The sequence below is a fragment of the Bombina bombina genome, chromosome 6 (assembly GCF_027579735.1).
Source record: "Bombina bombina isolate aBomBom1 chromosome 6, aBomBom1.pri, whole genome shotgun sequence".
In the NCBI taxonomy this organism is placed as follows: domain Eukaryota; kingdom Metazoa; phylum Chordata; class Amphibia; order Anura; family Bombinatoridae; genus Bombina; species Bombina bombina.
In genome coordinates this window covers 376,791,374-376,863,462 of record NC_069504.1, presented here as the reverse complement: position 1 = coordinate 376,863,462, position 72,089 = coordinate 376,791,374, and the positions used below count along the sequence as shown (strand labels likewise).

The following is a 72,089-nucleotide window of genomic DNA, read 5'->3' as shown; positions in this document are numbered from 1 at the left end:
AGGGCCTATCATTAAGTTATTGGTTTTCCTGTACTGTCTCATAATGTTGACTTTGTCTTGGAAGTTCAAGTACCGGATCATAACTATACAAGGTCTTGTGCTTCCATTGGAGTATTTCTTAATAGTTCCTGTTCTATGCTCTCTTTCTACTGTTATTTTATCTGTTTGTGTATTTAAGCCTATCATTTGGGGTAAGGTTAATGCAAAAGTGATTAAATTCTCGAATTCACTGCTCTCTGGCAAGCCCAGTGCCCACTATTCTTATATTGTTTCGTCAAGATCTGTCTTCCAGATCGTCGACTCTAGCCTGAAGTGTTTTTATTTTATCTGCATAGTTTTTATTATTTGTTTCCTGAGAGCTACAAAAATAGCTCCAATAGCTGGTTATTGGTCACCTGTATCTCTGAGCTATGAGTCAACATAGTGTGTCTTTTGACCCATCTGTGCTGGTATCTATTACCATTTTATTCTTTTTATCTCTTTTCGCTGGCATGGCTGGAGATCTGTTTGTAGCATTAGTGACAAATCTTTCCATAAGGTGAAATGTGCAAAACTACACTTTTTTTTTTTTTTAATGTGCGCCCTTCTTGTGCCTTTATATAGGCAAGCCTTGCTTATGATAATCTACATAGAGTGTAATTACATCTAAAGTGCAAAAAAAAGTGTTGACTGTGATATTAGGCCTGGCGACTAGCTAGCCAGGGATACAAAAATTCTATATATAACAGTATATCTCCACGTTGTATACACACACAATGGGAATTGATACTTTTTTTTTTTCTAAGTGTATGGCTGTACTTTCAATATACTATACAGATAGTGCTTTCTATACAGGGGGTATAGATATTCTATGAAAGATGCTTATTTTCTAAAGCAAGCAATTTATATATGACTTTAGACAAATAACGTCCAGAGAGTTGTTCCCAAACAGGGAAAAGGAGATATACAGCCTCCAACTATCCTTTTACATATCAGGCTTACTCCTTTCTCTTGACTGCTAGAGTCTCTGTATCTTCAGGGATCACCTTCCCTCTTAAATATTATCTTTATAGAGCACAAAACACTGCCAAAGCTTTTCTATTGAGCCCTTGCACTCTCACATACCTTTTTTCTTTTACAGGCAGTGTATGATCCATCAATTATAGGAACAGCAGTGCCTGTTTCCTGTTCAAGAATAATTACATTATTTTCCTGACCTTTATACAAGTTAAAGTCTAGGCCAGTCCAGCTCCTTGGGGGTTAAACATCCGTATGCACGTTCAAATTAAAAGTAAAGGCCTTCTTTTGGCCCACCCACTACGATTGTGATACTTGTGGTTCTGTTGTGGCCAAGACATGTCTTTGTGTAGATTTATGGGCTCTCCTACTCCTCTCTCTACTTCCTCTGGATGCTGCTCCGGTCGGGACACCTCTCGATCGTCACTGCATCCGTTCCACCAGAAGATATTCCTGGAGCTGAGCCTTCAATTATAGCCTGTATGCCATCTGCTCTATTCCACCATGGCCAGTCATCGGCTGTCATACAGGTACCATCACCTGTTATATGCTGTGTCTGGCAGTCTCTCCCCCTTGAGCTGGTGCCTTGTCGTTGTGGTTGCGGCCTGAGCGACTCAGCCAGTCAAGCCCTCAATGTGCCTCCGGATACACCTATCGGCGGTAATCTCTTCGAGCTGGGTAGATTTCCCCTGGCCAACGAGAGTTCGATGTATGGGGATTGGATCTATTCTCTAGCTCTCACACTCAAGCTTGGAGTGCACACTGCCACCTCACGTGCCACCCACCGGAAGCCTGTCACTGCAGTTTACGTACTACAAGTTTATTCTTACTTATTACATTTCTGAACATATCTGCTTCTCTCATCACTAGCCTATCATCTAAACCTCTTCTTATCTATTCAGCCCACCCTGTCCTATGCTCCATCAACCAGAACTTTCCAGGACCCTGACGCCTACTTTAAGGAAAAGGTTGACATTTATCAGACACACTTTGAGTCTTACTTACCTTGCACCTGTACCATTCCTAATCTTTAGCACCCACCAACTTCTCATTCTGCCCATATGCAGAGAAGTTATATGTACTTTTCTGATCTTCTTGTCTAACAATGTGTCTATTACCCCCTTACCTCTAGTGCTTTTTTCTCTTTCTTTAAAATATTTTACATAGAATCCCTCTTCTAAACCTACCTCACTTTCTACTGCCCTATTTGGTCCATCTTCCTTATATATGTTTTGCATTCTCTCCTGTAAATCTTTATTCTACGCTCTCTGGTCATACATCTAGAGTCAGATACTGAAGATACAGGCATCTATTTATCAAAGCGTCAACTTACCTGCATTCAACGGCACCAATACGCTCGCCTAAGATCGCCTAACATCGCTGCCGTGGACCTGAATACGTTCTCCAAAATTATCAAAAAAGCTGTCAAAAAGCCGTGCACCAAGTACGGTGTGATGAGCAGCGGACTGTTGTTAACTAACAGTAATCGATCTTGCTGCTCTTCGGCTTTTTTACAGCTTTCTTGGTACCCAGTCACTAAACACCCACACTATACTATACTGTTTACCCCCTAAACCGCTGCTCCCGGAGCCCACCGCAACTCTAATAAATTTATTAACCCCTAAACCACCGCTCACAGAACCCACCGCAACTAAATACAATTATTAACCCCTAAACCGCCGCTCCCGGACCCTGCCGCAACTAAATACAATTATTAACCCCTAAACCGCCGCTCCCAGAGCCCACCGCCACCTACATTATACTTATTAACCCCTAATCTGCTGCCCCCTACACCGCCGCCACCTACCCACATTTATTAACCCCTAATCTCCCCCCTACACCGCCACCACCTACCTACATTTATTAACCCCTAATCTGCCTCCCCTACACCGCCGCCACCTACCTACATTTATTAATCCCTAATCTGCCGCCCCAACATTGCCGCCACTATATTAAATTTATTAACCACTAAACCTAAGTCTAACCCTAACACCCCCTAACTTAAATATAATTTAAATACATCTAAATAAATATTCCTATCATTAAATAAATTATTCCTATTTAAAACTAAATACTTACCTGTAAAATAAACCCTAAGATAGCTACAATATAACTAATAGTTACATTGTAGCTATCTTAGGGTTTATATTTATTTTACAGGCAAGTTTGTATTTATTTTAACTAGGTAGAATAGTTATTAAATATTTATTAACTATTTAATAAGTTCCTAGTTAAAATAAGTACAAATATACCTGTAAAATAAAACCTAACCTAAGTTACAATTACACCTAACACTACACTATAATTTAATAAATTAACTAAACTAAATACAATTAAATACAATTAATTACAATTAAAAAAATTATCTAAAGTACAAAAACAAACAAACACTAAATTACAGAAAATAATAAAATAATTACAAGATTTTTAAACGAATTACACCTAACCTAATCCCCCAAACAAAATAAAAAAGCCCTACCCTACACTAAATTACAAATAGACCTTAAAAGGAGGGCCTTTTGCGGGGCATTGCCCCAAAGTAATCAGCTCTTTTACCTGTAAAACCCCCCCCTCAACATTAAAACCCACCACCCACACAACCAACCCTACTCTAAAACCCACCCAATCCCCCCCTTAAAACCTAACACTAACCCCTTGAAGATCACCCTACCTTGAGAAGTCTTCACCCAACCGGGCCGAAGTCCTCAACGAATCCAGCAGAAGTGGTCCTTCAGACGGGCAGAAGTGGTCCTCCAGACGGGCAGAAGTCTTCATCCAGGCGGCATCTTCATCCGTCCGGCGCGGAGCGGGTCCATCTTCAAGACATCCTACGCGGAGCATCCTCTTTGTTCGACGGCGACTGAAGAATGAAGGTTCCTTTAAGTGATGTCATCCAAGATGGCGTCCCTTCAATTCCGATTGGCTGATAGAATTCTATTAGCCAATCGGAATTAAGGTAGGAAAAATCCTATTGGCTGATGCAATCAGCCAATAGGATTGAGCTTGCATTCTATTGGCTGATTGGAACAGTCAATAGAATGCAAGCTCAATCCTATTGGCTGATTCGATCAGCCAATAGGATCGAATTTCAATCCTATTGGCTGATTGCATTAGCTAATAGGATTTTTCCTACCTTAATTCTGATTGGCTAATAGAATTCTATCAGCCAATTGGTATTAAAAGGGACGCCATCTTGGTTGACGTCATTTAAAGGAACCTTCATTCTTCAGTCGCCGTCGAACGAAGAGGATGCTCCGCGTCGGATGTCTTGAAGATGGACCCGCTCTGCGCCGGATGGATGAAGATAGAAGATGCCGCCTGGATGAAGACTTCTGCCCGTCTGGAGGACCACTTCTGCCGGATTCGTTGAGGACTTCGGCCCGGTTGGGTGAAGACTTCTCAAGGTAGGGTGATCTTCAAGGGGTTAGTGTTAGTTTTTTTTTAAGGGGGGATTGGGTGAGTTTTGGAGTAGGTGTGGGTGGGGGGTTTTAATGTTGGGGATGGGGGGGGATTGTATTTTTTTTTTTACAGGTAAAAGAGCTGATTACTTTGGGGCAATGCTCCGCAAAAGGCCCTTTTAAGGGCTATTTGTAATTTAGTGTAGGGTAGGGCTTTTTATTTTGGGGGGCTTTTTTATTTTGTTATGGGGATTAGATTAGATGTAATTAGTTTAAAAATCTTGTAATTATTTTATTATTTTCTGTAATTTAGTGTTGTTTTTTTTTGTACTTTAGATAATTTTTTTTAATTGTATTTAGTTTAGTTCATTTATTTAATTATAGTGTAGTGTTAGGTGTAATTGTAACTTGTATAATGTAGGTGGCGGCGGTGTCGGGGCAGCAGATTAGGGGTTAATAAGTATAATGTAGGTGGCGGCAGTGTAGTGGGCGGCAGATTAGTGGTGTTTATACTCGGGGTACATGTTAGGGTGTTAGGTGTAAACATTCCCATAGGAATCAATGGGATATCGGGCGGCAGTGAACATGAAATTTTGCTGCTTTCCGACTACCATTGATTCCTATAGCATTGAAAACCAGGTACGCTGGGCCGGAATAGTAGCGAGCGTACCTGGTAGGTATTTGATAACTTACAAAAGTAGTCAGATTGTGCCGAACTTGCGTTCGGAACATCTGTAATGAAGTAAGCATCGATCTGTGTCGGACTGAGTCCGGCAGATCGTATGTTACGTCATACATTTCTACTTTTGCTGGTTTGTAGGGTTTGATAACTAATACGCTGTGGAATTCCAGCGTATTTGCGGTTGATGGCTTGATAGATCAACAGGCTACTAACTCTGCCTCATGCAACTTAAAGGGGAACCTGAGCAAATCAGTTTTTAAAAACAATTATCTAATTATGATATAGTCAATGTAAAATAATTTTCTAATTTGTTAGATACCAATTTTAGATTAATAAATTGGGGAGTTCTACAGTCTAAGTCCACAACCCATACACCCATGAGACCACTTTTTGAAGCAGAATAATGATATGGGGGTCACTTGACCTTCTAGACAGCATGTGAAAGGGCAGGGCAGATACTAATTTCAGATAAATAAAATTATAGGAAATATGTTATTTGTATTGGTTACACTGGCCTTGCCAGCTCCTGTTGTTTAACAGTTCAAAAGACCTCCTAGACTCACATATCATTGTAGCCACAAATGTTATGCTATGGAGGCAACATGAAAATGCTGACTTACTATGGTGATAGTCAGCTTGAATGTCCCCTTTCATTTTATGTGTATTTTTAACTACAGCTTTGCTTAGTGCTTCTATTTTGCCATTTTTGTTGAAATTACAATATTGTTGTCCTCTTTATAAAAACTATTATCCCTCCTACCATCACAAATGTCTCTTTTTTATTGTCTGCCATCTTTCTTAGTTGGGTACTCAACCTTTTTACACAAGGGGCTGCAACGGAATTTATTTTTCACTTTGGGGACAATAAGCACATTTTTAGGAATACTACTTATTAAAAAAACACTATTATTAAATATAAACAAACTTCCAATGCAGTAATTAGCTAATTATGCCATTGTTTTTGGCTTGTAATGTGACAGCATCTCCAGGCGACATGGTACAACTATATGTATGTACCTGTTGTACTAATAGACAGACACAAATACAACTTTTACACACAGGATCCCCCCTAATGTCTTCTGGTTCTGTGGCTGAATCACATAAAATATTTGGAATTAAAGGGCAAGATAGAATACCTTGGAGGATCGTAGGTTGGATAAGCCTATGAAGAAGAAAGAAAGATATAGAGAGGGGTGCTTTTTTGCAGTGCAAGCACGGGTATTGCTTACATTAAGATTTCTTTCCTAAGATATGTGGAGTCCACGGCTTGAGTTATTACTGTTGGGAATATCACTCCTGGCCAGCAGGAGGAGGAAAAGAGCACCACAGTTAAACTGCTAAGTATAACTCCCTTACCCACAACCCCTAGTCATTCTCTTTGCCTTCGGTGCATGGAGGAGGTGAAGTTTAGGTGTCTGAAGAAACATTTTGATTTCATCTACAAGCAAGTTTTGGGGTATAGTAGTATTGCAGTCGGGTAGTGGTGGCTTTAAAGCAGTTAGAAACTTGTTAAGAGGTACTTACTGCGTTTCCCTATCAATTGCTACCCTAGTTTAGAAAGCCAGAGCTGGCTACTCTGTTCTTTCTTTTTCAAAGGTCTCTGTGAGGAACTGTGTCTTCTTATACCTTGTAACTTTCTACATGCTGGACAGCAGAGCAGGTAAGTGCGTTTTCTTTCAGTTGGGGAGACCATGCACTTAACAAATTAAAAGACACTGCTTTTTTATTGGGACATAGATAATCCTGTTGTATGGGTTACACTGGGGCATGAAGCAGGCACTGTAGCATGTGTGAGACTAACATTTAAACTCTTAAAAAGAAAGGGTAAAATGTTTTTATTAGGCTTTATTTTCTGACACATATTTACTTGCTCAAACAATACAAGTTTAAACTGAAAGTAAGGCTGAATTTTCTATTACAGCAGCTTATTCATTTTCCCTTTGCTTTAAAATAAAACAATGCAACATTTTAAACTGTCAGGTTTGAAAAAACAGTTATTTCTGGTACTCAGTGTACCAGGAAGTAGTGCCTCTCTGTGTCACAGCAGTAATTCGAGCTTGGCAGTTGCGGTCACATGACCGGCTTTACTTCATAACGTTTCTAAGGAAAAAGTTGTTTTCTTTTGCATGAGGTACCGAGTCCACGGATTCATCCTAACTTGTGGGATATTGTCCTTCCTGACAGGAAGTAGCAAAGAGAGCACCACAACAGAGCTGTCTATATAGCTCCCCCCTTAACTCCACCCCCCCAGTCATTCTCTTTGCTGGCTCTAAGCAATAAGGAAGGGTAAAGAGAAGAGGTGTTAAACTGTTAGTTTTATTTTATCTTCAATCAAGTGTTTGTTATTTTTAAATGGTACCGGTGTTGTATTATTTACTCTCAGGCAGGACATAGATGAAGATTTCTGCCTGGAGGATGATGATCTTAGCATTTGTAACTAAGGTCCACTGCTGTTCCCACAGAAGCCGAGGAGTACAGGAAAACTTCAGTGTGAAGAACAGTTTCTTACTATACAGCAATGAGGTATGTTCAGTCATATTTTCTGCAGAGACTGTGTTAACTCAGAAACAGGGGCGTATTTAGGTTTTGTGCTGCCCTAGGCACTCAAAATTCTGCTGCCCCCCCCACCCCACCCCAGGTTTAAGACCTTTTTTTAGACATAATATTTCTTTCATGTAATTAGCAAGAGTCCATGAGCTAGTGACGTATGGGATATACATTCCTACCAGGAGGGGCAAAGTTTCCCAAACCTCAAAATGCCTATAAATACACCCCTCACCACACCCACAATTCAGTTTTACAAACTTTGCCTCCGATGGAGGTGGTGAAGTAAGTTTGTGCTAGATTCTACGTTGATATGCGCTCCGCAGCAAGTTGGAGCCCGGTTTTCCTCAGAGGGATGTGAGGAGAGTATTGCCTATTTGAATGCAGTGATCTCCTTCTACGGGGTCTATTTCATAGGTTCTCTGTTATCGGTCGTAGAGATTCATCTCTTACCTCCCTTTTCAGATCGACGATATACTCTTATATATACCATTACCTCTGCTGATTCTCGTTTCAGTACTGGTTTGGCTTTCTACAAACATGTAGATGAGTGTCCTGGGGTAAGTAAATCTTATTTTCTTTGACACTCTCAGCTATGGTTGGGCACTTTGTTTATAAAGTTCTAAATATATGTATTCAAACATTTATTTGCCTTGACTCAGAATGTTCAACTTTCCTTATTTTTCAGACAGTCAGTTTCATATTTGGGATAATGCATTTCATTTAATCATTTTTTCTTACCTTCAAAAATTTGACTTTTTTCCCTGTGGGCTGTTAGGCTCGCGGGGGCTGAAAATGCTTCATTTTATTGCGTCATTCTTGGCGCGGACTTTTTTGGCGCAAAAATTATTTTCCGTTTCCGGCGTCATACGTGTCGCCGGAAGTTGCGTCATTTTTTTACGTTATTTTGCGCCAAAAGTGTCGGCGTTCCGGATGTGGCGTCATTTTTGGCGCCAAAAAGCATTTAGGCGCCAAATAATGTGGGCGTCTTATTTGGCGCTAAAAAATATGGGCGTCGCTTTTGTCTCCACATTATTTAAGTCTCATTTTTCATTGCTTCTGGTTGCTAGAAGCTTGTTCTTTGGCATTTTTTCCCATTCCTGAAACTGTCATTTAAGGAATTTGATCAATTTTGCTTTATATGTTGTTGTTTTTTCTCTTACATATTGCAAGATGTCTCACGTTGCATCTGAGTCAGAAGATACTACAGGAAAATCGCTGTCTAGTGCTGGATCTACCAAAGCTAAGTGTATCTGCTGTAAACTTTTGGTAGCTATTCCTCCAGCTGTTGTTTGTATTGATTGTCATGACAAACTTGTTAAAGCAGATAATATTTCCTTTAGTAAAGTACCATTGCCTGTTGCAGTTCCTTCAACATCTAAGGTGCAGAATGTTCCTGATAACATAAGAGATTTTGTTTCTGAATCCATAAAGAAGGCTATGTCTGTTATTTCTCCTTCTAGTAAACGTAAAAAATCTTTTAAAACTTCTCTCCCTACAGATTAATTTTTAAATGAACATCATCATTCTGATTCTGATGACTCTTCTGGTTCAGAGGATTCTGTCTCAGAGGTTGATGCTGATAAATCTTCATATTTATTTAAAATGGAATTTATTCGTTCTTTACTTAAAGAAGTTCTAATTGCTTTAGAAATAGAGGATTCTGGTCCTCTTGATACTAATTCTAAACGTTTGGATAAGGTATTTAAATCTCCTGTGGTTATTCCAGAAGTTTTTCCTGTTCCTAATGCTATTTCTGCAGTAATTTCCAAAGAATGGGATAAATTGGGTAATTCATTTACTCCTTCTAAACGTTTTAAGCAATTATATCCTGTGCCGTCTGACAGATTAGAATTTTGGGACAAAATCCCTAAAGTTGATGGGGCTATTTCTACCCTTGCTAAACGTACTACTATTCCTACGTCAGATGGTACTTCGTTTAACGATCCTTTAGATAGGAAAATTGAATCCTTTCTAAGAAAAGCTTATCTGTGTTCAGGTAATCTTCTTAGACCTGCTATATCTTTGGCTGATGTTGCTGCAGCTTCAACTTTTTGGTTGGAAACCTTAGCGCAACAAGTAACACATCATGATTCTCATGATATTATTATTCTTCTTCAGCATGCTAATAATTTTATCTGTGATGCCATCTTTGATATTATCAGAGTTGATGTCAGGTTTATGTCTCTAGCTATTTTAGCTAGAAGAGCTTTATGGCTTAAGACTTGGAATGCTGATATGGCTTCTAAATCAACTCTACTTTCCATTTCTTTCCAGGGTAACAAATTATTTGGTTCTCAGTTGGATTCTATTATTTCAACTGTTACTGGTGGGAAAGGAACCTTTTTACCACAGGATAAAAAATCTAAGGGTAAAAACAGAGCTAATAATCGTTTTCGTTCCTTTCGTTTCAACAAAGAACAAAAACCTGATCCTTCATCCTCAGGTGCAGTTTCAGTTTGGAAACCATCTCCAATCTGGAATAAATCCAAGCCAGCCAGAAAGGCAAAGCCTGCTTCTAAGTCCACATGAAGGTGCGGCCCTCATTCCAGCTCAGCTGGTAGGGGGCAGGTTACGTTTTTTCAAAGAAATTTGGATCAATTCTGTTCACAATCTTTGGATTCAGAACATTGTTTCAGAAGGGTACAGAATTGGTTTCAAGATGAGACCTCCTGCAAAGAGATTTTTTCTTTCCCGTGTCCCAGTAAATCCAGTAAAAGCTCAAGCATTTCTGAATTGTGTTTCAGATCTAGAGTTGACTGGAGTAATTATGCCAGTTCCAGTTCTGGAACAGGGGATGGGGTTTTATTCAAATCTCTTCATTGTACTAAAGAAGGAGAATTCCTTCAGACCAGTTCTGGATCTAAAAATATTGAATCATTATGTAAGGATACCAACGTTCAAGATGGTAACTGTAAGGACTATCTTGCCTTTTGTTCAGCAAGGGAATTATATGTCCACAATAGATTTACAGGATGCATATCTGCATATTCCGATTCATCCGGATCATTATCGGTTCCTGAGATTCTCTTTTCTGGACAAGCATTACCAGTTTGTGGCTCTGCCGTTTGGCCTTGCTACAGCTCCAAGAATTTTTACAAAGGTTCTCGGTGCCCTTCTGTCTGTAATCAGAGAACAGGGTATTGTGGTATTTCCTTATTTGGACGATACCTTGGTACTTGCTCAGTCTTTACATTTAGCAGAATTTCATACAAATCGACTTGTGTTGTTTCTTCAAGATCATGGTTGGAGGATCAATTTACCAAAAAGTTCATTGATTCCTCAGACAAGGGTAACCTTTCTGGGTTTCCAAATAGATTCAGTGTCCATGACTCTGTCTTTAACAGACAAGAGGCGTCTAAAACTGATGGCAGCTTGTCGAAACCTTCAGTCACAATCATTCCCTTCGGTAGCCTTATGCATGGAAATTCCAGGTCTTATGACTGCTGCATCGGACGCGATCCCCTTTGCTCGTTTTCACATGCGACCTCTTCAGCTTTGTATGCTGAATCAATGGTGCAAGGATTACACAAAGATATCTCAATTAATATCTTTAAAACCGATTGTTCGACACTCTCTAACGTGGTGGACAGATCACCATTGTTTAATTCAGGGGGCTTCTTTTGTGCTTCCGACCTGGACTGTAATTTCAACAGATGCAAGTCTCACAGGTTGGGGAGCTGTGTGGGGATCTCTGACGGCACAAGGAGTTTGGGAATCTCAGGAGGTGAGATTACCGATCAATATTTTGGAACTCCGTGCAATTTTCAGAGCTCTTCAGTTTTGGCCTCTTCTGAAGAGAGAATCGTTCATTTGTTTTCAGACAGACAATGTCACAACTGTGGCATACATCAATCATCAAGGAGGAACTCACAGTCCTCTGGCTATGAAAGAAGTATCTCGAATTTTGGTTTGGGCGGAATCCAGCTCCTGTCTAATCTCTGCGGTTCATATCCCAGGTGTAGACAATTGGGAAGCGGATTATCTCAGTCGCCAAACGTTGCATCCGGGCGAATGGTCTCTTCACCCAGAGGTGTTTCTTCAGATCGTTCAAATGTGGGAACTTCCAGAAATAGATTTGATGGCGTCCCATCTAAACAAGAAACTTCCCAGGTATCTGTCCAGATCCCGGGATCCTCAGGCGGAGGCAGTGGATGCATTATCACTTCCTTGGAAGTATCATCCTGCCTATATCTTTCCGCCTCTAGTTCTTCTTCCAAGAGTAATCTCCAAGATTCTGAAGGAATGCTCGTTTGTTCTGCTGGTAGCTCCGGCATGGCCTCACAGGTTTTGGTATGCGGATCTTGTCCGGATGGCCTCTTGCCAACCGTGGACTCTTCCGTTAAGACCAGACCTTCTGTCACAAGGTCCTTTTTTCCATCAGGATCTGAAATCCTTAAATTTAAAGGTATGGAGATTGAACGCTTGATTCTTCGTCAAAGAGGTTTCTCTGACGCTGTGATTAATACTATGTTACAGGCTCGTAAATCTGTATCTAGAGAGATATATTATAGAGTCTGGAAGACTTATATTTCTTGGTGTATTTCTCATCATTTTTCTTGGCATTCTTTTAGAATTCCGAGAATTTTACAGTTTCTTCAGGATGGTTTAGATAAAGGTTTGTCCGCAAGTTCCTTGAAAGGACACATCTCTGCTCTTTCTGTTCTTTTTCACAGAAAGATTGTTATTCTTCCTGATATTCATTGTTTTGTACAAGCTTTGGTTCGTATAAAACCTGTCATTAAGTCAATTTCTCCTCCTTGGAGTTTGAATTTGGTTCTGGGGGCTCTTCAAGCTCCTCCGTTTGAACCTATGCATTCATTGGACATTAAATTACTTTCTTGGAAAGTTTTGTTCCTTTTGGCCATCTCTTCTGCCAGAAGAGTTTCTGAATTATCTGCTCTTTCTTGTAAGTCTCCTTTTCTGATTTTTCATCAGGATAAGGCGGTGTTGCGAACTTCTTTTGAATTTTTACCTAAAGTTGTGAATTCCAACAACATTAGTAGAGAAATTGTGGTTCCTTCATTATGTCCTAATCCTAAGAATTCTAAGGAGAAATCGTTGCATTCTTTGGATGTTGTTAGAGCTTTGAAATATTATTTTGAAGCTACTAAATCTTTCAGAAAGACTTCTAGTCTATTTGTTATCTTTTCCGGTTCTAGAAAAGGCCAGAAAGCTTCTGCCATTTCTTTGGCATCTTGGTTGAAATCTTTAATTCATCTTGCCTATGTTGAGTCGGGTAAAACTCCGCCTCAGAGAATTACAGCTCATTCTACTAGGTCAGTTTCTACTTCCTGGGCATTTAGGAATGAAGCTTCGGTTGATCAGATTTGCAAAGCAGCAACTTGGTCCTCTTTGCATACTTTTACTAAATTCTACCATTTTGATGTATTTTCTTCTTCTGAAGCAGTTTTTGGTAGAAAAGTACTTCAGGCAGCGGTTTCAGTTTGAATCTTCTGCTTATGTTTTTCGTTAAACTTTATTTTGGGTGTGGATTATTTTCAGCAGGAATTGGCTGTCTTTATTTTATCCCTCCCTCTCTAGTGACTCTTGTGTGGAAAGATCCACATCTTGGGTAATCATTATCCCATACGTCACTAGCTCATGGACTCTTGCTAATTACATGAAAGAAAACATAATTTATGTAAGAACTTACCTGATAAATTCATTTCTTTCATATTAGCAAGAGTCCATGAGGCCCGCCCTTTTTTTGTGGTGGTTATGATTTTGTATAAAGCACAATTATTCCAATTCCTTATTTTATATGCTTTCGCACTTTTTTATCACCCCACTTCTTGGCTATTCGTTAAACTGAATTGTGGGTGTGGTGAGGGGTGTATTTATAGGCATTTTGAGGTTTGGGAAACTTTGCCCCTCCTGGTAGGAATGTATATCCCATACGTCACTAGCTCATGGACTCTTGCTAATATGAAAGAAATGAATTTATCAGGTAAGTTCTTCCATAAATTATGTTTTTTAGGGCAGGGTGTAAAAAATAAAAAAAATGTCTTTTTAAGTAGATGTTCACCAGGGCTTGCATTCACTCTGGTCACACACACACACACACATATATATATATATATATATATATATATATAAAGACATTATTTTGCAAGTCAGATGATTAAAGTGTTTATATCAGAAAAAAAACCTTCACTGTATGATAGTTTGTCAGTAGATAGTTGTTTAACCTTAAACATCTTCTTTGGTGATTGACAGTTATTTAAGCAAAATATCTGCTTGGATAAATATGTAATGAATATACAAACTGGCCTTTAAAATTACTTAAAAATACAACAGTAGTTATGATAGGTTTAGGAATTGTATCCTAGGGGATAAAGTCACATGATACAATCATAATAAAGTATATACTTGTATTGTTTCTGAATGTATTAAATGCATACAACATATTTTCAGTTGTGTTTTAAGTCACATAGTTGTATAGATTCAGCAATAAATACTTATTCTTTGCATATATGACAGATAGACAAGCAGTAAATGTACAAGTATTTAGTGACTAATCCGTTTAAGTATTTTAATGCCTAATGAAGATGTATTGAAGGGAGAAAGGCATATGCTGTTTCACAGTGGTCAGGTTGTAGTGCACAATGCACTGTGTAGTCTGTGTGAGTCTCAATCACGCTGTGGAGCCAGGAAGAATACCGCATTCCCTCTCAGTCCAGGCCAAGCTGCGCAAGTGAGCTCCACCTCCACTGTCACCACGTCATTCGCACCCACATACAATCCCATAGGATAGCAATAGCCGTGCCAGCCATTTAAGTCATTAGTAATTGGTTGATTTAGCCACCCGGCCCTAAGTTCAGTAGAGTGGCCCTAGGGACTCAAAATTCTGCTGCCCCTTAAAAATCTGCTGCCCTAGGCACCGGCCTTGTTGGCCTATGCCTTAATACGCCCCTGCTCAGAAAGGCTGACAGTGTCCCCATTAGGGGAAGGGTAAGCAGTAATCCTAGTGTTATCAGAGGTTTTTACTAGCTTGCATAAAGGGTTAATTTTTTGTGGGCACTCAGTTTGTTATGTGAATTTGGGACAAACGTTTTTGTGTCTGGGAGTAACGTTTTCTGTTTTATGGGACATTTGCTTGAGGGTTCTTTGGGGTTGTTTATAACGCACATGGCTTTCAGGCAGGCTTTGTTAGTTTTGTGTAGGCCCCAGCAACATCGAGTGAGGTGGGCGGGGCCTACATTTACAAGCAGCAAGCAACTTCTCCTGAGGTCCTGATAGTCTTCTGAGGGACTAATTGAAGCTTTAAACCCCATATTATCGCTTCCTAAGGGCAGGTAGGGCCACAGCAGAGCTATAGGGGGTTTTAACCGGTTTTTGACATATTTCAATCCGTTTTTTTCATTTGGGGGTTTATTGCTTATTAACTTGTGGTGCAATCCTTCTAAAGCTTAGTGGGTACACTGTTAAAATTTCAGAAAAATTGAAGCAATTTTAACCTGTTTTGCAGTTTGTGTATGCCTTTTTTTCTCTTAAAGGCACAGTACCATTTTTGCAAATTGTGTTTTTTTCATTAAATAAAGTGTTTTCCAAGCTTGTTTGCTTTATTACTAGTCTGTTAAACATGTCTGACACTGAGGAAACTCATTGTTCTATTTGTTTAGAAGCCATTGTGGAACCCCCTCTTAGAATGTGTCCAACTTATACTGATATGTCTATAAATTGCAAACAGCATATTTTGACTTATAAAAGTTTGGCATTAGATGATTCTCAGACAGAAGGAAATCAGGTTTTGCCATCTAGTTCTCCCCAAGTGTCACAACCAGTAACGCCCGCATAAGCGACGCCAAGTACTTCAAGTGCGTCTAATTCTTTCACCTTGCAAGATATGGCTTCAGTTATGAATACTACCCTCACAGAGGTTTTATCTAAGCTGCCTGGGTTGCAAGGGAAGCGCAGTAGCTCTGGTTTAAGAACAAATGCTGAGCCTTCTGACGCTTTAGTAGCCGTATCCGATATTCCCTCACAATGTTCTGAAGTAGGGATGAGGGATTTGCTGTCTGAGGGAGAGATTTCTGATTCAGGAAAGATGTTCTCTCAGACAGTTTCAGATATGACGGCATTTAAATTTAAGCTAGAGCACCTCCGCTTATTGCTCAGGAAGGTTTTAGCTACTCTGGATGATTGTGACCCTATTGTAGTTTCAGAGAAATTGTGTAAAATGGACAAATATTTAGAGATTCCTGTTTACACTGATGTGTTTCCGGTCCCTAAGAGGATTTCAGACATTGTTACTAAGGAGTGGGATAAACCAGGTATTCCGTTCTCTCCCCCTCCTGTTTCTAAGAAAATGTTTCCCATTTCTGACACCATAAAGGACTCATGGCAGATGGTCCCTAAGGTGGAGGGAGCTATTTCTACCCTGGCTAAGCGCACAACAATACCTATTGAAGACAGTTGTGCTTTCATTGATCCTATGGATAAAAAAATTAGAGGGTCTCCTAAAGAAAATTTTTGTTCATCAAGGTTTTCTTCTTCAAACGATAGCATGCATTGTTCCTGTAACCACTGCAGCTGCCTTTTGGTTTGAGGCTATAAAAGAGGCTCTTCAGATGGAGACCCCACTAGATGATATTTTGGACAGAATTAAGGCTCTTAAGTTGGCTAATTCTTTTATTACAGACGCCACTTTTCATCTTGCTAAATTAGCGGCTAAGAATTCAGGTTTTGCCATTTTAGCGCGTAGAACTTTATGGCTTAAGTCCTGGTCAGCTGATGTGTCATCTAAATCTAAGCTTTTGTCCATCCCTTTCAAGGGTAAGACCCTATTCGGGCCTGCATTGAAAGAGATCATTTCAGACATTACTGGAGGGAAGGGTCATACCCTCCCTCAGTATAAGTCAAATAAGACAAGGACCAAACAAAATAATTTTCGTTCCTTTCGAAACTTCAAGAGTGGTCCCTTTACCATGGGAGTGATCTGCCCAGTTCCAAAAGCAGAACAGGGGCAGGGGTTCTACTCCAATCTGTTTATAGTTCCCAAAAAGGAGGGACCCTTCAGACCATTTCTGGATCTCAAGATCCTAAACCAATTCCTAAGAGTTCCATCTTTCAAGATGGAGACCATTAGGACTATCTTACCATTGATCCAGGAGGGTCAATATATGTCCACCGTGGACTTAAAGGATGCGTATCTGCACATTCCTATCCACAAAGATCATCACCAGTTCCTCAGGTTCGCCTTTCTCGACAATCATTATCAGTTTGTGGCTCTTCCTTTTGCGTTGGCCACGGCGCCGCAAATCTTCATGAAGGTGCTAGGGTCCCTTCTGGCGGTTCTAAGGCCACAGGCATAGCAGTGGCGCCTTATCTAGATTCTAATTCAAGCATCGTCCTTCCAACTATCCAAGTCTCACACGGACTTAGTGTTGGCCTTTCTAAGGTCTCACGGGTGGAAAGTGAACGTAAAAAAGAGTTCTCTTTCCCCCCTCACAAGAGTTTCATTTCTAGCAACTCTGATAGACTTGGTGGACATGAAAATATTTCTGACGGAGGTCAGGAAATCAAAGATTTTGTCCACGTGCCGAGCTCTTCATTCCATTCCTCGGCCGTCAGTGGCTCAGTGTATGGAGGTAATCGGACTAATGGTAGCGGCAATGGACATAGTTCCGTTTGCTCGCTTGCATCTCAGACCACTGTAACTATGCATGCTCAATCAGTGGAATGGGAATTATGTGGATTTATCTCCTCAGATAAATCTGGATCAAGAGACCAGAGACTCTCTTCTTTGGTGGTTGTCACAGGATCATCTGTCCCAGGGAATGTGTTTCCACAGGCCAGAATGGGTTATAGTGATGACAGATGCCAGTCTTCTGGGCTGGGGTGCAGTCTGGAATTCCCTGAAAGCTCAGATTTGTGGACTCGGGAGGAGGCTCTCCTACTGATAAATATTCTGGAATTAAGAGCGATATTCAATACTCTCCAGGCATGGCCTCAGGTGGCTTCGGCCAGATTCATCAGGTTTCAGTCGGACAACATCACGACTGGGCTTATATCAATCATCAGGGCGGAACAAGGAGTTCCTTAGCGATGATAGAGATCTCAAGGATAATCCAATGGGCAGAGGCTCACTCTTGCCATATGTCAGCGATCTATATCCCAGGTGTAGAGAACTGGGAGGCAGATTTTCTAAGTTGTCAGACTTTTCATCCGGGGGAGTGGGAACTCCATCCGGAGGTGTTTGCTCAGCTGGTTCGGCTATGGGGCACACCAGAGTTGGATCTGATGGCGTCTCGTCAGAACGCCAAACTTCCTTGTTACAGCTCCAGGTCAAGGGATCCTCAGGCTGTACTGATAGATGCTCTAGCAGTACCCTGGTCGTTCAACCTGGCTTATGTGTTTCCACCTTTCCCTCTCCTTCCACGTCTGATTGCCAGAATTAAACAGGAGAGAGCATCAGTGATTTTGATAGCGCCTGCGTGGCCACGCAGGACTTGGTATGCAGACCTGGTGGACATGTCATCCCTTCCACCATGGTCTCTGCCATTGAGACAATACCTTCTGATTCAAGGTCCATTCAAGCATCCAAATCTAATTTCTCTGCAACTGACTGCTTGGAGATTGAACGCTTGATTCTATCAAAGTGGGGTTTCTCTGAGTCAGTCATAAATACCTTGATTCAGGCTCGAAAGCCTGTTACCAGGAAAATTTATCATAAGATATTGCAAATATCTTTTTTGGTGCGAATCCAAAGGCTTCTCCTGGAGTAAAATCAGGATTCCTAGGATTTTGTCTTTTCTCCAAGAGGGATTGGAGAAAGGATTATCAGCTAGTTCCCTAAAGGGACAGATATCTGCTCTGTCTATTTTGTTGCACAAGCGTCTGGCAGATGTTCCAGACGTTCGGGCTTTATGTCAGCATTAAGCCTGTGTTTAAACCTATTGCTCCGCCATGGAGTCTAAATTTAGTTCTTAGAGTTCTTCAGGGGGTTCTGTTTGAACCCATGCATTCCATAGATATTAAGCTTTTATCTTGGAAAGTTTTGTTCCTAGTTGCTATCTCTTCAACTCAAAGAGTTTCTGAACTATCTGCATTACAATGTGACTCTCCTTATCTTGTGTTCCATGCTGATAAGGTGGTTTTGCGTACCATGCCTGGGTTCCTACCTAAGGATGTTACTAACAGGAATATCAATCAAAAAATTGTTGTTCCTTCTCTGTGTCCTAATCCTTCTTGTAAGAAGGAACGTCTGTTGCACAACTTGGACGTGGTTAGTGCTTTGAAATTTTATTTGCAGGCAACCAAAGATTTTCGTCAAACATCTTCTTTGTTGTCTATTCTGGAAAGCGTAGGGGTCAAAAGGCTACGGCGACTTCTCTTTCCTTTTGGCTGAAAAGCATCATCCGTTTGGCTTATGAGACTGCTGGACAGAAGCCTCCTGAAAGGATTACAGCTCATTCTACTAGAGCGGTAGCTTCCACATGGGCTTTAAAAATGATGCTTCTGTTTAACAGATTTGTAAGGCTGCGACTTGGTCGTCGCTTCATACCTTTTCAAAATGTTATAAATTTGATGCTTTTGCTTCTTCGGAGGCTATTTTTGGAAGAAAGGTTTTAGCAAGCAGTGGTGCCTTCCATTTAGGTTCCTGTCTTGTCCCTCCCTTCATCCGTGTCCTAAAGCTTTGGTATTGATATCCCACAAGTTAGGATGAATCCGTGGACTCTGTACATCATGCAAAAGAAAACAAAATTTATGCTTACCTGATAAATTTCTTTCTTTTGCGATGTACCAAGTCCACGGCCCGCCCTGTCTATTCAAGACAGATAGTATTTTTTTATGTAAACTTCAGTCACCTCTGCACCTTATAGTTTCTCCTTTTCTTCCTTGGCCTTCGGTCGAATGACTGGGGGGTGGAATTAAGGGGGGAGCTATATAGACAGTTCTGCTATGGTGCTCTCTTTGCTACTTCCTGTCAGGAAGGACAATATCCCACAAGTTAGGATGAATCCGTGGACTCGGTACATCGCAAAAGAAAGAAATTTATCAGGTAAACAAAAATTTTGTTTTTCTCCATTTCTGGTTGATCCGGACTTAATTGGTAGCGGTAAGGCATCTCAGTAATTGAGGTGTGGGGTTGTCTGAGGGGTATTTTAGAAGTTTATTTAATGTTTATTAAATGTTTTTTTCTTAAAGGGACAGTCTAGTATAAATTAAACTTTCATTATTCAGATAGGACTTTTAATTTTAATGAACTTTCCAATTTACTTTTATCATCAAATTTGTTTTTATCTCCTGGTATTCTTAGTTTAAACTAAACCTAGGTAGGCTCATATGCTAATTTCTAAGCCTTTGAGGGTTGCCTCTTATTACATGGTTTTTAAATCTCTTTTCAACACAAAGAGACAGAAAGTACACGTGGGCCATATAGATAACACTGTGTTCAGGCACAGGGCGTTATTTACGATTTAGCCCAACACAATGCAAACTGAAAGACAGTAGATAATAAACAGTCACAGTCATGTGATCAGGGGGCTGTCAGAAGATGCTTAGATACAAGGTAATCACAGAGGTAAAAAGTATATTAATATAACTGTGTTAGTTCTGCAAAACTGGGGAATGGGTAATAAAGGGATTATCTATATTTTAAAACAATAACAATTCTATGGTAGACTGTCCCTTTAACTTTTCTCACATAATTTTAGCTGGGGATCGATCCTAATTTGGGATAAAATTTGAAGTGTATTTTTTCCTTGGCTTATTTTAATTGAATATTAAAATCTTTGTAACTTATCTGTACAATTTTATTTACTGTTTCACAACATCTCTGATATGGAGCAAGAGCCTGCTCTCATAAAATCATGCTTATTATATTTAGATGCACAAATAGCAGCTCCTGTGCAATTTTGTTCTTCATGTGTCAAGAAAACCTTGCAAAATAAAGGTAAATTTTTTTAGCCTATTGTCTCTCATGATGATGTGTTTAAAATAATTCCTCAGCTTTCTCCTGCTACGTCACAAGCCTCAATGGCATCACATGCAGTGCCCTGTGGTTCCTCTATAACTCCTAGTGGAGTTTATTTAAAAACAGTGATTGCTGCCCAGGTATCTTTAGTGGTATCTGCGGCATTAGCTGCCATTCCCAGATTACAGGGAAAACGCTAGAGGAAATCTAGAAATTCAGAAAGTAAGGTGCCTGTCCTTAGTTCTCCTTCCTAAGCTGCCCTTTCTCATAAGTCTGATGAGCACGATACATTGGGACTTTCTGAGGGTGAAATCTCAGATTCGGACAGTATAATTCCTTCTTCTGAGACTGGTGGTATCTTCAGATTTAAGCTTGAACACCTTCGTGTATTTTTAAAGGAGGTTTTAGCTATTTTAGATGACTCTGATACCCCTGTCGTCACTCCTAAGAAATCTAGTAAACTTAATAGTTTCTTTGATAAACCTTCCACTTCGGAGGTTTTTCCTGTGCCGGACCGTGCTAGGGAGATTATTTCACAGAAATGGGAGAAACCAGGGGTGTCTTTTTCCCCATCTCCTATTTTTAAGAAAATGTTTCCTGTTGAGGACTCCATTAAAGACCCTTGGTATACTGTAACCAAAGTTGAAGGCCATTTTCACTCTGGCTAAGAGAACCACTATTCCTATTGAGGATAGCTGCTCTTTTAAGGATCCGATAGACAAGAAGCTGGAGGCTTATTTGAAAAAGATTTATGTTCATCAAGGTCTGCAATGGCAACCTGCAGTGTGTATTGCCACCGTGACTAGTGCGGCATCTTATTGGTTCGACACCTTGTCTGATTCTCTTCAAGTAGAGACCTCCTTGGATGAAATTCAAGATAGGATTAAAGCTCTTAAGTTGGCCAATTCCTTTATTGCAGATGCCATTTTACAGGTTGTTAGACTAGAAGCTAAAACTTCTAGTTTCGCTGTCCTAGCCCGCAGGGCGTTATTGTTAAAATCCTGGTCTGCGGACGTTTCCTCTAAAGTCAAGCTTCTGGCGATTCCTTACAAGGCCAAAACCTTGTTTGGACCCGGTTTAGCAGAAATTATCTCTGATATTACGGTTGGAAAAGGTCTTTTCTACTTCAAGATAAGAAAAATAGGCCCAAAGGACATCAGAGTCATTTTCGTTTCTTTCTTAACTTCAGAGGAAAGCCTTCCCCTTCTTCTTCCAAGCAGGAACAATCCAAGTCTTCTTGGAAACCCAATCAGTCTTGGAACAAGGGGAAACAATCAAAGAAACCTGCAGCAGATTCCAAATCAGCATGAAGGGTTTGCCCCTGATCCGGAATCAGATCAGGTGGGGGGCAGACTTTCTCAGTTCTCTCAAGCCTGGATACGAGATGTCCTAGATCCCTGGACTGTGGACATAGTATCCCAGGATTACAAACTGGAATTCAAGACTTTTCCTCCCAGAGGCAGATTCCATCTCTCAAGATTACCTGCAGATCAGATAAAGAGAGAAGCATTCTTGAAATGTATACAACATCTTTCCTCCCTGGGAGTGATAGTTCCAGTGCAGGAACAGGGTCTCGGGTTCTACTCCAACCTATTTGTGGTTCCCAAAAAAGATGGAACTTTCCGTCCCATTCTAGACTTGAAGTGTCTAAACAATTTTCTCAAAGTTCCATCCTTCAAGATGGAGAATATACACTCCATTCTTCCTTTAGTACAAGAGGGTCAGTTCATGACATCCATAGACCTAAAGGATGCGTATCTTCATGTTCCTATTCACAGGGACCATCACAGATTCCTGAGATTCCCCTTTCTGGACAAACATTTCCAGTTTGTGGCCCTTCCATTTGGTGTAGCCACTGCTCCCAGAATTTTTTCAAAGGTTCTGGGGGCTCTTTTGGCAGTGATCCGTTCTCGTGGAATTGCTGTGGCACCCTACCTGGACAACATATTGGTTCAAGCGCCATGTTTTCAACAAGCAAAATCTCACATAGAGATATTGTTGTCTTTTCTTCATTCCCACGGATGGAATGTGAATCTGGAAAAAAGCTCCCTTTCGGGCAGTCCAAAGAGGCTTAGATACAAAGTAATAACAGAGTTAAAAAGTATATTAATATAACTGTGTTAGTTATGCAAAACTGGGAAATGGGTAATAAAGGGATTATCTAGCTGCATTGCCTCACCAACAGCACCACCCCCTTAAACTGTAGCTGGTCAGCTCTAACTACTCCAGCCCACTAGGGGAATCTCCTGGTGTCTAGGTAGCCAAATCTAGTCTTGGGAGTTACATTTATGTTTCTAGTGCCAATCTTTTCTGTTCAATTTAGTGTCTTTGAAATGAAATACATTTCTTTGTTTGAATGACTTTTAGTTTTATTTGGTGAAACATGAAATGTATTAAAGTAAAGTTAAATAATTATTGAAAGAGAGATTGTTGATAGATGTCTCATTGTTTCTTCTTTAAAAAATTACATATTTTTATTTTACTCTTTTTCTAGAAGCAATGTTTTTGCACATCCATTTCATTCCATCCTGTGGAAACAAAAAAAAAAGGATCCAGAAAGTAAGACCACTGTATACTCTTCACATCCCTCATTAACTGAGGCAAAACAGCATTATCTAAAACATTTTATAAGGAAAATACATAACATGTGTTTGTAATTCAGATTTTTGTGTTTAACAAATTGCTTCCCAAACATAGGCAAGGTCACTAGCTGACACCAAAAGAAGTGGCATAAAAAAAATGAATAGATCACTTTCTAAAGTTATATTATAATGCTCAACATATAACAGTCAAGCTGGAATTTTTTTATAAATTAAAGTGAATGTAAATTTTGATGCTAAAGTGCCCAGTTTTTAAAAATTTGTTTAAAAACAGGGGCACTTTAATTCATCAAAATTTACATTTACCTCGTGTTGTGAAAAAAAACTTACCTTTTAATCTTGACAGCCGCTCCAGCTTCCTCCGCCCGTCGCAAAGCCTCTTCCTGGGTCTAAAATGAGGAATCCGGCTTCCTCCAATCACAGCGTTGAATCAGACACTGATTCCCCCGGGGGGAAGTCGTGATTGGAGGATGACCCATCCATCATTTCTGATGTCAGAAATGGCTTGCGACGACCGGGGGAAGCTGGAGCGGCTGTCAAGCTTAAAAGGTAAGTATTTTTTTACAACGAGTGAAATGTAAATTTTGATGAATTAAAGTGCCCCTGTTTTTAATAGATTTTTTAAAAACCGGGCACTTTAGCATCAAAATTTACATTCACTTTAACTTGACAGATATGCTAGTGCAAAAGATACTGAATTCCTATGTTTGCCTAAAATAAGGACTTTAAAGGGATAGTAGACACCATGTAATTATAAAACACTTTAATTGTCTTGCAATAGAATAACATATCAGCCAATTTCTAACATTTTTAAAACAACCTGCAATTGTTTTTCAACACAACAATTCCACCTACCACTTACCTAATTTGAAAGAGCCAATCTGGATTTGAGTCTGCAGCTCACAAGGCTAGCAACAATTATTATAAATTAAATTATTTTGCAATTCTTATCTGTTACGGACAATTAGCAAACGATATGCAGGCAGAGTTAGCATTGAGAAGTCTGAAATGTGCTTTTTCAGTTCTGAGAATTAGAAAAGCCATAATTTCTTATTTTAACCCCTTACGAGAGACGACATACAGAGTACGTTGTCTGTTATTTAGCCCTTTTAGGTAGAACATACAATTTTAAACAACTTTCCAGTTTATTTCTATTATCAAATTTGTTTCATTTTCTTGGTATTATTTGTTGAAGGAGCAGCAATGCACTACTGGTTTCTAACTGAACACATCGGTGAGCCATTGACATTGACAAATATATATGCAGCCACCAATTAGCAGCTAAAACCTAGGTTCTTTGATGTTCCTGAGCTTACCTAGATAAACCTTTCAGCAAAGGATAGCGAGAGAAGGAAGCAAACTAAATAATAGCGGTAAATTGGAAAGTTGTTTAAAATTGTATGCTCTGTCTAAATCATGAATGTCTAATTATGACTTTACTTTCCCTTTAAGGACATGCACTGTAACCTGTAGGACGACTGTGTCCTGGGCTGTTAGTTTGTGGGTCCCACCAACGGGAGTGAGGCATTGCAGTAATAGTGTATAGAGGCCACCCCAGGCTAGCAATCACATGGACAGGGGGTCAAAAATTACTGTTACTCATTATACAATCGCTGTGACAGTCAGTCACAGTGATTTTATACTTAAAGTGGAGCCTAGATAATAGCTTGATGCTTCAGGAGTGAGGCAGTCCAGCGATGCCCAAAAACTGCCACATGGCCATGTAATCACTGTGTTAGCAATGACTTGTCTTGGCCTTTTCCCATCTCTCCCTGTGAACATGTGTGTATAAAAAAAGTATTACATTTATTTTAATAATGTATAAATATCCTGGGGTATCTAAATTATACAAATATATACTACTAGTCCTAAAGCCCGTTCACACGGGCCGTGTTGTGTTAAATTTAATTCTTTCTTTCTTTCTTTCTTTCTTTCTTTCTTTCTTTCTTTCTCTCTCTCTTTCTCTCTCTCTTTCTCTCTCTTTCTCTCTCTCTCTCTCTCTCTCTCTTTCTCTCTCTCTCTCTCTCTCTCGTCGGGTGGGTGCGCGTGCGATCAGCTGCAAGTGTTTGTCTGAACTGCGCATGACGGCTTCATACAAACTCTTGTCTTTTATAATATAGGATAGAATTGTAAGCTATTAAGCTTACATTACAAGCATAGCAAATTTTAGTGTTAATCCAATAATTCTATTTTACTATAATAATACTAGTAGTATTTGCCCTATATTTCCTATAAAATACTTGGAAAGTTAGACATATGGGGTATTTCTAAAATCAGGACAACATAATGAATCTGTTTGGAAGTATTTTGTTTAGTTACAAAAGTTTTGTGGAAATTGTTATAAAAAAAACGGCAAAAAAAATCAAATGTTTCAGTTTTGATTGTTATTTTATTTACCCATATAGGGTATCACCAGAAAGGCCTGTTTGTCTGTTAAAAAAAAGTGTATAATATTTATGGGTGTAGGTAACAAGACAGCAGATAATTATGGTGAAACTGACAAAAATGACAAAATGGCCTGTGTCATTTAAGAATGGAAATTGTGAAAAACCTCTGTCCTTGCACCCCATGGATGTAGGTGCTACGTTACACAGTACTTTACCCAGCGTACTTTGTTGATTTAGTACCTAGGTCCAATACAGAGGTGCCTGTTGCTGCCTCCGCTGTCAGTTTAGACAGCGGGAGCCACAATCATGGGGCAGGAGGCATCTACCTTCATATGGTAAAGGATGATTGATCGCGCTCCCTTACCATATGAAACCAAAACGTCAATTGTTACAGAGAGTGACACTGTCATTGTCACTCTCTGTAATGGTCATCCGTTGGTGCCAAGTGGGAGCAATGAGATGTGGGCGGCCCAGCAGAGGAGGGGAGAGGGAGTGGCAGGGTTTCCTACACTGCAGGAAAAGGTTATGAAGACAGAGGGAGGAATGGGGCTTTACGTTACAGAAAGATATGGGCTGTTTGGGGGAGGACGACCATACAATACAGAAAAAAAGTTATCTCTTGGAGGTGTAGGTGAAGAGGGGGACCCCTACAGTACAGAAAAATATACAAAATAAATAATATAAAATCATAGTTTGCTAGTTGCAGTTTGCTGGTTGTTAGTAACAAACATGGTGACAGACAGTACAAGGAGGGAAGGTTAGAGAGCTTTTGGGGGGGGGGATCAGGAAGTTGGGAGGGTGAGGAGTGACCCCTACGCTACAAAAATAAATTTCTATATTAAAAAAAAAAAAAGCCCTAAATTGCATACTGACACACTGCCAGTACCTACAATTGTGGTGACCAGTGGTGGGAAAGCAGGGAAGAGATCAGGGGGTGATAGGTGTCAGGATGATCCCTACACTACAGCAAAAATTAACAAGCTAACTAATTAATCCCTTCACTAAAAGCAGCCTTCTAATTGCCAAAAACCAATGGCAAAGCCATGCATGTCTGCTGTTTCTGAACAAAGGGGACCCCAGAGGATCTTTTACAACCAGTTGTCTTGTGACTGCAGGAATTATGTGTAAATGATTTTAGTGAGAAACCCAAAGTTTGCGAAAAAGTTATCAAATTATTTTTTATATGATCGTAATTGGCATGAAATATACAAAAATGGGTCTAGATCAATGCATTGGGTTGTCTACTTTAAAAATATATATTTTCATATATAAATATTTTCATAGGTAAATACAATTTTTTTTTCTCAATTTCTGTTTAAGCTGAGTGGTAGCAAAAATGCTGGTACTTTGGGCAAGTTTTTCTCTGAAATTCCCAGCATCGAAAGGGTTAAGGGGCTAAAAAGTTTTTAATGTCCCTTTATGGTAGTAAGAAATGTTTAAACCAATACGAGCTGATGTTAATTACAACCAAGTTTCACATCTCTGGGATGCTTATAATAGAAAAAGTAAAGGAGGGAAATAGGAGAAAGACATTGCTATAAGTTTTGTGGTAATCTTTTTGTACAATCAGAATGTATTGTCTAGAACCTCCAGTGACAATGGCAACATCTCAGTCACAAAATGGAAACTTTAATAAAATATTATAAAAGTAAATATAATAATAATAATAATAATATACTTGAAGTATATATCATAATAGCTAGCTTAGCAGTAAAGGTATTAGTTCTAGGATTATGATCTTGCCTAATGTCAGCCAGGAACCCCTGTGTGAAAGATGAAGTTAGAATCATAGGTAATGTGTGTATTGCTAATTAAAGGGATAGTAAACACCAAAAATGTTATTGTTTAAAAAGATAGTTAATCACTTTATTACCATACCCCAGTTTAGCATATCCTTTTTATAATGCATAAGTTTACCTCTGTGATTACCTTGTATCTAAGCTTCTGCTGACTGCCTCCTTATCTCAGATCTTTTGACAGACTTGCATTTCAGGCAATTAGTGCTGACAATTAAATAACTTCACGTGCATGAGCACAATGCTATCCATATGAAACACAGGAACTAACACCCTTTAGCTGTGAAAAACTGTTAAATGCAGAGACGACCTTCAAGGGCTTAGAAATTACCATATGAGCCTACCTAGGTTTAGCTTTCAACTAAGAATAACACGAGAACAAAGCAAATTTGATGATAAAAGTAAATTAGAAAGTTGTTTGAAACAACATGCCCTATCTGAATCATGAACGTTTATTTTGGACTTTACTATCCCTTTAATTATTTGAATCTTAGAGGTACAATATATTATCCATGTAATTCAGTTTAGTTATCGGGTTAACAAAATCTCATTGCATATGGCAGTCTGTTAGTAAGTGCTAGTATGGAGACATAACAAGATATCAAAGCACTGTGTAAATCTTAGAGGTGATTCTTACCTGGATTCCTTCCCCTGAAAGTGCAGAGCATGCCTGAATCTGCCACATGCGATCTCGGTATGTGTGCAGATTTAACCCAGTGGCAATATCTGCTGCAGGGGCCGCAGTCAGCAAATCCTGCTTGTTTGCAAACACTAACAGGGGAACTCCCAAGAGATTGTCATCTTCTACCAGCTCTGCTAATTCCTAAAAAATGAAAATCACACATCATAACAGACTTTACCAGGGTCATTTATGTTCTTTGAAAGATAAATAATACATTTTTATGGAAGAGTTATATAACAAAACAGTTTAAAGCTGAAGAGTATTTCCTTCAATAAACTCAAGGAGGTACCCAAAGTTTTGATATCCGAACAATAAAATGTATATTATAATGTATCAATCTATAATATGCATTGGAATATATAATTCCTGTCAAAACATGAACAGGTTTTCCCATTATGTCTTAAAAGGACAGGAAACCTGCAAAAGCTTAATTGTTCCATGGTAAATACAATACCATGTTCATAAATTTTAATATCAAAATACATAATTGTTATTAAGCTATGCCTTGATTAGAGTAGTACAGCAAGATAAATTACACTGCAGTGGTGGTGATTATGATTCCAGATTTAGACAGATGAAAATTAAAAGGGACAGTAAACATCTTGTAATTACATAACATTTCCTTTGCTATAAAATAACATTTCAGCCAAGTTTAAACATTTTAAAAAAAAATTAACATCCTTTTTAATGAAATTGCTTTTCAACAGCAAAACTCCACCCACTGTTTGCCTTATTTGTAGGAGCCAATCTGGGCTTTAGTCTGTGGACAACAAGGCAAGTCATGATCATATTAGTATAAAATGCATTGTTTTGCATTTGTTATGTGCTAAAGCCTATAAAGAAAAAATATGTAGCAGGCTTTGGCCTCTAGTTATCAAGCCATCTACTTTCTAGCATTCGCCGGCCCCAATACGCTCGCCTAAGCTCGCCTAACATCGCCGCCTCGGACCTGAATACGTTCGCCAAATTTATCAAGAAAGCTGTCAAAAAGCCGCGCACCAATTACGGTGCGATGAGCAGCGGACTGTTGTTAACTGACAGTCATCGATCTCGCTGCTCATCTGCTTTTTTACAGCTTTCTTGCTAGCCTGTCACTAAGCACCCACACTATACTATACTGTTTTACCCCCTATACCGCCGCTCCCAGAGCCCCCCGCAACTAAATAAAGTTATTAACCCTTAAACCGCCACTCCCGGACCCCACCGCAACTATAATAAATATATTAACCCCTAAACCGCTGCTCCCGGACCCCGCCGCAACTATAATAAATATATGAACCCCTAAACCGCCGCTCCCGGACCCCGCCGCCACCTACATTATACCTATTAACCCCTAATCTTCCACCCCCTATACCGCCGCCACCTACATAAAGTTATTAACCCCTATCCTGCCGATCCCGGACCCCGCCGCAAATAAATAAAATGTTTAACCCCTAAACCGTCGCTCCCGGAGCCCACCGCCACCTACATTATACTTATTAACCCCTAATATGCCCCCCCTACACCGCCGCCACCTAAATTATATCTATTAACCCCTAAACTTAAGTCTAACCCTAACATCCCCCTAACTTAAATATTATTTAAATTAATCTACATAAATATTCCTGTAATTAAATAAATTATTCCTATTTAAAACTAAATACTTACCTATAAAATAAACCCTAAGCTAGCTACAATATAACTCATAATTACATTGTAGCTATTTTAGGGTTTATTTTTATTTTACAGGTAAGTTTGTATTTATTTTAACTAGGTACAATAGCTATTCAATAGTTATTAACTATTTAATAGCTACCTAGTTAAAATAAGTACAAATATACCTGTAAAATAAAACCTAACCTAAGTTACAATTACACCTAACTACCATTAAATAAATTAAATTAATTAAATACAATTACCTACAATTAAATAAAAATAACTAAAATTAACTAAAGTACAAAAAAAACAACTCTAAATTGCAGAAAATAAAAAAAATTACAAGAAGTTTAAACTAATTACACCTAATCTAAGCCCCCTAATAAAATAAAAAAGCCCCCCAAATAATAAAATTCCCTACCCTATACTAAATTACAAATAGCCCTTAAAAGGGCTTTTTGCGGGGCATTGCCCCAAAGTAATCAGCTCTTTTACCTGTAAAAAAAAGAAATACACCCCCCCCAACATTAAAACCCACCATCCATCGATCCCGACGACTAAATGAAGAATGACGGTTCCTTTAAATGACGTCATCCAAGATGGCGTCCCTTGAATTCCGATTGGCTGATAGGATTCTATCAGCCAATCGGAATTAAGGTAGGAAAAATCCGATTGGCTGATGAAATCAGCCAATCGGATTGACCTCACATTCTATTGGCTGTTCCAATCAGCCAATAGAATGCAAGGTCAATCCGATTGGCTGATTGGATCAGCCAATCAGATTGAACTTCAATCCGATTGGCTGATTTCATCAGCCAATCGGATTTTTCCTACCTTAATTCCGATTGGCTGATCCTATCCTATTAGCCAATCGGAATTCAAGGGACACCATCCATTTAAAGGAACCGTCATTCTTCGTTTAGTCGTCGGGATCGATGCATGCTCCGCGTCGGATGTCTTCAAGATGGTGCCGCTCCTTGCCGGATGGAATAAGATAGAAGATGCCGCTTGGATGAAGACTACTGCCTATCTGGAGGACCTCTTCTGGCCGGATTGGATGAAGACTTCTGCACATCTGGAGGACCACTTCGCCCGGATTCGTTGAGGACTTAGGCCCGGCTGGGTGAAGATGGCTCAAGGTAGGGAGATCTTCAATGGGGTAGTATTAGGTTTTTTTAAGGGGGGTTTGGGTGGGTTTTAGAGATAGGTTGGGTGTGGGTGGTGGGTTTTAATGTTGGGGGGGTTGTATTTCTTTTTTTACAGGTAAAAGAGCTGATTACTTTGGGGCACTGCCCCGCAAAAAGCCCTTTTAAGAGCTATTTGTAATTTAGTATAGGGTAGGGAATTTTATTATTTTGGGGGGCTTTTTTATTTTATTAGGGGGCTTAGATTAGATGTAATTAGTTTAAACTTCTTGTAATTTTTTTATTTTCTGTAATTTAGAGGGTTTTTTTGTACTTTATTTAATTTTAGTTATTTTTATTTAATTGTAGGTAATTGTATTTAATTAATTTAATTTATTCAATGGTAGTATAGTGTTAGGTGTAATTGTAACTTAGGTTAGGTTTTATTTTACAGGTATATTTGTATTTATTTTAACTAGGTAGCTATTAAATAGTTAATAACTATTTAATAACTATTGTACCTAGTTAAAATAAATACAAAGTTGCCTGTAAAATAAAAATAAACCCTAAGCTAGCTACAATGTAACTATTAGTTATATTGTAGCTAGCTTAGGGTTTATTTTATAGGTAAGTATTTAGTTTTAAATAGGAATAATTTAATTACAGGAATATTTATTTAGATCAATTTAAATAATATTTAAGTTAGGGGGGGTTAGGGTTAGACTTAGGGTTAGGGGTTAATAAATATAATGTAGGTGGCGGCGGTGTAGGGGGGGCAGATTAGGGGTTAATAAATGTAATGTAGGTGGTGGTCGGCTCCGGGAGCGACGGTTTAGGGTTTAAACAATTAATTTATTTGCGGCGGGGGCCGGGATCGGTGGTTTAGGTGTTAAACATTTTATTTAGTTGCGGCGGGGTCCGTGAGCGGCGGTTTAGGGATTAATAACTTTATTTAGTTGCAGGGGCTCCGGGAGTGGCGGATTAGGGGTTAATAACTTTATTTAGTTGCGGGGGGCTCCGGGAGCGGCGGATTAGGGGTTAATAAGTATAATGTAGGTGGCGGTGGTGTCGGGGCAGCGGTTTAGGGGTTAATAAGTATAAAGTAGGTGGCGGCAGTGTAGGGGGGCAGATTAAGGGTGTTTAGACTCGGGGTACATGTTAGGGTGTTAGGTGCAGACACTTCCCATAGAAATCAATGGGAAATCGGGTAGCAGCGAACATAAGCTCTCGCTGCTGTCAGACTCCCATTGATTCCTATGGGATTCGCCGCCTCCAGGGCGGCGGATTGAAAAACAGGTACGCTGGGCCGGAATAGTGGAGAGCGTACCTGGTTGTAGTTTGAAAACTTCCAAAAGTAGTCAGATTGTTCCGAACTTGCGTTTGGAACATCTGTAGTGACGTAACCATTGATCTGTGTCGGACTGAATCCGGCGGATCGTATGTTACGTCACTAGATTCTACTTTTGCCAGTCTGTAGGGCTTGATAACTATGGCGAATCAGCCTCGCCACAAATACGCTGCAGAATTCCAGCGTATTTGCGGTTGACGGCTTGATAACTAGAGGCCTTAGCCTCCAGAAGTCAGCAGGATACATTTCAAGTTCTGAGAATCCTAATTTTTTACATAAAAAGGGGCAAAATAAAAAATGAAACTTTATTGCAAAGTTGTTTCATGAAGCATAACTAAACATTTTTTATAAACATCTCATATGTCCCTTAAATAAAATAGATTCAATATTTTTATGAAAAATAGTCACTTTTGGTTTTTATTCAATTTTAAGGCTTTCAATTAAAACATAAAAAAATACACTCTTAGCTTATCCAATTTGAAAGTTAGCATTTATCTTCATAACTTGCATTAAATAATTTTACAAACATTTGCCCAAAATATTATGTGTATTTATTTTTAATGCATTATATTAACTGAAATAGTAGTCTTGTTCCTGAAAATGCGGAGTGGAGATGTGTAAATACGGTGAATATATATAATAATATATATAATTATAGCATTTTCAGTGATGTTATACACATTAACACAAAATATACATATTAATGAATGAAAGAGTAAATATAGGAAAATGTCATGAAGCTTTGATAAACATAGTCCTAACATTTAAACCAATTTCATATATGCCATTTTGAATCTGGTGTTCTTAAAGGGACAGTATACTGTAAATTCTTCCATTTTATTGCCCCCAAATATCCATTTTACTTGCTGGGGTGTATTATATTATTTACAAATCGCTCATTTGCCTTTATTTTAAATAGCTGATGTTGCCTGTGGTATCTCCACCTAAACTGAAAATTCCAATACTTAAATATTGGCTATAGAAAAGCTGTGTAGACTTAGCGAGCCAAAGCATTTACTCTCCCAGTGGGGGTAAGAGAGATAAGTAATAAAATGTTCATTTTTAATAGTTTTTTTTATAAGTATTGGACTTAAAGAGATAAGATAAAGAGGCCCAATTTCACTGCAAGCTTAGTTCATTTCAATGGGTTGTGGTTCCAAAGAAGAAAACCAGCTATTTCATATACAAAATAAACCTAATACGTTTTATACTCTGCTACTTGTATAGCACGTCATTGGAAACACATTAAGGGAAAATCTATTTAATAGCACACTGTCCCTTTAATTCACTGTGTTTCAGAAGCCAAACAACATCTTATTTTTTGCAACAGCCTAAATGAAAGCAAAAGATTTTATTTTTACCTGCCCAGTTTCCTCAAATCGCTTCCGATCTGCACTGTCCACTACATAAATCTAAAGTAAAGGAGAAGTAAGATGCGCTGCTTCAGGTACTGCAGATATTTACATATATTTATATACATATGTATGGAGCTTTATGAAGAAGGAACAAAGCGATTCATAACATTATACACAGTAGTCATACTAGGACACATGACAATATAGTCAAAGCACTGCTGTCAGTTTAAAGGGACAGTATATTTCAGATTTGTTTATTGTTTAAAAAGATAGATCAGCCATTTATTACCCATTCCCCAGTTTTGCATAACACGGTTATATTAATATTCTGTTTAACTTTGTGATTAGCTTATATTTAAGCCTCTGCAAACTGCCCTCTTCAGTTCTTTTGACACACTTGCATTTTAGCCAACCACTGCTGACTCATAAATAGCTCCACTGGAGTTAGCACAATGTTATCTATATGGCACACATGAACGAGCACTGTATAGCTATGAAAGACTGCCACAATGACTGAGATAAGAGGCGGCATCCAAGGACTAGGTTTAGCTTTCGACAAGAATACCAAGAGAACAAAGCAAATTTGATGATCAAAGTAAATTGTAAAGTTGTTTATTATTGCATGCGATTTCTGATTCATGAAAGTTTTATTTTGACTAGACTGTCCCTTTAAAGCAGGGCTCTAAACAAGCTCATGGTGGACATATTTAGCAGTTCACAGATAGTGAATTATAACAACAATTTTTTCTTAGATGCACATTAAAGGGATAATACGAATTTGTGATTCATTATTTTCTTGCGCTGTTTGAGTTGTGCAAGTTATACAAATAATGATTAGAGAGATAGAGAGACAAGGCCTTATTCTCTAAAGGTCACCACTTAGGTGAGATTATTTAAAAAGATTTGTCAGTAGTACAAGGTGTTGATTCTGTTAAAGCAATCTTCATATCTGTGTATGTCACAAAAGGGAGTAAATTACATTTCTGTATGCGAAGGAGAGACACATACATGCAGTGTGTAGTGTTCAATAAAAATTGAATGTAGAATGTAAAAACCGTAATCAAATTGCACATAAAATACATATTTAAGGGATACTGAACCCAATTTTTTTATTTAAGAATGTAATCTTACGAGACAGCCCATCTTTGGTTAAGTACCCTGTATAGCGCTTGCTGACTGGTGGCTAAATGCAGCCATTCCTGCTTTTTCAAATAAAGATATCAAGAGAACGAAGAAAAATTGCTAATAGCAGTAAATTAGAAAGTTGCTTAAAATTGCATGCACTATCTGAATCATGAAAGAAAGAAAATGGGTTCAGTATCCCTTTAAATAATTGAATTATTAATTTAAGCAATTTGTATTGAAAATGCTACAAAAGTTTACAGCGCTATAAAAATAAAAGATAAGAAAAAAAAAACAGAAATACAATTGTGCTGGTTTCTGTGTAATTTACCTTGTATTTGTATTAAACTTTGCATGTCTTTTTATATTACATAATTCATTACATAGTTAATGCTGGCTTGTGTCTTTTTAGATTTATTAGGTAGTAGCCAGTGATCAGCATAAGATTTATGTGATTTTAAGTATGGCTGCTGTGTTATTTTTATTCTGTGTGAAAACAGGGAAAACTAATATGAACATGTTTTAGCAAATACATTAAAATTCTAAGTCCTAGATTACAAGTGGAGCTTGATTGTTAACGTGCTACACATTATGTTGTGCTTGGCCTCACATGATCAATAACTCTTCATCAGGTATTACAATTTGTTAAATTGTTTTACTAAAGCATTTAAAGCTGCCCATACATATATAGTGCGCCTTATACTTTCAATGGATTGCACAAAGAGGACGTAAGTTGCTACTTTCACTGGTATTACAAGGTGCTAGATACATTTTGCGCTTACGTGTTATCCATTCCTATTTAACCCTTTTGAAAAACGTGTTTTAACTTTTAGTGTTTGTTAGAGAAATACGTTAAAACACTACCTAAATTGAATTGTTGTGCTCTATTGGCTTTGTTTATTTGTGTTATCTGATTTTAACTTTTGTATGGTCTCTCATAGACATCTAATACCAGAGGGTTTTGTATGGTCTCTCATAGACATCTATTATTAGAGGGTTTTGTATGGTCTCTCATAGACATCTATTACCAGAGGGTTTTGTATGGTCTCTCATAGACATCTATTACCAGAGGGTTTTGTATTGGCCTCTCATAGACATCTATTACTAGAGGGTTTTGTATGGTCTCTCATAGACATCTATTACCCGTGGGTTTTGTATGGTCTCTCATAGACATCTATTACCCGTGGGTTTTGTATGGTCTCTCATAGACATCTATTACCAGAGGGTTTTGTTGGTCTCTCATAGACATCTATTACCCGAGGGTTTTGTATGGTCTCTCATAGACATCTATTATTAGAGGGTTTTGTATGGTCTCTCATAGACATCTATTACCAGAGGGTTTTGTATGGTCTCTCATAGACATCTATTATTAGAGGGTTTTGTATGGCCTCTCATAGACATCTTGTATTAGAGGGTTTTGTATGGTCTCTCATAGACATATATTACCGGAGGGTTTTGTATAGTCTCTCATAGACATCTATTACCAGAGGGTTTTGTATTGGCCTCTCATAGACATCTTGTATTAGAGGGTTTTGTATAGTCTCTCATAGACATATATTACCAGAGGGTTTTGTATAGTCTCTCATAGACATCTATTACCAGAGGGTTTTGTATTGGCCTCTCATAGACATCTATTACTAGAGGGTTTTGTATGGTCTCTCATAGACATCTATTACCAGAGGGTTTTGTATGGTCTCTCATAGACATCTATTATTAGAGGGTTTTGTATGGTCTCTCATAGACATCTATTACCAGAGGGTTTTGTATGATCTCTCATAGACTTCTATTACCAGAGGGTTTTGTATGGTCTCTCATAGACATTTATTATTAGAGGGTTTGTATGGTCTCTCATAGACATCTATTACCAGAGGGTTTTGTATAGTCTCTCATAGACTTCTTTTACCCGAGGGTTTTGTATGGTCTCTCATAGACTTCTTTTACCAGAGGGTTTTGTATGGTCTCTCATAGACATCTATTACCAGAGGGTTTTGTATGGTCTCTTATATACATTTATTAACCAAGGGTTTTGTATGGTCTCTTATAGACATCTATTACCAGAGGGTTATGTATGGTCTCTCATAGACATCTATTACCAGAGGGTTTTGTATGGTCTCTTATATACATTTATTACCCAAGGGTTTTGTATGGTCTCTTATAGACTTCTTTTACCAGAGGGTTTTGTATGGTCTCTCATAGACATCTATTACTCAAGGGTTTTGTATGGTCTCTCATAGACATCTATTACTCAAGGGTTTTGTATGGTCTCTCATAGACATCTATTACCAGAGGGTTTTGTATGGTCTCTCATAGACATCTATTACCCGAGAACAGCAGAACAAAAATTGAAGCTCAATAAATTACACATTATCAACTGTCGTGCTGCTTACATTTTTTAACTCCAGTTGTAATTTTTAAATGTTTGCTGCATTTGTTCATTCTTAACAAATGTCACATTTTAATTGAATATGCTGACATTCAGAATATCAGAATAAACAGGCAGATGTTTATATATTTTTCATTGTAATCTTGCTATATTGTGACATAAGTAAAAGCATTTCATATTTGTCTGAATCAAAATAAGTTAAAGGGGTCAAATAGTGACATTTGAGATACACAGCAGTGTACTGTAAAGATTATTAGACACATTGTGCTTCCGTTTGCACATTACCAATTATTAGGTGCTATAGGACATGGTATTTATCCTTCTTGTCAGTAATGTCACATATCAGTGTGGTAATTCAGTGTAATTTATTTGTACAGATGTGTTACACACGAATTGCCTAATACTGAGATCCCACAATACACACAGTATACTCACCAGTAGATCAGTGTTTCCAAGATATCTTTTCCATTGCGATCGTATTGTCCTCTGACCCCCAATATCCCACACTGATAATTTCAAACCTTGAGCTTGGACACTTTTGATATTAAATCCCTTGGAGGAAAGAATATCGGAAAGAAAAATATACAAATATGTATAAAAACTTTAACTTTCTGCTATACTATTATCATAATTTTGTGATCCTTAAACCCTAAATACTATTGTTTTGACAGAATATGCCATGTGAGTTCATGAAAAACAATATAAAAAAATATAGAGACAGCATAGGAAACTTAGAAGGCATTATCATAAAATAAACTAAAATAGTATGATTCATTAAAGAGACAGTCAACACCAGAATTTGTGTTGTTTAAAAAGATAAAATATCCCTTTATTACCCATTCCCCAGTTTGGCATAACCAACACAGTTATAAAAATACAGTTTTTACCTATGTGAATACCTTGTATCTAAGCCTCTGCAAACTGCCTCCTTATTTCAGTTCTTTTGACAGACTTGCATTTTAGCCAATCAGTGCTTACTCCTAGGTAACTTTATGTGTGTGGGCTCAATGTTATCTAGATGACACACATGAACTAACGCCTTCTAGTGGGGGAAAAACTGTCAAATTGCATTCACATAAGAGGCAGCCTTCAGGTCTAAGAAATTAGCATATGAACCTCCTAGGTTTAGCTTTCAACTAAGAATACCAAGAGAACAAAACAAAATTGGTGATAAAAGTAAATTGGAAAGTTGTTTAAAATGACATGCCCTATTTAAATAATGAAAGTTTATTTTGGACTTGACTGTCCCTTTAAGGTTTGTAATAAGTGTTTTCTTTATTTCTATTGATCTTGTAAACCAGAGTTCTCCATCGTTTTCAGGTAAGGAGTAACAAGGGAATTTTTCTCACTTTGAGAACAATGATCTCATTTTTAAAATACTAATGACTGGAAACAAAACTCACAGTACTTATAAGTGAGGGCAGAACTACCATTGAAGCACCAGGGCCCAAGTGGTGGAGGGGGGGCATAGCAGCTAGTCTATCAGAATGTGTACAACCCTAATGCAGGGTACTTTTTTTTATTTATGCAGGTTGCAGGTCCATATATTTATCTATACATCTATGTATCTATCCGCAAAATCATTATACAGAGCAGCATGTATATTATTACTTACTACTGAGTTAAAGAGACACTAAACCCAAATTTTTTCTTTCATGATTCAGCTAGAGCATGCAATTTTAAGCAACTTTCTAATTTACTACTATTATCAATGTTTCTTTGTTCTCTTGCTATCTTTATTTGAAAAAGAAGGCATCTAAGCTTTTTTCTTGGTTCAGAACTCTGGACAGCAGTTTTTGATTGGTGGATGAATTTATCCAAAAATCAGCAAGGACAACCTAGGTTGTTCACCAAAAATGGGCCGGCATCTAAACTTACATTCTTGCATTTCAAATAAAGATACCAAGAGAATAAAGAAAATTTGATAATAGGAGTAAATTAGAAAGTTGCTTAAAATTTCATGCTCTATCTGAATCATGAAAGAAAACAATTTGGTTTCAGTGTCCCTTTAACTTTTGGGTGGGCCCCAACAAAAATTTTGCACCAGCGCTCTCTGTTGAGTAGGTCTGCTACTGCTTATAAGTAAACAGTCTTCAAATGATCCGTCCTTTAGCGAGATATGTGTTACTTTCTGTTGTCCCAAGTGGCAGGTACTCTCCCTGGCAGTGTGTGGTGCAGTTACATGTCAGTATCATTTTACAGACTAAATCAGACACACATGGGGATCTCTATGTACATTTAAAGGGACAGTATACACTCATTTTCATATAACTGCATGTAATAGACACTACTATAAAGAATAAGATGCACAGATACGGATATAAAAATCCAGCATAAAATGGTTTAAAAACGTACTTAGAAGCTTTCAGTTTAGCTCTGTTGAAAAGGTTACTGGAAAGCCCACTGCAAGTGGGAAATAAGACACTCCCCCCCCCTTCTTTAGGAAACGAAAAGACCCTTTACACAAACAGGAGCAAGCTGGAGTAGGTAGCTGACGGTATTCAAATAAAACTTTGGGGCTTGGCTAGTAGTCTGAAAATCAGAGCAATGTTATTTAAAAATAAGCAAAACTATACATTTTTTTTAAAAAACAAACTTTATGGGCTTTATAAATAGATCATCTACAAAACATTTATGCAAAGAAAAATGAGTGTATAATGGCCCTTTAAGGCTTGAAGAAAGTTCAGAATGCTGCAGATTAAACCCAAATAGTATTTAGGCGGGTGATGTGGAGGGTGAAAGAAAAAGCAGCGGATTGTAACAGTGTTTTCAATCATTGTTTACAGATCCCTCATTATTCCATCTTTCATTCTCATCTATTACCATGTTTTACCTCCACTGCTATTCTACTCTCAATTTCACTGTATTATTTTCCCCTGTTAATCAAACTCTTCCCCCATTCTTGACTGACAAGGACAACTAGCAATTAGCTGGGCACAAGCAAAGCTTTACTATGAGCTATACAGAAGAAACCTGAAGGACACCATGAAAATACACAGTAAAGAGGCTGACAGGAGTAAGCATATTGTTCTAGGTAAAGGCAGAAGAGAAAGGTTCACTAATGTTTAAACAATCCAGTTTTTAAAAAAGAAAGGTGACATGAGGAAGAGGAAGGGTAAGCAAGGTGTTGCTTCCTTTTAGTGTATATTCACCTACTGTGGTAGAAAAACATGAGCTGGCTCAGCTAACTTACCTGTGTTGGTGTGATGTTGTTTATTTCTTCCAGTGCAAGTTGGGTCAGAATCGTTGTTTTGCCGGCATTGTCTAAGCCAAGCAACACAATTCTTATATCATCTGAATTTATATCTTCTACACTTTTCAGTTCTTCTACAAGGGACAACAAACCCTGAAAACACAATTGCTAAGATTTACAAAATGGCTACAATTATTAAAAATCTAACTTTTATACTAAAAGAACATGTTTCACAAATAATTTTCTAATATATTGCGGTGTCACAATCCTCCAGTGCATTATAGTATCAATTTAAAGTCACAATACTTTGGCATCTTATTTATGTAAAATGTTCTACAAAAAGCAAGGACTGATATTGGGAAAAAATGGATTGAAAATAGAGGCACAAAAGACAGGATTAATAAGAAGAATGTAGATGGATCTTGGAATTGACAATATTATTCTGGGCAGAAATAACAAAAGGACCAGCAAATATAGGGGCAAGCTTCTTAGAGGTAGAAGAAAAGTTATTTATGACAGACACAGTTTGTCCCCAAAAGTAGGTGCATGGTTAAACAAATGGTCACCACAAGCCTTATATTGATCCTGGGCTGAGGGAATGTTCTTCCCAGTCATTTGAAAACATTAGATGTTCAGCAACCTCTGGAACTGCTCAGCAATTGGCTGGAAAATCAGGATAAAAGACATGATGGAAGTCATATTTGGTAAAGAATGAGGATACTGCATGGGGCAAGGTAAGCAAGTAGACAGAAATGGCAACACAACTTTTGCCTCATACTTTAATTGTCTCGGTCTTTTCTTTGTTCTACAGATTGTATGGGGAAGAAAGGGATATCTGAAGATGAACTAATCTGTAGAACTCTGAAGATTGAACTGACCATTAAATTGAAAATTCTCTTAAGAAACAATGTAACCATGGGATCCATATAACCTGATGTTCTCCTGAGTAAACAAACATTGGCTTCAGCAGCAGATGGCAATGATCCAAGGACACAACACCTTGTAAATTACAAGATATTTATGTTGCCTTGCTATAGAATGATTTTAAACCAAAATTTAAAACCAAATGGGAGGGGGCTATCACAGAGTGATATCTGGTTGAACATGAATTGGATAAATTAAATTAAATAACAGGTGAGATATCCAAAATGAGTGAGGAGTTAAAACGTTATGAAGTGAAAGATTTCCAAAAATCCTATAAAAAAATAAAAGGGAGGTAGAAAAAAATTGCTAAATTTATTTCTGAAAGAAAGGAAAGAAAAATAGCCAGATTATGCAAATGATAAAGTTTACCTCTGGTCTCACAGTAAATAATACTGATTCTGATTTTTCTGACAAAGAAGGAGACAATACAGATAATGAAGTATTGGATAATGGAAATATGGAAATATAATATATTTTAAAAAATAGGATTAAACCCCACTCTAATAACCCCAATGTCCCTTTAGGAGTAGAAGAACAAGAAGGGGAAGGAAAAGTCCCTGCACAAGGAGACAGTTGAGGTTCCATCAGAAATCCCAGAACAACAAAAAATAAGGAATTCTGAATTAAACATTATTAACCTTTCTGACAAGACACTTTCAGATACACAGATCTCAGTCCCTGAAAAATGTTTGTCATTTGTTCCCACGACTAACATTTAAATTTGAGGATAATAATCCCTTAGTGACCAGATAATGTTTTAATTTTCTTACCGTTAGGGACCAGGGCTATTTTTACATTTCTGCAGTGTTTGTGTTTAGCTGTAATTTTCCTCTTACTCATTTACTGTACCCACACACATATTATATACCGTTTTCTCGCCATTAAATTTAATTTTTTAAGATACCATTATTTTTTTTATCATATCTTATCATTTACTATAAAGAAAATTATAAAATATTATGAAAAAAAGAATGGAAAAAAACACACTTTTTCTAACTTTGACCCCCAAAATCTCTTACGCATCTAAAGCCACCAAAAAATTCCCATGCTAAATAGTTTCTCCATTTTCTCCTGAAATTAGAAATACCCAATGTTTACATGTTCTTTGCTTTTTTTGCAAGTTATAGGGCAATAAGTACAAGTAGCACTATTTCCAAACCATTCTTTTTTTTCAAAATTAGCGATAATTACATTGTAACACTGATATCTGTCAGGAATTCCTGAATAACCCTTCACACACACACACACACACATATACATATATATATATATACAGGGAGTGCAGAATTATTAGGCAAATTAGTATTTTGACCACATCATCCTCTTTATGCATGTTGTCTTACTCCAAGCTGTATAGGCTCGAAAGCCTACTACCAATTAAGCATATTAGGTGATGCGCATCTCTGTAATGAGAAGGGGTGTGGTCTAATGACATCAACACCCTATATCAGGTGTGCATAATTATTAGGCAACTTCCTTTCCTTTGGCAAAATGGGTCAAAAGAAGGACTTGACAGGCTCAGAAAAGTCAAAAATAGTGAGATATCTTGCAGAGGGATGCAGCACTCTTAAAATTGCAAAGCTTCTGAAGCGTGATCATCGAACAATCAAGCGTTTCATTCAAAATAGTCAACAGGGTCGCAAGAAGCGTGTGGAAAAACCAAGGCGCAAAATAACTGCCCATGAACTGATAAAAATCAAGCGTGCAGCTGCCAAGATGCCACTTGCCACAAGTTTGGCCATATTTCAGAGCTGCAACATCACTGGAGTGCCCAAAAGCACAAGGTGTGCAATACTCAGAGACATGGCCAAGGTAAGAAAGGCTGAAAGACGACCACCACTGAACAAGACACACAAGCTGAAACGTCAAGACTGGGCCAAGAAATATCTCAAGACTGATTTTTCTAAGGTTTTATGGACTGATGAAATGAGAGTGAGTCTTGATGGGCCAGATGGATGGGCCCGTGGCTGGATTGGTAAAGGGCAGAGAGCTCCAGTCCGACTCAGACGCCAGCAAGGTGGAGGTGGAGTACTGGTTTGGGCTGGTATCATCAAAGATGAGCTTGTGGGGCCTTTTCGGGTTGAGGATGGAGTCAAGCTCAACTCCCAGTCCTACTGCCAGTTTCTGGAAGACACCTTCTTCAAGCAGTGGTACAGGAAGAAGTCTGCATCCTTCAAGAAAAACATGATTTTCATGCAGGACAATGCTCCATCACACGCGTCCAAGTACTCCACAGCGTGGCTGGCAAGAAAGGGTATAAAAGAAGAAAATCTAATGACATGGCCTCCTTGTTCACCTGATCTGAACCCCATTGAGAACCTGTGGTCCATCATCAAATGTGAGATTTACAAGGAGGGAAAACAGTACACCTCTCTGAACAGTGTCTGGGAGGCTGTGGTTGCTGCTGCACGCAATGTTGATGGTGAACAGATCAAAACACTGACAGAATCCATGGATGGCAGGCTTTTGAGTGTCCTTGCAAAGAAAGGTGGCTATATTGGTCACTGATTTGTTTTTGTTTTGTTTTTGAATGTCAGAAATGTATATTTGTGAATGTTGAGATGTTATATTGGTTTCACTGGTAAAAATAAATAATTGAAATGGGTATATATTTGTTTTTTGTTAAGTTGCCTAATAATTATGCACAGTAATAGTCACCTGCACACACAGATATCGCCCTAAAATAGCTATAACTAAAAACAAACTAAAAACTACTTCCAAAACTATTCAGCTTTGATATTAATGAGTTTTTTGGGTTCATTGAGAACATGGTTGTTGTTCAATAATAAAATTAATCCTCAAAAATACAACTTGCCTAATAATTCTGCACTCCCTGTATATTAGTAGACAGATCTAGGACCATGTTGGTACATTTAATGCCACCATTTCACCGCCAAATGCGATCAAATAAATTTTTTTTTTTAACTTTCACAAACTTTAGGTTTCTCACTGAAATTATTTACAAACAGCTTGTGCAATTATGACATACATGGTTGTAAATGCTTCTCTAGGATCCCCTTTCAGAAATAGCAGACATTTATGGCTTTGGCATTACTTTTTGGTAATTAGAAGGCCGCTAAATTACGCTGCGCACCACACTTGTATTATGCTCAGCAGTGAAGGGGTAAATTAGGTAGCTTGTAGTGTTAATTTTAGCTTTAGTGTAGAGATCAACCTCCCACCTGACACATCCCATCCCCTGATCCCTCCCTGACAACTCTCAAACAGCTCTCTTCCCTCCCCCACCTCACAATTGTCACTGCCATCTTAAGTGCTGGCAGAAAGTCAGCCAGTACTAAATTAAAAGGCATTTTTTTTAATATTTACTCTGCAGTGCTAGATCCCCCCTTAGCCCCTAACCTCCCTAACAGCTCTCTTCCCTCCCCCAACTCACAATTGTCACTGCCATCTTAAGTACTGGCAGAAAGTCAGCCAGTACTAAATTAAAAGGCATTTTTTTTAAATATTTATTCTGCAGTGTTGGATCCCCCCTTAGCCCCTAACCTCCCTAACCCCCCCCAAACAGCTCTCTAACCCTCCCCCCTCTACCTATATGCCGCCATCTTGGGTACTGGCAACTGTCTTCCAGTACCCAGTTTGCTGAACAAAATGTTTTTTTATTATTATTTTTTATCTAAAAACTAATGTTTCTGTAGTTGAGCCCCCCTCAATTTCCTACCCCCGCCCAGATCCCTTTCAACATTAATTCCCCCCTCCCTCTCCCTCCTTCCCATACATTTGAATGCATTTAAATGCATTCCTCCTGCCCCTTCGTGCGCTCCAACACAATTGTGCGCACTTGAGGGACACAGGATGAGGCATCACTGCAATACCTTGAATGCGTCTGGAAGCGATCACGATCGCTTCCACTGTATGAACCCCCAGAGGACGTGCCAGGCACGTCCTTGGTCATTAACGACCGTTTTTTTTCTTGTAGGATGTGCCTGGCACGTCCTTGTTCATTAAGAGTTTAAGGATGTCCACTTATTTACTAGAAAAGTTTGACTTAAAAATAATTTAAAAAGTGATAGCAAATATGAAACACTAAATACTGCTGATCAGCAAGCAGTAAATGATCAGGTATCACTGTTGGAGGAATTTGAAAAATTGATAGGTACATCCACTGACACCAACTGGTGTACAATTTTGAACTTAAAATCTCACTTTGTCCCCCCCCTCCCCGTAATATATCACCACAAACTGTAACTTTTTAAAATATGGTTTTTAAATATATCTTGTCCATGAACACTTAAAAATATAGGGCGCGATCCGATATACGGCGCAGATTTTGGCGCAAGCATGGAAACCTGCGCCGCCCGTAGTTTCACCTCGCACATCGGGCTATTACATATACGGCACCGACAGTTGCTAAAGTACCGTAAGTCGGACAAACTAGCGATGTCCAGAAATAAGCGTAAGTAAAATATATCTTGTCCATGAACACTTAAAAATATAGGGCGCGATCCGATATACGGCGCAGATTTTGGCGCAAGCGTGGAAACCTGCGCCGCCCGTAGTTTCACCTCGCACATCGGGCTATTACATATACGGCACCGACAGTTGCTAAAGTACCGTAAGTCGGACAAACTAGCGATGTCCAGAAATAAGCGTAAGTACAAATTTCTGGAGTCGTCAGTGACTTACGGCACTTTAGAAACTGCCGCCACCTAAAAAAACTAACTAAAGTCTTAAATCTCCCATAACTGTCTAACACGCCTCCCAAAAATAGCCCGACACGTATACCTCTCTATCCGCAATCCCCCCTCTCACTCCTAACAATAAATGTATTAAGCCCTAGACCGACAACCCCCCACAACGCAATAAGCCTAATTATTAACCCCTAAACCGCCAAAGCCCACACCGCAATAAACCTATCCTAGTATTAACCCCTAAACCGCCGCCCCCGGCCCCCACCGCCACCTACATTAAATGTATTACCCCCTAATCTGACCCCCTACACCGCCGCCACCTATATTAACCCCTAATCTGAGCCCCCTACACCGCCGCCACCTATATTAACTATATTAACCGCTAATCTGAGCCCCCAACACTGCCACCACCTATATTAACTATATTAACCCCTAAACCTAAGTCTAACCCTAACACCCCCTAACTTAGTTATTATTTAAATAAATCTAAATAATATTAATATTATTAACTAAATTATTCCTATTTAAAACTAAATACTTACCTGTAAAATAAACCCTAAGATAGCTACAATATAATTAATAATTACATTGTAGCTATTTTAGGGTTTATATTTATTTTACTAGGTAACTTTGTATTTATTTTAACTAGGTACAATAGCTATTAAATAGTTAATAACTATGTAATAGCTACCTAGTTAAAATAATTACAAAATTACCTGTAAAATAAATCCTAACCTAAGTTACAAATATACCTAACACTACTCTATCAATAAATTAATTAAATAAACTACAATTATCTAAACTGAAATACAATTAAATAAACTAAACTATATTACCAAAACCCCCCCACTAAATTACAAAAAATAAAAAAAGATTACAAGAATTTTAAGCTAATTACACCTAATCTAAGCCCCCTAATAAAATAAAAAAAAACCCCCAAACTAATAAAATTTCCCTACCCTAAACTAAATTTAAAAAGTAATCAGCTCTATTACCAGCCCTTAAAGGGGCCTTTTGCGGGGCATTGCCCCAAAGTAATCAGCTTTTACCTGTAAAAAAAAAAAAGAACAACCCACCACCCACACACCCCTACTCTAAAACCCACGCAATCCCCCCTTAAAAAAAAACCTAAGTCTAACCCCCAAGTGGTCCTTACCTGTCCTGAAGACCAGCGGAGAAGGTCCTGTTCCAGGCGGTGAAGTCTTCTTCCAAGCGGCGACCTCTTCTTCTTCCAGGAACCAGCTGGCGCGGAGCGGAGGAGTTGAAGACCGATGACCGCGGAGCTGATGACCGTCTACTCTGGAACTGAAGACTGGGCGATGCTGGACCTGAAGATCGGCGATGCTGGAACTGAAGACCGCGGAGCCATGGAGCGTGGAGGATCCTCTTCATACGATCTCCGCCGTACACTAAATAGGAATTCAAAGTACATGATTAAAAATTGCGTCCCTTGAATTCCTATTGGCTGATTTGAGCCTTCAAATTCAAATCAGCCAATCGGATGAGAGCTACTGTAATTCTATTGGCTGATTTGAATAGCCAATAGAATAAGAGCTACTGACATTCTATTGGCTATTCAAATCAGCCAATAGAATTACAGTAGCTCTCATCCGATTGGCTGATTTGAATTTGAAGGCTCAAATCAGCCAATAGGAATTCAAGGGACGCCATTTTAAATCGTGTACCTTGAATTCCTTTTCAGTGTACGGCGGAGATCGTATGAAGAGGATCCTCCACGCTCCATGGCTCCACGGTCTTCAGTTCCAGCATCGCCGATCTTCAGTTCCAGCATCGCTGGTCTTCAGTTCCACAGTGGACGGTCTTCAGCTTCGCGGTCATCGGTCTTCAACTCCTCCGCTCCGCTCCGCGCCGGCTGGTTCCTGGAAGAAGAAGAGGTCGCCGCTTGGAAGAAGACTTCACCGCCTGGAACAGGACCTTCTCCGCCGGTCTTCAGGACAGGTAAGGAGCACTTGAGTGTTAGACTTTTTTTTTTTTTTAAGGGGGGGATCGGTTGAGTTTTAGAGTAGGGGTGTGTGGGTGGTGGGTTGTAATGGGGGGGTGTTCTTTTTTTTACAGGTAAAAGAGCTGATTACTTTGGGGCAATGCCCCGCAAAAGTCCCTTCTAAGGGCTATAGTTTAGGAAAATGTTATTATTTTGGGGGGCTTTTTTATTTTATTAGGGGGCTTAGATTAGGTGTAATTAGATTAAAATTCTTGTAATATTTTTTTATTTTTTGTAATTTAGTGTGTTTTTTTTGTAATATAGTTTAGTTTATTTAATTGTATTTTAGTTTAGATAATTGTATTTTTTTAATTAATTTATTGATAGTGTAGTGTTAGGTGTAATGGTAACAGGTTAGGATTTATTTTACAGGTAATTTTGTAATTATTTTAACTAGGTAGCTATTAAATAGTTATTAACTATTTAATAGCTATTGTACCTAGTTAAAATAAATACAAAGTTACCTGTAAAATAAATATAAACCCTAAAATAGCTACAATGTAATTATTAATTATATTGTAGCTATCTTAGGGTTTATTTTATAGGTAAGTATTTAGTTGTAAATAGGAATAATTTAGTTAATAATATTAATATTATTTAGATTTATTTAAATAATTAAGTTAGGGGGTGTTAGGGTTAGACTTAGGTTTAGGGGTTAATATAGGTGGCGGCAGTGTAGGGGGCTCAGATTAGGGGTTAATATAGTTAATATAGGTGGCGGCGGTGTAGGGGGCTCAGATTAGGAGTTAATAAAGTTAATATAGGTGGCGGCGGTGTAGGGGGCTCTGATTAGGTGTTAATATAGTTAATATAGGTGGCAGCGGTGTAGGGGGCTCAGATTAGGGGTTAATATAGTTAATATAGGGGGCGGCGGTGTAGGGGGCTCAGATTAGGGGTTAATACATTTAATGTAAGTGGCGGCGGTTTAGGGGTTAAACACTTTATTAGGGATTGCGGTGGGGGATTGCGGTTGACAGGTAGATAGATATTGCACATGCGTTAGGTTTTATTTTGCAGGCATTTTAGGGAGTTACGGGGCTCCAATACTCGGCGTAAGGCTTGCTATGCCTGTATTTTGTTTTGAGGTAAAAATGGAGTAAGATTTCTCCATTTTCGCTACGTAAGTCCTTTCACTGTATATTGGATACCAAACTGCGCGGGTTTTGTATGTTAGCCTATGGGTAGAAAAAACTACGGGCGAAGGCAGAAATATACGAGCGTAACTTCTATGTTACACCGTATATGTGATACCAAACCCGCGCAAAATTTGGCGTCGCCGGCTTCTGCGGGCGACGCTGCACATCGGATGGGGCCCATAGCTTTGAAGGCAATCTGACTAGGAGTAAGAGACTGGCCCTCATGGAGATAAAAAATTGGACACATGTACAAATTCAGCAAACTGATAAGTGGGGCTACATAATGATTTGGCCAACTGAATTTTATATTCAGGATTCAAAAAGACAGCTGATAAATGAAAACCATTATAAACGCCTACTGGGTAAGCCAGATAAACAGAAATTTACATATAGGAGAGCTCGAAATTTGAGTGAACAACTCACCTATAGTCACTTTGAAATGCTAATAAGACGCCAATTTATAATGGCTCTATTACATGTGGTGGATGTAAAATATGTACACACATGGAGAAAATAACAAGTGATCACCGATCATATATTGTGTGTTGTGTGCATGTGGCATGTTTTACGTTGGCATGACGACAAGAACACTAGGTACAAGGATGACTAACCATCTTACAACAGTCGCTAAACATTTTTTAAACTTTCATGGTGGGAGCACAAAGAGAAACTGTGATTGGATATTAGGGGAGGTGAAATTAAAACAGTGTTATTGCAGAGGGAGTCAAAGCGGATTTTCCGTATCAATACTTTAATACCATATAGTATGAATGATAACAATAATTATTGGATATTTCATTATGCCCCAGGTGGCAGATTTTTTATTTTTACGGTGTAATAAAAGTGGGTTATATATCCCACAGAGCAAAGAGGGTATTATAATTTGGAGGATCTCTTATATAAGTCTTACGGCTAGATTTAGAGTTTTGTCGGTAAAGACCCGCGTAGCTAACGCCAGCTTTTTTCTGGCTGCACCATAAAAATAACTCTGGTATTGAGAGTCCACATAAAGGCTGCGTTAGGCTCCAAAAAAGGAGCGTAGAGCATTTTTAACGCAACTTCAACTCTCGATACCAGAGTTGCTTACGCAAGCGGCCAGCCTCAAAAATGTGCTCGTGCACGATTCCCCCATAGGAAACAATGGGGCTGTTTGAGCTGAAAAAAAACCTAACACCTGCAAAAAAGCCGCGTTCAGCTCTTAACGCAGCCCCATTGTTTGCTATGCGTAAACACTTCCTATGTCTGCACCTAACACCCTAACATGTACCCCGAGTCTAAACACCCCTAACCTTACACTTATTAACCCCTATTCTGCCGCCCCCGCTATCGCTGACCCCTGCATATTTTTTAACCCCTAATCTGCCGCTCCGTAAACCGCCGCTACTTACATTATCCCTATGTACCCCTAATCTGCTGCCCCTAACACCGCCGACCCCTATATTATATTTATTAACCCCTAATCTGCTCCCCACAACGTCGCCTCCACCTGCCTACACTTATTAACCCCTAATCTGCCGACCGGATCTGAGCGCTACTATAATAAAGTTATTAACCCCTAATCTGCCTCACTAACCCTATAATAAATAGTATTAACCCCTAATCTGCCCTCCCTAACATCGCCGACACCTAACTTAAATTATTAACCCCTAATCTGCCGACCGGAGCTCACCGCTATTCTAATAAATGTATTAACTCCTAAAGCTAAGTCTAACCCTAACACTAACACCCCCCTAAGTTAAATATAATTTTAATCTAACGAAATTAATTAACTCTTATTAAATAAATTATTCCTATTTAAAGCTAAATACTTACCTGTAAAATAAATCCTAATATAGCTACAATATAAATTATAATTACATTGTAGCTATTTTAGGATTAATATTTATTTTACAGGTAACTTTGTATTTATTTTAACCAGGTACAATAGCTATTAAATAGTTAAGAACTATTTAATAGTTACCTAGTTAAAATAATTACAACATTACCTGTAAAATAAATCCTAACCTAAGTTACAATTAAACCTAACACTATACTATCATTAAATTAATTAAATAAAATACCTACAATTACCTACAATTAAACCTAACACTACACTATCAATAAATTAATTAAATACAATATCTACAAATAACTACAATGAAATAAACTAACTAAAGTACAAAAAATAAAAAAGAACTAAGTTACAAAAAATTAAAAAATATCTACAAACATAAGAAAAATATTACAACAATTTTAAACTAATTACACCTACTCTAAGCCCCCTAATAAAATAACAAAGACCCCCAAAATAACAAAATGCCCTACCCTATTCTAAATTACTAAAGTTCAAAGCTCTTTTACCTTACCAGCCCTGAACAGGGCCCTTTGCGGGGCATGCCCCAAGAAGTTCAGCTCTTTTGCCTGTAAAAAAAACATACAATACCCCCCCCAACATTACAACCCACCACCCACATACCCCTAATCTAACCCAAACCCCCCTTAAATAAACCTAACACTAAGCCCCTGAAGATCTTCCTACCTTATCTTCACCATACCAGGTTCACCGATCCGTCCTGAAGAGCTCCTCCGATGTCCTGATCCAAGCCCAAGAGGGGGGCTGAAGAGGTCCATGATCCGGCTGAAGTCTTCATCCAAGCGGGAGCTGAAGAGGTCCATGATCCGGATGAAGTCTTCATCCAAGCGGGAGCTGAAGAGGTCCATGATCCGGATGAAGTCTTCTATCAACGGCATCTTCAATCTTCTTTCTTCGGGAGCCATCATCTTCCATCCGACGTGGAACATCCTCTTCTCCCGACGCCTACTAGCCGAATGAAGGTTCCTTTAAGGGACGTCATCCAAGATGGCGTCCCTCGAATTCCGATTGGCTGATAGGATTCTATCAGCCAATCGGAATTAAGGTAGGAAAATTCTGATTGGCTGATGGAATCAGCCAATCAGAATCAAGTTCAATCCGATTGGCTGATCCGATCAGCCAATCAGATTGAGCTCGCATTCTATTGGCTGTTCCGATCAGCCAATAGAATGCGAGCTCAATCTGATTGGCTGATCGGATCAGCCAATCGGATTGAACTTGATTCTGATTGGCTGATTCTATCAGCCAATCAGAATATTCCTACCTTAATTCCGATTGGCTGATAGAATCCTATCAGCCGATCGGAATTCAAGGGACGCCATCTTGGATGACGTCCCTTAAAGGAACCGTCATTCTTCAGTTGGACGTCGCCGGATGAAGATGGGTCCGCGTCGGAGGTCTTCAGGATGGAGCCGGTCCTCATCGGATGAAGATAGAAGATGCCGCTTGGAAGATGATGGTTGCCGGTCCGGATCTACTCTTCTTCCCGGATAGGATGAAGACTTTGGAGCCTCTTCTGAACCTCTTCAGCCACCGGATGATGGATCGCCAGCCCCCGCTTGGGTTGGATGAAGATTTTGGAGCCAGGACGGATCGGTGATACCTGGTGAGGTGAAGACAAGGTAGGATGATCTTCAGGGGCTTAGTGTTAGGTTTATTTAAGGGGGGTTTGGGTTAGATTAGGGGTATGTGGGTGGTGGGTTGTAATGTTGGGGGGGGGTATTGTATGCTTTTTTTTACAGGAAAAAGAGCTGAACTTCTTGTGGCATGCCCCGCAAAGGGCCCTTTTCAGGGCTGGTAAGGTAAAAGAGCTTTGAACTTTAGTAATTTAGAATAGGGTAGGGCATTTTTTATTTTGGGGGTCTTTGTTATTTTATTGGGGGGCTTAGAGTAGGTGTAATTAGTTTAAAATTGTTGTAATATTTATCTTATGTTTGTAAATATTTTTTTATTTTTTGTAACTTAGTTCTTTTTTATTTTTTGTACTTTAGTTAGTTTATTTCATTGTAGCTATTTGTACATATTGTATTTAATTAATTTATTGATAGTGTAATGTTAGGTTTAATTGTAGGTAATTGTAGGTATTTTATTTAATTAATTTAATGATAGTATAGTGTTAGGTTTAATTGTAACTTAGGTTAGGATTTATTTTACAGGTAATTTTGTAATTATTTTAACTAGGTAACTATTAAATAGTTATTAACTATTTAATAGCTATTGTACATGGTTAAAATAATTACAAAGTTGCCTGTAAAATAAATATTAATCCTAAAATAGCTACAATGTAATTATAATTTATATTGTAGCTATATTAGGATTTATTTTACAGGTAAGTATTTAGTTTTAAATAGGAATAATTTATTTAATAAGAGTTAATTAATTTCGTTAGATTAAAATTATATTTAACTTAGGGGGGTGTTAGTGTTAGGGTTAGACTTCGCTTTAGGGGTTAATACATTTATTAGAATAGCGGTGAGCTCCGGTCGGCAGATTAGGGGTTAATGTTTGAAGTTAGGTGTCGGCGATGTTAGGGAGGGCAGATTAGGGGTTAATACTATTTATTATAGGGTTAGTGATGCGGATTAGGGGTTAATAACTTTATTATAGTAGGGGTGCGGTCCGGTCGGCAGATTAGGGGTTAATAAGCATAGGCAGGTGGAGGCGACGTTGTGGGGGGCAGATTAGGGGTTAATAAATATAATATAGGGGTCGGCGGTGTTAGGGGCAGCAGATTAGGGGTACATAGCTATAATGTAGGTGGCGGCGCTTTGCGGTCGGCAGATTAGAGGTTAATAAGTGTAGGCAGGTGGAGGCGACGTTGAGGGGGGCAGATTAGGGGTTAATAAATATAATACAGGGGTCGGCGGTGTTAAAGGCAGCAGATTAGGGGTACATAAGTATAACGGTGGCGGTCGGCAGATTAGGGGTTAAAAATTTTTAATCGAGTGGCAGCGATGTGGGGGGACCTCGGTTTAGGGGTACATAGGTAGTTTATGGGTGTTAGTGTACTTTAGAGTACAGTAGTTAAGAGCTTTATGAACCGGCGTTAGCCCAGAAAGCTCTTAACTACTGACTTTTTTCTGCGGCGGGAGTTTTGTCGTTAGATATCTAACGCTCACTTCAGACACGACTCTAAATACCGGAGTTAGAAAGATCCCATTGAAAAGATAGGATACGCAAATGACGTAAGGGGATCTGCGGTATGGAAAAGTCGCGGCTGAAAAGTGAGCGTTAGACCCTTTTTTGAGTGACTCCAAATACCGGAGTTAGCCTAAAACCAGCGTTAGGAGCCTCTAACGCTGGTTTTCACGGCTAACGCCAAACTCCAAATCTAGGCCTTAGATTGGTAAACTATGAGAAAATACAATACTTTACTTACTAATGCAACATATGGATTAGGCTGTATAATACATGGGAGAAATACAGGAATACTTGACCTGTTACAACATTACCAATATGTGTTTCACAAAGCTCTAAAGACTTTAAGTCTTATCCTGTCTGCAATAGACACATTGTGCCATCTATATTGTTATTGCAATCTTTGCAAAAACGAAAATACTGTATATAAAGATACAATATCCCCTTTAAATACATGTCTAAAACATAGCACAAGGTTGCATACTTTGTTACTAAGGCACAATCTTTTTCTACTATTTTATAGTCACAGTGCCAGTAATTGTAACGTTTTGCTTTGCATAGTGGCCTTGCTATAGAATACCGTAGCATATTTAAAACAAATTAATTTCTTGCTTGCTGTAGTTGTTTTTTTCAATAGCCAAACTCCCATCACTACTTGCATTATTTGGAGGAGCCAATCTGGGCTTGCTTCTGAGAAAGCTTTATTGTTTTCTAATTGTTATCTGCTGAAGCCAATTAGGGACATATATGTAGTAGGGTTAGCCTTGAGTGTACATTTCCTGTTCTGCGAATGAGAAAATCCAAATTTTCATATCTAAATTTCACGAAAAGGGTGAAAATATAAACATTGAAAGTATATTGTAAAACTGTTTTTCCATGCACAACCAAACGTTTGTATAAAAATCTAAAAGTTTTTATTCTCCCTTTAAATAAAATATAAAAATTTCCTGAGATTGATGTCAGACTTGCATGCAATTTTGAGAGACATCAGAAAGCCAAAAAAGTGAGAGGTGGGATATTTAGATTTGATAGAAAAAAACAAGTTCATACAGATTTTTTTTTCAAGTTAGACCTATGAAATAAGTACCATGCAAACCATTTGGAACAAATAAGGAAGATTCAGCTAAATGTGTAAAACAGAGATGGCTTAGTCATGTAATTGTATCAAATGATTTGGAGGAGAGGAAACTAGTGGCACGACGACTGGCAGTTAAATCACGCTTATCATTTTTACATATTGGGCGATGTATTATAAGAAATGGGAGAAAAATCATTCCCAATGGACCTGGCAGAAATGCAGCGATCATGATATAAAGATCAGATAAGAGCCATAGGCCCAGCAAGTCTGCCCGACCTTACCTAACAGTATAAACTTATCTAGTTCGTAGGATAGCCCTATGCTTGTCCCATGCATTTTTAAAGTCCCCCACAGTGTTTGTTGCTACTACCTCTTGAGGAAGTTTATTCCATAAATCAATCACTCTTTCTGTAAAGAAGTGCTTCCTCAAATTACTTCTGAATCTACTACCCTTTAGCTTGAGCTCATGACCCCTTGTTCTTGAATTTTCCATTTTATGTAAAATACCCACAGCCTCAGTTTTACTAAACCCTTTAATGTACTTGAAAGTTGCTATCATATCACCTCTTTCCCTTCTCTCCTCTAAGCTATACATATTTAGGTCATTGAGCCTATCCTGGTAAGTTTTTTATTTTTTAGACCATGTACCATTTTGGTAGCCCTCCTTTGCACAGATTCAAGTTTGTTAATATCCTTCTGAAGATATGGTCTCCAGAACTGCACACAATACTCAAGATGAGGCCTAACTAATGATCTATAAAGTGGCATAAGAACCTTACTATTTCTGCTGCAAATACCTCTACCAATACATCCAAGCATTCTGCTAGCCTTACTCGCTGCATTACTACATTGTTTACTAAGTTTTAAATCATCTGAAATAATAATTCCCAAGTCCTGTTCCTCGTCTGTAACAGTCAGTAAAGTGTCATTGAGTCTGTAATTAACATTTGGATTTTTCTTCCCTAAATGCATTATTTTACACTTTGCTGTGTTAAACTTTAGACCCCAGTCATTTGTCCAATCCTCCAATTGTTGTATATCACTTCTCATTTTGTCTACCCCCCCTGGAACATCCACTCTGTTGCAAATTTTTGTATCATCTGCAAAGAGACATACTTTCCCCTGTAGCCCTTTGCTGATATCGCAGATAAATATGTTACACAAAACAGGCCCCAGAACTGACCCCTGAGGAACACCACTAGTAACAGCCCCCTCTGCTGAATGAACTCCATTTACTAAGACACTTTGTTTTCTGTCCTTAAGCCAGCATTCCACCCAGTTCACAATTTTTGAATCTAGACCAAGGAGATATAGTTTGTGAATAAGTTTATTGTGTGGGACGGTGTCAAATGCTTTGCTGAAATCTAGATATGCTACATCAACTGCTCCTCCCTTGTCTAATACTTTTGTTACATAATCAAAGAAGTCAATTAGATTAGTCTGACATGATCTCCCTGAAGTAAAACCATGCTGATTTTGGTCCTCTAAATTGTTTGTCTTTATGTAAGTCATAATTCTTTCTTTTAAGAGGCTTTCCATTAATTTCCCTACTACTGAAGTTAAACTAACTGGCCTGTAGTTGCCAGATTCTTCTCTACTGCCCTTTTTATGAAGGGGTATTACATTTGCTATTCTCCAATCATCTGGGACAGCTCCTGTTAATAGTGACTGATTAAACAGATCAGTTAATGGGACAGTTAGCACTGATCGAAGTTCTTTTAAAACCCTTGGATGAATATTATCAGGACCCACTGCCTTTGTAATATTTATTTTTGATAATGCTAACAAAACCTCATCCTCTGTAAAAAGATTACTGTTAAGCTTGTTTCTATTTTGCGTTGCATCCCTTAATGTAGACATTGTATCTTCACAATCTTTAGTGAAAACAGAACAGAAGTAATCATTGAGACAGTCTGCAATCTGCTTATCTCCTTCTATTATTCTACCATCAACTGATTTCAATTTTACTATTCCTACCTTATTTTTTCTTCTTTCACTGATATATCTAAAGAATGTTTTGTCACCATGTTTTACTGACTGTGCTATCTTCTCTTCTGCATGAGCTTTAACCTTCCTAATTAACTGCTTAGTCTTTTTTTGTTGGAGTCTCCATATTTTCATATCATCATCTGCTTGTGTGTGTCTGTAATTTTTATAAGCTATCTTTTTTGTCTTTACAGCATGTGCTACTTCTTTGGAAAACCAAATTGGTTTCCGCTTTCTTTTACTTTTACAGACATGTCTAATACAGTGTGCGGTTGCATCTAAAATGGCACCTTTCACAAATTCCCACTGTTCTTGAACCCCTGTAATAAGAGTTTTCCCCTTTAAATAGTTCTTTAGGTATTCTCCCATTAATGAAAAATCTGCCGTCCTAAAGTCTAAAACTTTTGTTTTAGTCTGGGTGGACAGTTCCTGAACATGAATACTAAACCAAACAGATTGATGATCACTGGATCCTAAGTTCTCACCTACAGACACATCTGAAACTGTATCACTGTTTGTAAGTATTAGATCTAATATAGCTTCCTTACGAGTTGGTTCCTTGACTAATTGTTCAAGTGATTCCCCTAGCAGAGATTCAAGAATATACCTGCTTCTAGCCGATCTGGCAGAAGGAATATATATCACATATATATCACATATAAAGATTATATATAATGGCCAGTGAATAAAAACGTTGAATAAGTATTTAAAGGGACAGTCTACTGTTTAATAAGATAGATAATCCCTTTATATATGTTATATTGATACACTTTTAACCTATTTGATTACCTTGTATCTAAGCCTCTGCAGACTACCCCCTTATTTCAGTTCTTTGGACAGGCTTCCATTTTAGCCAATCACTGCCCTCTTATAAGTAACTCCACGGGCGTGAGCACAATGTTATCTATATGGCACACATGAACTAATGCCCTCTAGCTGTGAGAAACTGTCAAAATGCATTCAGATAAGAAGCCTCCTTCAAGAGCTTTGAAATTAGCATATGGACCTGCCTAGGTTTACATTTCAACAAAGAATACCAAGAGAACAAAGCAAATTTGTTGATAAAAGTAAACTGGAAATTAGTTTAAAATTACGTGCCCTATCTGAATCATGAAAGTTTAATTTTGACTAGACTGTCCTTTTAATAGGGAGGCAGGATAAAACCTACAAATTCTAACATGAAATTTGTGCATTGCAGAACTCTTCTTTTGTGTTTTTTAGTGCTCCTTTAAGAGTAAAATAGCGTCATTTTAATGTACCACTATAAAATGACTCAGAAGGTTATGGATTCTAAAAAAGCTCTGAAATAGTAAATGACAGCTTTTTAAAGATGGGAGAGCATTGCTATATAACGGTTTCATGAGATAGAGACAAATGGAAAGAGAAATAAAGAGTGGTTACACTGTAAGCTAGAATTTCTAAAGATATTAAATTAAGTTTTTCAAATTCTTCCAGTATGGCATCATGAGAGAAATTTGTTGGGCATTAATATGTTTGTAAAGTTAGAACTTAAACTCAATGTTCCTATAGGCTTCTATATGCTCCTTAGACAGTTTATATAGAACAGTTGTTAAACGTTCCTTTATCAAATAAAAATAGGGAACTAGCTATATATACATTGTAAAGGGCTGCACATATATTCATTATATTTGCTCAGAGCTCAAGTTGCATGGACATAACATACCTTTTTAACTCCGCCCATGCTGCAGCATCCTCCGTGGGGTTTTACTCTGGAAATATAATTTTTCTGGAAATCACTCCTGAGTTCACATTTGAGAATAGCTGTCTGGCAAACCTTCCTGCTGCCCACACTGTGTATTCAGTGTGAAAAGGTAAGGATAGTGGAAGGATTAGGAAGCCAGATTTAGCTGCTGTTTCTGCGTTTGTCTCAGTATTAAATAATTATGTGATTAATCCCACAGCCATCTGTTACCACTTAGGGATTGGTTAGACAATACCCAATCATGTAACCAACACAAAATAATCCAGGAGCATCATGTTTTTTTTAAACTGACATAAACTCATAATATCTCTTCTGCCTTTACTACTCAACAGAAATAAATATACCAAAGGGCAGTCTAGATATAATAAGGTGAGTCATGTATTAAATAGATAAGAAAGTCACATTTCAAAAGCACAATAGACTATTTTAAATTTGAAGATATTCTATTTTTTTTCTTTTCATTTTTGAAAAATACACCTAGTTCCCTTTGTCTGTGCATATGGGTCACCAAGTTCAAGTGACATCATACTATATACTACTAAGGGCACTTTTGTAAGAGTGGGTAAAATGTGTGTGTATGACCTACTTTTTATGAGGGTCATGCACACTACAAGTTATCACAAAACCTGTGATAATCGTTGCAAATAAATATTTGTTTGCATATAGATGCAAATAGCAAAATGCATGAACCCAAGTTTGGAATTATCTACTGTATATTTAACTTTCATGTCCCTTGATACGTAAGATCTCAAGACCTCCAACTACTGGGTTCACTGTAACCTGTGCCTTAAGGGATGATTTTGCAGCTGTTTCTGTGCAAGCCTTTAGGCTTGTCGGAAACAAGAGTTAAGAAGCAGCGATCTTAAGACCGCTGCTCCTTAAATCGTCCGCCACCTCTGAAGCGGCGGACAGCAATTCATCCGATCGCATATGATCGGGTTGATTCACACCCCCTGCTAGCGGCCCATTGGCCGCAAATCTGCCGGGGCCAGCATTGCACAAGCAGTTCACCAGAACTAATGATAAATGCCAACAGCATATGCTGTCGGCATTTATCGATGTGCGGCGGTCATGATCTGCTCGCACTTTCATAAATCGGCCCCTTAGAGTGTAAAGCTGGCTCTTAATGGGAGCTGCACTGCCAATGCCACATTTGTCATTAGGCAAAGTAGACATCTGCCTATAAAAACCTTTACTGAGTTCTCATCTCACTGTCTCAGTGATGCAGCCTACTTATTGCATGTGGACTTTTCTCTCTTGTAACTAGTTTTGCCACCTCGGCCATGTTTTCATGGACACTTATGAGTTACACATGCTGCAGGGTAAACAGGGGGAACATATATTGTGCCTCTGGACATTACATGAATAGTGCTGATGAACAACACAGTGCATGTTCCTCCCTGCATACCCTACAGCATGTGTAACTCATAAGTGTCCAGCAACACATGGCCGAGGTGGCAACCCTACTTGTAAGTGAATAGGGACACTCCTAAAATAGTAATATGACCTATGTAGTTGTAAACTTACCAATTTTTAGTAATAAAAAATATGCATTATGCTTTTTACTGCTGAGCAATTTGCTACGACTTGCTGAAGCAGAATGGGGTATTTTTTTGCATTTAGACATCAATTTCATTGCTTTTTATGTGGAACCCACAACAATTATATATATTTTTAATATTTATTTTTTCTATAGCACACATCTACCACTATTTTGAACTCATGAACCAACACCAGGAGTACACTTTATGCTTGTTTAGTAATTACATACTGAAACTGGGCATGTTTGTGAGTAATGATTTATGAATAACACAGTGATGAGCTAATTATGGAAGCTATACTACAGGAGTACTTTTTTCTTTTTAACAGATCATTTATCAAGAGTTAAATGAAATTTGAATTAAACATGTAAGCTATATATTAGATAATTTTTAATTACAATGATTTAATTGGGACAAAATGACCAGTGAATACAGTATATTTGCAGTATCAACAAATGCATGATAAAAAGACAATGCAATACCATTAGTCTAAACTTCAAATGAAATCTGTGATGGTATAAAACAAACACACAGAAGGGCGCCTCCTAGTGTAATAAAGTACAGATGGTGTACAAATATGTGATAACAGATGTTCAGGTACTCACAAGTGTGGCAGCACTCACTTGTGCTTAGTAGTGCATACTGGAATCTCACAGTGTCCCAGCTCACTGTTCTTTTCCCACAGGTCTCAGTCTAGGCTGTAGTCTCCAACCGCAAACAAACATGGACAGGCTCTCAGTCAAGTGATAAGTTTTAAAATCACTTTTATTAAAAGATATCTAGGAATTGGATTTTAACTATGTGTTTATATTGTATTGGTTTCATCATGAAATAACTATGCCTGACAAACACAAGGGTTAAATAGATATCTAATTAAGGTGAACAGCTTTGCTTAGGGGTGTAACCACCCTAATGTGTTTCTATTGGTTAAATGTAGTATATATTCTTGAGCTCTCAGTCAGGTTGTTAGATGCCTGAGGAAACAGCAAGCTAGCTGAGAACTAGTTGCATTTTAATACACAGGGATATATGTATACACTGTGCTTTTAAAGACCATTGTTTTAATAAAAGTGATTTTAAAACTTATCACTTGACTGAGAGCCTGTCCATGTTTGTTTGTGGTTGGAGACTACAGCCTAGACTGAGACCTGTGGGAAAAGAACAGTGAGCTGGGAAACTCTGAGATTCCAGTATGCACTACTAAGCACGAGTGAGTGCTGCCACACTTGTGAGTACCTGAAATGAACATCTGTTATCACTTATTTGTACACCATCTGTACTTTATTACACTAGGAGGTGCCCTTCTGTGTGTTTTATTTTATACCATCACAGATTCCAGTTAACCTCTTCTATATGGGAAGGAGCTGCCGTGAATTCAAGAATAAAAGACCACTTTTTTTCAGTGATTGATTCACCTATGGACTGATAAGTTATATCATTTTGTATATTTTATCACACTATATATACACTATATTTTTTATTTTGCAATCTGTTGACATTATAGGAGTGATCTAGCACTATATATATTCTGTGTATATTAGCGCCCCCTTGAGTGGTGACAGAGTATTGTCATCAGGTTGGTTACATTAAACTTCAAATGAGTAGTAGATTTTTTTCTGAGAAATGTCAACGTTATGTCTGTTTGCACTCCCCTTGTAAATGCATATACGTATATTCTGTTAATTCTTGCACATGCTCAGTAGGAGTGACTCAAAAAGCTTAAATATAAAAAGGCTGTGCACATTTTGTTAGTGGAAGTAAATTGGAAAGTTGCTTTAAATTGCATGCTCTACCTGAAACTTGAAAGTGTCCCTTTTTAAGTCTGTTTACTGCCAAATACCAACAACCCTGCTGCTAATATTAATTCCCTATCAGAGATCACAATTAAAGTATAAAAAATACATTTCTAAGACTCCCTTATCAGCAGCTTGTGAAAAACTGCAACTACCTTAACTTTCTATTTGACGTGCAAAAGGTACTTTTGTATATAATATTAATCCAATTGCAATTAATTACAGGCTGTTGTGTGCCCATATAATCTTTAACTCTGGACAGCTTTGCAGAGTGGTTACATTAATACACCAGTGTAAACTGGACTCTTGCATCAACCACTGTGACAATTTAGAATGGGTACTATTGCTTCTACGCTAGATTTTTCTTTGCATAAATGTTTTATAGATAATCCATTTATGTAGCCAATCTGGGAATGTTTTTGTAACAATGTAAAGTTTTGCTTATTTTTTAAATAATATTCTGCTGATTTTCAGACTGACTCCTAACCAAGCCCCAAAGTTTAAAATGTATACGGATGTATACAGACTCTTCTTTGTGTAATGGGTCTTTCCATATGCAGGTGAGGGAGAGGGGAGGAGTGTTTCATCCTTTCCCAGCCCCTTTCAATGGGTGTCCAAACCTAACCTCACCAACAGTGCTAAACTAGGTGCTTCCAAATAAGTTTTTAAAAGGTTTTATACTGAATTTTTATATCAGTATCTGTGCATATTCTTCGGTATAGTTGTGTCTATTATATGCAGGTATATGAAAATTGGTGTATACTGTCCCTTTAACTGGTGGATTCTCTGGTTTTCACTGTTTCGTTATGCACTGCAAAAAAAACCTCAAATGCAATGTCCCCTAACCTATAATACCATAGCTACATATAATTGACCCTGTCTCCACTATTAACCACCACCACACTTAACCCCTACTGCACTGGATCCCCTCTATCTAATAACTAATACCACACTGGACACTTCTACCTCTATTAATGCCTACTGCAACAGAACTCTCTACAATAAACCACAATTACAACTACAATTAACTCCTATTAGGTATTGATACAATTGAGCAATGAAATTTAAAAAACATGTATTTTCATTTATTGATCTAATAATATATAACACTGTTAAATAATATGTCACTCTAAATTAAGGGACGTCTCTCTGATAAAATCAATCAGCAGTTAAAAACATAAAATCTCATATGAGTGGGTGAACCTAAAGTCTCATATCGATTAGGTAAATTGGTTTGCTAAACAGTTGTTATGACACAACAAGTCCACACTGCTATTAGTGAATAGGGATAGATGGAATTACCACAAATGAGTGGATTACGCTGTATCGTCTTCTAGTATTCGAAAGTACACTTCATATGCGTAAACAAGAAAACATGTTGTTGTTACATTGATATTACCTTTGTTTGTTGTAAGAAGGCTGTGTACCCTCAGTTTCCCCTTGGCGGATCACACTGCGTCTAGAGGGATTGCTAGAAGGAGAAAGACGGTTAGTATCTATACCTTCTTGATGTAACGCTAACACTTCACTTATCTTTGGCGGATTTCCCCGGGTCCGGGCAGGTTAAGCTGCATACTGGTGTCCTCGGCTTAGATCGAATCACGTGACCTGCCTTAGATGTCACGGTCAAAGTACGTGAATATCAGTCTGGGTAACTGAAAAGTACAATAGCGCTATTGTGAAGAAATGTGAAAATGTGTTTATGGCGGCAGCCACTCTGTCATGATTTAAGCCATAGGTCTTCATTTTAATAAAAACATACCTTCTGATTTCAGCTGCCTATGGCAACCCATAGCTACAAAAATACATATTGTCAGGGTATTGTTGAGTGGCATTGGATAAACTACATATGTATCACATAATTTAATATTTCATTTGATTTAATATCTACTTTTATATAAATTGATTTAGCTATAGCCACAGCAGACCACCCTCCTCGCTGCTTAAGACACCTAAGAGTTCAAAAGAGAACATTTGTCTCAGATAATGTCTGTACTTTAAGTCAGATAAGTCAACAGTACCTCAGGAAAGTAAGTAATTAGCACTTGAATGATATACAAATGAGAGTTCTTTTGAAGGTCCAATCCACATATACGTCTGGGAAAATTTGCTAGCTCAGATATCAACAATGGGAAGTTAAAAGTTCATATGAAAAGCTCATTTGAAATGAATCGTATAATTTTCAGATCTAGTTATAATACTCAGACTGTATAACTAATATATATCTATGAATCTGGGAGATGTGTTTAAGATTTATATAATATATCTAAAGTGAATATATAACTGCCTATTTAAAATGTTTAACCAACTTACTTCAGAATAAATACCATCTTCTTTGATTCTTTCAGGCATCTGATAAACCAGTGAGTTTCCAAATATGAATGAATACAGGTGCAATAAGTTATCCTATTAATATGTCATAGATAGTGGTCCATATTTTAAACATTGTTGAGACATGTGCCATAATAAGATGGAATATATATAGTCAATAATAATAATGCTCATATATATATATATATATATATATATCTGTCATGAAATGAAATATTGTTAGGGTTTCTGAAAGATTGACTGAAATTATTGGTTTATACTACTTGTCCACTCATACAAATATGACTTTTTAAGTACATCTTTTGGAATATTATGAGTAGAAAATTATAGTGAGACACGCACGAGGATGTGTATGTTATATATATATATATATATATATATATATATAATAAATATATATATGCATATATATGTACTATAGAATTGATATGATGCCATGTTTGGTCTTGAAATCAAATTAAATAATACCATATCATATTAACCAAATAATTTATTTAGCAATAAAATATAAGTGTATTAAATGAACACTTTTTAAAAATATATATTTTTCTGTAGTAGTATTTGCTAATGAAACTACATTCCTGCCTATTGTCTCCGATGGCCTAAAACCAGTATTACAGCCAAAAGGGTTGGCTGTTAAGAGCGAGGCATTTCCCAGTTACCTATGAGAGGTGAGCTCCCGCTCAAACTGCATAACCAAATTCTATTGGAGTGATTCAGAGAAATGAAGGAGTGGTTTTATCACTGATAAAAGCTGCTACACACTAAACTCAAGGGCAGACTCACTTGACTAATAGAGAAATACACGGACTATTTTCTCTGACATTTTGTTGGAACCCTTTCTTTTGGATAAGAAAGATAATGTGGTGGCCTGTACCCTTGCAAATAGTGGAATATTCCTTCATGCATGACCAATAAGAAAACCGCTGGATATTGAATTCTCATACTGGTTTGCTGATGATGTATATGGTTATTTTATATTTTAATAGATGTTGACAAAGGTATTTTATAACTAAATTGTAGCTGTAATTTGTAAGTGTAAATTATAAGTACAGGTAGGGGTTCCATAGTCCTGTGTAGTTTAGAAATAATTATATTGGTGCTAAATAATTTTATTGCTGGAAAAGACTTTGTAAACTATATTATAAGTCAGTCTTATTTATTGTGAAATCTCTTAGAAATTGCATATAAATTGGTTGTTGTGTTAATAATATACAATTTCTCTGGTTGTTATTAATTAAGCATTGTAACTTAGTGACCCATATAGTGGCAGTAAATTAGAGTTGCTGGCTAATTATAGATTGTTCTGGTATTCTCATCTGTGATATCTTAATAGGTGATTCATTTGGAGCTAAGGTTAATTTTTAGAGATATATTTTATGGTCTGCTTTGTAATGAAAATTGTAACAGCATAAACATGTATAATTGATTCATAAGTTTTCACATAAATATATTCAATGTGTATATAAAGGTAACTGATGAGCACTAAGGATTAAATGTTAAATTTTAGTTAGAATTATTGTTGTGTAAGTATATAACTTGTTGGTGGCAACTGTTAAGATAAATATACCCACATCGTTTGGAGGTTACTGCTGAAATATAATAAATAATAGTGTAACCTAGGATATATATAACATAACTGGAGTACACTGCTGAGATAATATTTATGGTGATATTCTATTAATAAAAGAACTATCATTAACTGGAAGCACATCTGATAGATCATTATCCTTTATCAGATTCATATAATATATTTTGTAATAAATAGAAATTATTATAAAAAAAGTAATTTTTTTAATATATTTTAAAATTTATTATTTTTTTTGCTAAAATTGTATTAGCGTTTTAAAATTAATGAAACACCAAGCCAAAATAATGTCTGATACTAGAAGTGAATCAATTGAATCTCTTCCTCCAAAACTGCCCATTAGTCAGGCAGAAACACTTAAAACTGAAGCCATTATTTACCTTAAAAATAGATTAAATATTAAAGGGACAGTCAACACCAGAATTTGTGTTGTTTAAAAAGATAGATAATCCCTTTATTACCCATTCCCCATATTTTGCATAACCAACACTGTTCTATTAATACACTTTTTACCTCTGTAATTACCTTGTATCTAAGCCTCTGCAAACTGCCCCCTTATCTCAGTTCTTTTGACAGACTTGCATTTTAGCCAATCAGTGCTCACACCCGGGTAACTTCACATGCTTGAGCTCAATGTTATCTATATGAAAAAACATGAACTAATGCCCTCTAGTGGTCAAAATGCATTCAGATTAGAGGCAGTCTTCAAGGTCTAAGAAATTAGCATATGAACCTCCTAGAATTATCTTTCAACTAATAATACCAAGAGAACAAAGCAAAATTGGTGATAAAAGTAAATTGAAAAGTTGTTTAAAATTAAATTCCATATTTAAATCATGAAAGTTTTTTTGGACTTGACTGTCCCTTTAAGGGAGAATTAGACGCTTATATTAAGATTCTTGAGACTAAGGCCAAAACTATTGCAAAGAATATGTGGTGTGGCGAAAGTGAAATATTTCAAGGGTTGTTAAAACTTAGCCAACCCCAAAAAGCAATTAAATAATTTTCAAAACTTGGGGTATGCTCCTCTATGTGAACGATGAAATGTCTAGTCAGATTGAAGGACAAAACTCACAATTGGCAGAATTTATAAAAAAAGACCACAATTGGCTCAGAAGTAAACTTCCCAAATAAGCAGTCACCTCATATTTTAAATTCAGGGAAATTCTCCACTTTAGAGGGGGAGGACAGTTATAGTGAGTCAGAGGGCGGAGCCCACTACCAAGATAGTCCATATAATGCTAAGCATGACAAATTCTTTGCTTCACTAAAAGATATGAATTTTAATTCTTGGAGCGAAGTAAACCAACAGTGGAAATGGGAATTCGGACACTATCGCGCAACAACAGCTGCTAAAGCGGCTGTATATAATTTGAAGTGTTGTGTGAATCAAAGCCTAATCGAATTCCTTTCTGCACTAAAAAGTGCTTACAGTATGGCTAAAAACTACCCCATATTTTGAAAGCTCAGAATATGTGAACATATTATGAAGCATTGCCCTCACACATCAAAATAAATCTGGCTAGAGATTTTGATGATAACTGCTCATTGGACGACTGATCAGAGAGAGTACCACGTTATACTCTATTCAGCAGTCCAGTGAACAGGGGGATAAAAGAGAACCAAGGCCCAGCCCTAAAATTGTGGCAGAAACTAGGGTGTCACCTAGCCCCCTAAATGTAGAGTCTAAAAAGAAAACTTATGCGGAGGTGGCCAGAGAAAACAGTCCCTCACTGCAAAGTTTTGAGTCTGCCCCTACCCCACCAAGGGGTGAGGCACAGAAGGAATATACTCAAAATGGGGGGCATTACCAGATAAATAGGTATCCCCAAAGAGACGAATACCCACAAGTTAATTGGTATCCCCATAGAAATAAATACCAAAAGTGGCGAAAATACTATCAGGATAACCAGACACCCCAAGTAAATAGTGCTCCCCAGGATATTAACGCTGCACAAGTTGAACCCCAAAGACGACCACGTCAAAATAGAAACAATAGCTATGATTCTGAGGGATCCCGAGGATCCAGGAATCAGTACCCTGGGATATAAAAAAATAGGTCCATGGGTAAAAATAGCTTGTACAATCAAGAGGGCCAACTTAGTACGCAGTTAAATCAATTATGTACACTATTTACTAATACGAGTCAAGCTTTGACGGCTAAGCACACTAATAATCCTTTTTTATGGGTACAGCAAGTGATCAACAGTGGGCCACAGGCACAGTCATAAATACTCAGGTATTACCTGAGAGAGAGGGGAGAGAAATACCAAATTAAATAATAAATGTCAATAATGGTACTAATCATATTCTCTCCCTACAGCGCAGACACAGAAGGCCTAACTGTGATGACAGGCAGCCTAAGCCTGGAAGCTCTAATAAATCTCTTCTTTTGCAGTTGTCCCCAAACCTTATTCCCACAGATGCAGTACACAGGAACCCCGTCATCCCTATTATAGAGGCAGTGACGGGTAAGAGTGCATCACGTAAAGTGGTTGATACAGGTAAAACGTGGCGAAGCCCACAAATGTGTAAACATGCAAATTTTATGTGTGAAATGGTAGAAACTGAAGGGAGATATTATGTATTAGCTGAGCTCCAGGATTCAGTCACTAACCCTATCATGGGATTAATTGATACTGGATCTCAGGCAACTATTTTATCCCACAGGTACTACACACAGCTAAATGAGCTAACACCCCACACACCTAAACTAAGGTAATTTGATGGTTCATTAATTGGTGTTGGGGGTGACTCTCACAATGTCTGGGGCACTGTGTGGTTAAAGCTAAAACTGGGAAACTCTGTAATAAGACACCCTGTCATTATAGTGGATCTGCCAACTGATCGTTTAATAATTGGTATTGAACTTCTTAAGTACCATAATTGATTGTATGTAATGTAATTTGGTCACAAGTCAAAAGACCTATTAATTATGAACGGTCCAGCATACCTCACACCAGACATCACTGTCACGTGGTGGAAGAGAAGCCAGATGCTGTTGAAATTTATTTCAGGAATAGCTCTGCACCTGAAATAACTGTCCTACAAATAGATGACTCTGATGGTCATACCGTTAAAATTCCGCCTGGGTAAGTAGCCAATATTTCCCTAGATGGCGATGTATTAACCATATCTCTCCACAAGAGGGATCCTAAATCCCCTAAGTGGGTTGATCACTCTCAATTCCTTGTAGAAATTGAGAAAATTAAGGATGATCTATGTATCCCTATGCAAGTGCATGACCTTGGAAAAACCAAGTATGCCAAATTGAACTTAAAACAGGAAGCTAGCTCAATAAGCGAAGGCTTATTAGTGCAGATCGCTGAACCTAAAGTAATTAAATATCTTTCTCCCCAAGATCACTGGGCCCATGACCTAGATGATAACTCTGAAAGTTATACCATTACAGCTAAATGTTTATTATCTATCTCCATAGGTAATAAATCAGCAAAACACCTGTTTTTAGTTTTAAATAATCCCCATAATCAAAGATACATGGTCAATGATCTCTTGCATAGATATGCCATACAAATAGATTTGATTAACTGTTGCCTATGGAGCAGGTTAAAAGGGGACCCTGAAGTATTTCAGGATTAAAATGCAGCCCTGAAATCAAACCAGCAATTGCCATATGCTGTGAATATGCAGGAGTTTAATGATATAGTAATCCCTGCTGGGGCTAATAAATTTATCTTACCCTTACAGTTCAGAAATTAAAAACTTCTGAAACACTAATATGCATCTCCCATAGAATGCAAAATCTGGGTATAACAATGACCCATACTCCTATGGTAAATATTTGAAATATTCCAATACGTTATTGTGCATAACATGATCCCACAGGATATCCCCTTATCCACAGGAACTACCATAGGATATGCCCTGTAATTCAGTTATTATACTTTCAGATTCCAGAATAATGTAATTGGGCTAATACCTGGAAGGTACTTAACTGAAGAGCAGTTAATAAAACAATTCCTTGCATCTATGCCAGAAGTATTATTTACAATTCAGTCTATTTCTCCTTTCAGCTCAGAGGGAGGCATCTGCAAAATTAAAGAAGCCTCCCTGGTATTTGGTCAGCCGATCAAAGAGCAAGAAAACCCCAATACCCAGAATCCTGGGGGTACTGTAATTTATAATCAAGTGGACCTCACCTCTAGGCTTGAAGAAGCCTATGCGATAGGACAGCCTGAAATCTTTCCAGGATTTCAGCAAATAGTTGAAGAGCAAATCTCCTTAGCTAATGGCTGTTCCAGTGATGATGAACACCAACAGCTATGAGAACTCCTGATGGAATACCAGGATATTTTTGCTATGGATTCTTATGACTATGGGACTAGAGACCTGCACATTGCAAGAATCCAAACAGATCCCAATGCACCACCTGTATTTGTTAAGCAATACAGACTCCCTTTAGCCTCATATGATTCTCTTGCAGAAATCATAAGGAACCTGGAAGAAAGGGGTATCATCAGACAGGTGCATAGCTCTTATAATAATCCTAGATATTCTTAAACCCAATGGGCAATGGCGTCTGTGTTCTGACGTAAGACAGCTAAACAAATGAGTGTACATGTCTGGCTGTATTGTGCCATACATTGACCAGTGCCTAGCGCAGATGCAGGAATCTAATATATTCACTGCCATTGATTGTGCGCAGGGATACTGGACCATAAAGATACACGAGGAAGACCAGTATAAGTTCGCATTCTCCTTCCAAAAGGTCCAATATGCATTAATTCGGCTCCCGTTTGGATACATAAATTCAGGACATGAATTTGCTGTATTCATGCATAAGACTATGCCTGATGCACTGGAAAGGGGGACCTTATCTTATGTTGATGATGTGTTAATCAAAAGCACAGACTTTGAAAAACACATCACAGAACTTAAATACATCCTCAGCCAACTTAAAAGGGCAGGTGTCAAATTATCCCTACAAATAGCCCAATGATGCCGTAAACGTCTTGGGACATGAAGTCACTTCTGAAAGGTTAAATCCTCAGAAGAAAAAGGTGGAAGCTATAATAAATTCTAAGAACCCAACTAACTAAAAGGAATTAAGATCATTCCTGGGTATGACAAATTATTCTTGCAAATGTATTGATAATTATGCAGAATTAGCTAAACCACTGCTACTTCTTCTAAAGAAGGATGTGATATGGCACTGGAGTGAGGCTTAAGAGATAGCCATAAGAGAGCTAAAGAGAAAACTTACTCAAACACCTTGCTTAGCTTACCCTGAAGGGGGTAAACCTTTCTACTTAGAGACAGGTTACACAGATATAAGCATGAGTGCTGTTTTATACCAAAAACATGATAATTTAAGCAAAGTCATTGCTTATGCGAGCAAAACTTTATTCCCAGTAGAAATAAAATGTAGTGATTGTGAAAAAGCCCTCTTATCTACTGTATGGGTTCTACAAAATTTCTGCAGCTATGTACAGGGCGAGAAAATTATTGTAGAAATGGCCCACCAGCCTTTGCTATATCTGCAAAGTGAGAGAATAAGAGATGGTAACCTGTCTAATAGCCGCATAACAGCTTGGACTCTTTCCTTACAAGGCTGGCCTTTAGAAATTCACTATAAGCAAAACAAAAAGAATCCAGTCACACAGGGGCTTGCTGAGCTCCATGACTGTACTACCAATGGTCATGGGGAAGAGTTATTAGAAGATGAATTCCTGGAGGAACAATTGCTTTCCCCATATAAAATATACGAGGACCAGTGTCAAACATTTCCTTGGGTATATGTTTATGGTTGTTCTTACCATGCCACCATTGATAATGAGCGCAGATTAGTCACTGGCATTGGTATAGCTTGGGCAAATGGATTCCCAAATATTTCTGTAGGATTCAACAATGGACCAAGATCCAGTCAAGTTGCAGAACTAACTGCTGTTCTAAAAACAATTGAAATGGCTATTGAGCAAGGTATTCGTGAATTTGTACTTGAAATGCAAAAGAAATTGCAAAAGAGAAAAAAGGATTGCCCCACTCTATTACTTTATGTGTGAGATAAAAATAAACTATCAGTTTGGCACATGCATACTAGATAATTTTATTGAAAATATTTGCCAACAAAATCGGAGTCCAGACCGACTCCTACACACACACAAACACACACTGTTAAAAGTAGCTTAAACTCAGTACTACTTATTTATGTAGAATAATA

At 38.0% G+C, this 72,089-nt stretch overlaps 1 protein-coding gene across 1 annotated transcript; it reads right to left on the bottom strand.

Annotated features, from left to right (window-relative positions):
- Positions 1–23,016: 23,016 nt before the first annotated feature.
- On the bottom strand, positions 23,017–58,634 carry LOC128664442 (ADP-ribosylation factor-like protein 3). The gene is made up of 6 exons (XM_053719274.1): positions 58,617–58,634; positions 40,168–40,320; positions 37,410–37,526; positions 33,476–33,526; positions 27,963–28,148; positions 23,017–23,070 (listed from the first exon to the last, which is right to left on the bottom strand). The coding sequence occupies exons 1-6, from the start codon at positions 58,632–58,634 to the stop codon at positions 23,017–23,019; spliced, it is 579 nt and encodes a 192-aa protein (XP_053575249.1).
- Positions 58,635–72,089: the final 13,455 nt, after the last annotated feature.

Coding starts and splice junctions, on each gene's coding strand:
- LOC128664442 (XM_053719274.1), bottom strand. Junction 28,149..33,475: donor GATTTGAGGAAACTGGGCAG/GTAAAAATAAAA, acceptor TTCATTTTTTAG/GAATTAGCAGAGCTGGTAGA. Junction 23,071..27,962: donor TTTCAGGGGAAGGAATCCAG/GTAAGAATCACC, acceptor TTGTTTCCACAG/GATGGAATGAAATGGATGTG.